At 36.6% G+C, this 72,089-nt stretch overlaps 1 non-coding gene and 1 pseudogene across 1 annotated transcript; both read left to right on the forward strand.

The window, feature by feature from the left end:
- Positions 1-29,525: 29,525 nt before the first annotated feature.
- LOC117088717 lies at positions 29,526-30,086 on the forward strand (annotated as a pseudogene).
- A 14,394-nt stretch (positions 30,087-44,480) lies between these two features.
- On the forward strand, positions 44,481-44,586 carry LOC117088835. Its single transcript, XR_004439364.1, has one exon. It is a non-coding gene; the product is annotated as a U6 spliceosomal RNA (small nuclear RNA).
- The last annotated feature ends 27,503 nt before the right edge of the window (positions 44,587-72,089 follow it).

Here is a 72,089-nt window from a genome sequence, read left to right on the forward strand (position 1 = left end):
CCTATAATAACATCAACATTGTCAATTGTCTGCCAGATCAGCCGCTAACATTAATATCCATGACAAATCCAAGAGTTACATCTTGGGGTCAATGGTTTAAATGGAAAAAGAAATGACAAAAACATATTTGGTATTCCAAGGGCACCAGTGAGACAGCTCAACAACTCACTTGGAACTAGAGGGAAACCTCTTTGCTTTAAGATCCATGAATTATGCTAAGCATGAAAGTCTTTTAGTAACCTTGTTATTTCTACCAGCTGGTTGTGCCTAAGACAAAAGTGACCACATGTAATTGAACTGATGGTTCGCTCTATTATTATCTCATTTTAAAAAAGGATATGAGTTGTTTATTTACTTATGTCAGATTTCAATAACATGAAAATAAAACACTACTTTTTTTGTACTCAATAAATATTTTTGATATTTTAAATACAATTTATTTGATCTACAAATTTGGGTATTACTAAAAAACTGATTAAATAACTGATTTTATTGAAATTTAATTTTATTACTGATTTATAGTAAATGCTAGGGAGCTATCCATCCAGCTATATTTTTGTATTCTAATTTAAGGGTAAGTAGTAGGTGTAGTTAGAATAGGAATGCAATCTTCTCATACACGTGGCTAATAAAATCAATATGAAAATTTACAATACCTGTAGCAAATGACCTTGATGCTGATGAACTTTGTCTGAGTCATAACTATATTCCAATAGAAGTTTACTTCATGATAATAAGTAGCACTGCCACCTGTAGTCCACCCAAATCTGAAGTTCCCATCAAGTAATTTTGAATACCAATAAACTGCTGATTTATATTTGATTTCAGGGACTTCCTGTAGAAAAATTTTAAAAATAACTACCTAGATATAAATACTAAATGAACCAAATGATGTTGTATAATCCACTAATCTTTCTTTAGAAAAACTCTGTTTTTGCTAGTTTAGATTTGGTTTATTTCGTTGCTTTTTTAGAGTAGTTGTATATATTGCTGCTCAAAATACATAAAAATAAGTGAAAATAAGCTGGTCTTGGTAGCATGTGCCTGTAGTCCCAGCTACTTGTGAGGATGAGGTGAAAAAATTGCTTGAACTCGAGAGTTCAAGACCAGCATGGGCAACATAGTGAGACATCATCTGAAGAAAAAATTGGCAAAAATATTTTGTGATTTAGGTATTTATATGTAATGTAAATGTATGTATTCTAAGTATGCCCTCTTTGTTTCTTCATACTTTAATAAAGGATTCATGAAGTCAGTAGTTACTTCTCAGTGTTTCATAAGGTTATATGAAAGTATATATAACAGAAGTTTTTCATGGATGGTTTAATGTTTATTAAACCCACATTAAACCATTCATATTACACCAAACAAAGCAAAGAATAAATGAGGCCTTTTATTAAATATAATGAGAAAATTTAAAAATCTATTCTTACATGACCACATCCTTAACTACAGGATTGACATCCCTATAGTCAATAATGACAGTGTTACAGGTAATTTTCACATGGTTGACAATAAGGCAATGAATTGTTTTCTATCTGAGCCTATCACGTTACTCTTCATTTTTAATTAATCTGAATATTATGTAACTTCAAGAATTTCCAGTTTGATTCCCAGGAAAGTAAATCTAAATAAGGGTTATATAAAAACCAAAAGAAGAAGGCAACTTTGTTCTTTTCACCCCACAATGTAATGCATAGATGCAAACTGAATTTTTCTAAACTTTGTATCCATTAGCTCATTGTGGCTCATCAGAAGATCCAAGTTTACTGGCATTTAAATGTATCAAATATGCAATAAAGATGTTAAGATAACAAAGTCACCAGTAGGGAATCTAAGATTTTTTTTACCTCATACAAAGTATTTCCACAAATGTATTCCCCTAGGGAAGTAGTTTACAAAAGTTAATAAGCTTCAGAATATTTTTACCAAATGAGATCTCAAGTGTAATTTCAATGTATAAAGCGAATATAGTAAAGTTGCTCTGACTGCTTACTATTTGTCCTACTCCACTCTCCTTTGAGGAAGTCATCAAGGCTTAGAAGAGGCCTTTCTGTACAGCCTAGAGTGAAATACCTCTGCTTTATCTTGAAACATTCAAATACCATGATACTACACTTCTAACTGGCAATGCTTCCACAGATATAAGTCCTTAGGGCATCAGTGGCTATTGAGGAAGGAAAATAATAGTCCTTGAATTGATCATTAATTCAGAGTCAGAATTTGGGCAAAGGTGCCATCCCTTCTCTGCCAAAACTTGTCCGAGGTCTTAACTTCTCTATTGCACTTTATGTATGTCCCTCCATCTATAAATGAATAAATTGGTATCAGAGCACTTGACTGTGAAATAGGAAACATACCTGTATAATCTACATGTAAAATGAAGTAGTCTCTGAGATAATGTATCATATTGTTATGCAAATGGAGAAACTGAAAGCAATAAATATTTTGTTCAAGGGAATTTGATAGAAATTAATTAATTTTATTAACTGAAAGTATTTTTCCTACTCACAGTCCAGTATTCTGTTATCAACTTCTTCATTAATTTGGTGTTATAACTGAATACTCAGAAGCCTAAACAATTAATGGATTTATTCTTTCTTGATATATAAAGACAATAAATGTATATATTTGTTATATCTTTGTTGCATATATTATGTATTATATAAAAAATATAATATTATATTATATGTAAATACATACAGTTGACTTTTGAACAACCTGAGAATTAGGGGTACACATCCTCAACATGGAAAAAATCTACTAGTAGCTTTTGGCTCCCCCAAAATTAACTAGTAATAGCCCATTGTTGACCAGAAGCCTTACCTATAACATACACAGTAGATTAACACATATTTTATGCATTCATGACATAACTAACTTTTTAGTTTTTTCAATGTTTCTAGGCTACCCAGTTTGCAAGATTTTTCAAATTGTCACTAATGTGCAAAAACTTTTCCAAAATATTTATTGAAAAACATTCTTGTATGAGTAGACTTGCGTCATTCAACCGTGTTGTTCAAGGATGTACAGAGAGGAAGAGAAATAGAAAATAAATCTGTTAATTGTTTAAGCTTGTGAGTATCTAGTTATAACATCAAAATAAATTTATAAATTAAAAACAGAATTTACAGACTAGCAAAAGTCAATGTACAATAATGATTTAATACAATTACTGTTGTTTTCATATTATATTTCTGCTTACAGTGCAAACATGGTATTTCCTGTACAATGCAAGTTCTACTGTGTTTTACCTGCCTACACATTATGTGCTAGGGGATGCCTCAGTATTCCCTCTGTTACTCTCCCTTTGAACTGCGATAAAAATCTCCATTTGTACAATGTACCTTAATGACTCTTGGCCTTCATTTAGTGGTAATATATTATTTATATTTCTTTGTTTTGGGAGGGGCCGTTGGAAACAAAGATTAATTGGTGACATTGCAGTTATAACTAGCAACAGAAACAATAGCAGTGATGTCACACAACAGTGCTTGTTCAAGGCTAATGTATAAATAATACAGAATATGTTCACTTGTTTTGTTTTTTTTTTTTACTGAAATTAAATTCTACTAGAAAATTTTTGGAGTTGCAAAATTTATTTCCACATCCAAGTTTGGGAAGAACTGAGGTAAGCTGCCTGGGTAGTGTAATGGCCTCATTAGATCTCAAACGCTTTTACTACTTTACGGCACTGTACTGAGCCAAAATATCAAGGTTCTAAACCCCAGCTAAGTGGGTGTCCTTGAGGGAGAAAATGAGTCATTGTTAGCCTCCTGTGAAAGATTAGTTTTTTCCTCTGTTTCTTCATGGCATAAAATGAGAATAATACTGACTTCTAGACTGTTATAAAGATGAAAGGAGATAATGCATGTAAAAGTATGTTGTAAATGGTAACGTGCAATAAAATACAAGACATCGTTAGTGCCTAGTAGCTTACCACATTCAAAAGAGAGAACTTAGAGAAAATACTTTTTAAAAAGAGGTTAAGTTTTAGTTTCAAAGACTGTATGTTGTAGAAACACTTTCAGATTTTTTCTCTACTTTTACCTAATTAAAACATGTTTACCTAAGTGTTGCATTAATGCTATGAAGAGCATTAAAAAGTTTCTTTTAACAGAAATTGTGTTCTGAAGTAGTGTCAAAAATTAGTTTAAATAAATTTATGAAAATTTATCTGTGCCCATGCAAACACCTACTTGTATTCCTTTTCTCAGAAAGGAATTTAATTATATGCTTTTAAACTTAAAAAAGACTTGAAATATAATTTGTTAGGACTATTTCACAGAAAAAACTTTTAAGTTATCAAATAACTATTGGGATACCAACAGATAAATCTGAGTCAGTATATATATTTTAAGAAACTTTCTGTAACTAACGTGTTTCTTTTACTAACATTATTGCAAAAGTTTTATTCCCTGTCTCAAGACTAGTCATTCTTACTCACTTTCAAATTCTGCCATAATTATTGTAGGATTTCCTCTAATAATAAATTTTTCTCTGAAAATTACACACATAAAATTTTGCATTTAAAATATTTAAATATTTAATTCTCCTACCTTGACTATATGCCACACCAGTTAATTAAAAATAGATTGACTATTATTTGCCCACATAAATTAGGTTCCAATTCCAATAAAACTTTACTTCCTAGTTAGTGACTTTCAGGTCAAGTCATATCCTTTTAGACCTTTTGCCAGCATGGAGGGTCATTGTACTCCATTTAGAAAAAGAATCATGATATAAAACGTATTTCATTTATTATTCTGAGTTAATATACTTTTTCAGAACAATATATTGCAGATAAATTTTTCACGTGGTATTCTCAGGCCACATAGTTATAAATTATGTCAAATTTTATTTATAAAATAAATGTTATTAATTTATATATGTATTATATGGTGCTTTAAAAAATTTTTTAATAGAAATAGAATTTAAATGCTTCCTTGTAATTTGGAATGATGTCACATCTATATGAATTCCATTTACATTTTAACTATTTAAGGAAGTGGAAAAAGTACAGAAAACAAAAGCCAGTGCAATAGGGAAGATACTGTTTATGAGGCAAACATTTGAAGAAGGAGAGTTGGATACATGTCAGTGATTTGATGGAACTACTAGGGAAATTGAAAGTGTCTCTGGTCCCCTCATTAGATACTTGGCTCTAATTGGGATAGGGCATATCTGGCATACTGTGTTTAGCTGCAGGAATCATTTATTTTAATTATTTTTATTTTTTAAGTTTTATTTTAAGTACATTCAGGGCTACATGTGCAGGTTAGCTACACAGATAAACTTGTGTCATGGGGGTTTGCTACACAGATTACTTTGGCACCCAAGTATTAAACCTAGTCCCCATTAGTTATTTTTCCAGGATCCTCTTCCTCCTCCCACCCTCCACCCTCTGATAGGCCTCAGTGTCTGTTGTTCTCCTCCTTGTGTCCATGTGTTCTCATTATTTGGCTCCAATTTATAAGTGAGAACATATGATATTTAGTTTTCTGTTCATGCATTAATCTGCTAAGGATAATGTCCTCCAGCTTCATCCATGTTCCTGCAAAAGACATGATCTCATTCTTTTTTATGGCTGCATAGTATTCCATGGCGTATATGTACCACATTTTCTTTATCCAGTTTAACATTGAGGGCCATTTAGGTTGATTCCCTGTATTTGCTATTGTGAATAGTGCTGCAACAAACATATGCATGTATATGTCTTTATAATAGAATGATTTATCATGCTATCATGGTGGGTCAAATGGTATTTCTGTTTTTAGGTCGTGCAGGAATCACCATACTGTTTTTCCCAATGGTTGAACTAATTTACACTTCCACCACCAACAGTGTATAAGCATTTCTTTTCTCTTCAACCTTACCAGCATCTGTTATTTTTTGACTTTTTAGTAATAGCCATTCTGACTGGTATGAGATGGTATCTCATTGTGGTTTTGATTTCATGTCTCTAATAATCAGTGATATTAAGCTTTTTTCCATATGCATGTTGGCCATATTGTCTGTCTTCTGTTGAAAAGTGTTCATGTTCTTTGCCCACTTTTAAATCAGACTGTTTGTTTTGGTCTTGTAAATTTAGGTTCCTTACAGATGCTGGACATTAGACTTTTGTCAGATGCATAGTTTGCAAAAATTTCTCCCATTCTGTAGGTTAGCTTTTCACTCTGTTAATAGTTTTGGGTTTTTTTGTTTGTTTTGTTTTGTTTTGTTTTGCTGTGCAGAAGCTCTTTAATTTAATTAGATCCCATTTGTCAGTTTTTGCTCTTGTTGCAATTTCATTTGGTGTCCTTGTCATGAAATCTTTGCCTGTTTCTGTATCCAGGATGGTATCGCCTAACTGTTTTCCAGGGTTTTCAGTTTGGAGTTTTACATTTAAGTCTTTAATCCAGCTTGAGTTGAATTTTGTGTATGGTGTAAGGAAGGGGTCTAGTTTCAATCTTCTGCATATGGCTACCCAGTTCTTCCAGCACCATTTATTGAATAGGGAGTCTTTTCCCAATTGCTTGCTTTTGTCAGTTTTGTTGAAGGTCAAATGGTTGTAACTATTTGGCCTTATTTCTGGGCTCTCTATTCTGTTCAATTGGTCTACAACTCTGTTTTTGTACCACTACCATGCTGTTTCAGTTACTATAGACCAGTAGCAGAGTTTGAAATAGGGTAATATGATACCTCTAGCTTTATTCTTTTGGCTTAGGATTGCCTTAACTATTCGGACTCTTTTTGAATTTTAAAATAGGTTTTTTTCTAGTTCTGTGAAGAATGTTACTGGTAGTTTGTTAAAAAGAAACTTGAATATATAAATTGCTTTGGGCAGTACGGCCATTTTAACAATGTTGATTTTATCCATGAGCACAAAATATTTTCTCATTTGTGTCGTCTCTGATATCTTTAAGCTTTGGTTTGTAGTTGTCTTTGTAGAGATCTTTCACATCCCTGACTGGCTGTATTCCTAGGTATTTTATTCTTTTTGTGGTTATTGTGAATAGGATTACACTCCTGATCTGGTTCTCGGCTTGACTGTTGTTGGTGTATAGAAATGCTAGTGATTTTTACATGTCGATTTTGTATCCTGAGACTTTGACAAAGTTGTTTATCAATTTAAGGAGCTTTGAGGTTGAGAGTATGAGGTTTTCTAGATCAAGAATTATGTCATCTTCAAACAGAAATATTTTGATGCACTCTCTTCCTATTTGGATGCCCTTTATTTCTTTCTCTTGCCTGATTGCTCTAGCTAGGACTTCCAATCTATGTTGAATATAATTGATGAGAGAGGGTATCCTTGTCTTATTTGGTTTCCAAGAGGGATACTTCCAGCTTTTGCCATTCAGTATAGTGTTGGCTGTGGGTTTGTCATATATGGCTTTTATTATTTTGAGATATGTTTCTTCAATACCTAGTTTATTGAGAGTTTTTAACATGAAGAAGTGTTGAGCTTCATTGAAAGCCTTTTTTGCATGCATTGAGATAATCATGTGATTTTTGTCTTTAGTTCTGTTTATGTGATGAGTCACATTTATTGATTTGTATATGTTGAACCAATCTTGTATCCTGGGGATGAAGCCTACTTGATCATGGTGGATAAGCTTTTTGATGTTCTGCTGGGCTCGGTTTGCCAGTATTTTATTGAGGATTTTTGCATCAATATTCATCAGGGATAGTGGCCTAAAGTTCTCTTTTTTTGTTATAGCTCTGCCAGGTTTTCATAATAGGATGATGTTGATCTCAGAGAACGAGTTAGAGAAAAGTCCCTCCTTTTCAATTGTTTGGAATAGTTTCAGTAGAAATGGTACCAGCTCTTCTTTGTACATCTGGTAGAATTTGGCTGTGAATCCACCTGGTCCTGGGATTTTTTTGGTTGGTAGGCTATTTATTGCTGATTAAATGTTGTTGGTCTGTTCAGGGATTCAATTTCTTCCCATTGCAGTCTGTATGCATCCAGGGGTTTATCCATTTCTTCTAGATTTTCTAATTTGTGCAGAGCTGTTAGTAATATTCTCTGGGCCAGGCACAGTGGCTTATGCCTGTAATCCCAGCACTTTGGGAGGCTGAGGAGAGCAGATCACGAGGTTAGGAGATCGAGACCAGCCTGAGCCTGTCCAACATGATGAAACCCCATCTCTACTAAAAATATAAAAAGTTAGCTGGGCGTGGTGGGGTGCACCTGTAGTTCCAGCTACTTGGGAGGCTGAGGCAGGATAATCACTTGAACACAGGAGGCAGAGGTTGCAGTGAGCCAAGATCATGCCACTGCACTCCAGCCTGGGTGATAGAATGAGACTCCATCAAATAATAATAATAATAATAATAATAATATTCTCTGGTGGTTATTTGTATTTCTGTGGGGTCATTGGTAATATCTCCTTTGTCATTTCTAATTGGGTTTATTTGAATTCTCTCTTTTCTTCTTGATTAGTTTTAGCTAGTAGTCTATCTATTTTGTTAGTTCTTTCAAAAGACCAACTTCTAGATTCATTTATGTTTTGAATGTTGTTTTGTGTCTTAGTCTCCTTCAGTTCATCTCTGATTTTTGTTATTTTTTATCTTTTTCTAGCTTTGGAGTTTCTTTGCTCTAGGTTCTCTAGTTCTTTTAGTTGTGACAATAGGTTGTTAAATTGGGATCTTTCTAAATATTGATATGGGTATTTAGTGCTATAAATTTTCCTCTTAACACTGCCTTTACTGTGTCTCAGAGATTGTGGTATGTTGTATCTTTGTTCTCATTTCAAATAACTTCTTATTGTCCTTAATTTCATTATTTACCCAAAAGTCATTCAGGAGCAGGTTATTCAACTTCTATGTGATTGTATGGTTTTGAGCAATTTTCTTAGTTGTGATTTGTAATTTTATTGCACTCTGGTCTGAGATGGTGGTTGTTATTATTTCAGTTCTTTTGCATTTGCTGAGGAGTGTTTTGTGTCTGATTATGTGGTCCTTTTTAGAGTATGTGCCATGTGGTGATGAGAATAATATATATTTTGTTGTTTTTGGTGGAGAGTTCTGTAGATGTCTATCAGATCCATTGATCCAGTGCTCAGTTCAGGTCCTGAATATCTGTGTTAATGTTCTGCCTTGATGATTTGTCTAATACTGTCATGGGATGTTGAAATCTCCCATTATTGTGTGGAAGTCTAAGTCTAAGTCTCTTTGAAGATCTCTAAGAACTTGTTTTATGAATCTTTGTGCTCCTGTGTTGGGTGCATATATTTTTAAAATAGCTCTTCCTGGCTAATTGAATCCTTTACCCTTATGTAATGCCCATCTTTGTTCTTTCTGTTCTTTGTTGGTTTAAAGTCTGTTTTTTCTGAAATTAAGATAGCAGCTTCTGCTGTTTTCTGTTTTCCATTTGCTTGGTGGATTTTTTCCCCCTCCTTCTATTTTGAGTCTATGGGTGTCATTGCATGTGAGATGAGTCTTCTGAAGACAGCATGCCAATGGGTCTTGGTGCCAGCTTTCTACTCTTTGCCTTTTAATATGGGCATTTAGCCCATTTACATTCAAAATTAGTATTGATATGTGTAAATTTGGTCCTGTCTTCATGATGATAGCTGATTATTCTGCAGACTTGTTTCTGTGGTTGCTTTATAGTGTCACTGGTCTGTGTACTTCAGTGTGTTTTTGTAGTGAGTGGTATTGATCTTTCCTCTCCATATTTAGTGTTTCCTTCAGGAGCTCTTGTAAGGCAGCTCTGGTGGTATCAAATTCCCTCAGCATTTGCTTATCTGAAAGATATCTAATTTCTCCTTTGCTTATGAAGCTTGATTTGGCCAGATATAAAATTCTTGGTTAAAATCTTCTTCTTCTTTTTTTTTTTTTGAGACAGCCCTATTACCCAGGTTGGAGTGCAGTGGCTCCATCTTGGCTCACTGCAACTTCTGCCTCTTGGGTTCAAGTGATTCTCCTGCCTCAGCCTCCCAAGTAGCTGGGATTACAGGCATGTGCCACCACTCCTGGCTAATTTTTGTATTTTTAGTAGAGACAGGGTTTTGCCATGTTGGCCAGGCTGGTCTTGAACTTCTTACCTCAGGTGATCTGCTCACCTCCTCCTCCCAAAGTGCGGGAATACAGGCATGAGCTATCGTGCCCAGCCTTAAATTTCTTTTTATTTTTTTTTTAAGATTGTCTAATATAGGCACTCATTTTTTTTCTGGCTTACAGGGTTTCTGCTGTTAGTCTGATGAGCGTCCCTTTGTAGGTGACCTGACCTTTCTCTCTAGCTGCCTCTACCATTTTTTCTTTCAGTTTGACCTTGGAGAATCTAAAGACTATGTGTCTTTGGGATGATTTTCTTGTTAAGTATCTTAGTGGGGTTCTCTGAATTTCCTGAATTTGAATGCTGGCCTGTCTTTCTAGATTGTGGAGGTTATCATGGATGATATCGTGAAATATGTTTTCCAATTTGCTTATACTCACCTCACTTCTTTTAGGGACACCACTGAGTCATAGATTTGGTTTCTTTACATAATTCCATATTTATCAGTGGTTTTTTTTTTGTTGCTTTTTGTTCTTTTTTTTCTCTATTCTTGTCGGACTGACTTATTTCAGGAATCTAGTCTTCAGTTTCTGAGAGTCTTTCCTCAGCTTGTTCTATTCTGCTATTGATACTTGTAATTGCATTATGAAATTCTAGTATTGTGTTTTTCACCTCTATCAGGTTGGTCATGTTCTTTTCTTTACTAGCTATTTTGTCTGTAAGCTCTGGCATTGTTTCATCATGATTCTTAGCTTCCTTGGATTGGGTTTCAATGTGCTCCTGTGGCTCAATGATCTTTGTTTCTATCCATATTCTGAATTCTATTTCTGTCATTTCAGGCATCTTAGACTGGTTCAGAACTCTTGCTGGAGAGATGATGGGATTGCTTGGAGAAAAAGAAGACACTCTGACTTTTTGAGTTGTCATGACTCTTGCATTGGCTCTTATTTTTGTGGGATGATATTTCTTTAATTTTTGAAGTTGCTGACCTTTGGATTTTTCTTTTCTTTTATCCTTTTTGATTACCTTCAGGTTTTGATTGTTGCCTAAGGTGGGTTGAGTCAACTGGCTTTGTTTCTGAAAGATTTTAGGGGGCCAGTGCTCAGTCCTCAATTCCTGGACTGCATGCTTTAAATCTGGCGGACTTATATTGGTTTCCATCTTTGTTCTCTTGCTCCTCAAGGCTTGAAATCCACTGCTCAGAGGATGCTGAGGTGCTCCTGGACTGCTGGTCACTACACTCTGATGGGTGGTGCCAACCAAAGCTAGTGTGGTGGCTATGGGATGCATCCTCCTTTGCATGTATCAGCAGCAGCGTCAGTGGCAGCACAAGAGGGAGCACACTGATCAGCTGTGGCAGCATGCTAGTGGGTGCTGGGGTGCCCACCTCTGTGTGGGCATTCACAACAGTGATGGAGGCAGCACAGCTCATGTGGGGGTGGGAGGCTGCTGGCAACTGTGTGTGCGGTTACACTGTTAGTGGTATTAACATGGAGGTGGGGTACTGACGGGTGCAGCTCTGTGTGCACTCTCTGTGCATCACATTCACAGCAGGGAAGGGTCCACTGTTCTCTGTGCCTAGTCTCACTACCGCCCGGGCTTGCTGACTTTGTGCCCGACAAGGCCCCCACAGCGATGGTGGTCGGGCAGGGACGGTGGGGCCAGGGGATAGGATGCGTGGGCAGAGAGCACTCCACAACAGCAGCAGTGGTAGGGCAGAGTGAATGCAAACACGTACATTGGTGGGGCAGAGAAGGCAAAACCCACCTGTGCACACACGCACTGGGAGAGCAATGTGGAGGATGCTCAAGGGCCCCAGGAAAGCCTTAGTGGTAGGAGGGAGCAGGAGGCCTGCTGCGTGGCCATGTGGCCCGCCCCACTGTAGTCCTCCAGCCAGTCAGGCACTGTCCACCAGTGCAGAATGTATGATATGGGACCCCAGGACACCCAAGGCTGCCTTGCAAGCAGGCACAACTAGCATGGAGCCCTGGGAATGACCGGGGTACTCAGGTCGAACTGACCTCATCTGATGGGCAAGCTTGCCCTACTCGGTTCAGGTATGACAATTCCTCTAGGGCTAGAGCCTCCTATGGGATCAAGTCAAGCAGAGGAAGACTTGATGGCTCTGCTTTGTTGAAGATGCTCCCACACCAAACCCCCTGGGCTCCATACCAACTGGTGCACTACCCCTAACACTCCTCTAAACTGCTGTCCCTGCCAATTCAAGTGTCTGTGGTAGTACAGGGTCCTCCTCCTGCCAGGATTCCAGAGTCCCATGGTGAGGGCAGATTGTTCTTTGCCAGTTCAACTCACCCATTCTCCTAGAGTCATTCGGGACCAGGAGTGAGTCCCAGTGTGCTGTAGCCCTGTGCAGTGTTCCCAGCTTCCTCCCCTTTCAGCCCAGCTTCCTTGTCTTTCTTCCTTCTACTCTCAGTGCCTTTTCTCCAAAGATCTGTTAGCAATTTCTTTTTTAATTTTTGTGGGTACCTAGTAGGTATATATATTTATGGGGTACATTAGATGTTTTGATATAGGTATACAATGTGAAATAAGCACATCATGGAGTATGGGGTATCCATCCCCTCAATCATTTATCCTTTGAGTTACAAACAATCCAATTACACTCTCTGAATTATTTTAAAATGTACAATTAAGTTATTGTTTATTATAGTCACCCTGTTGTGCTATTTTGAGTGTTAGATCCCATAAATAAGGGAGAACATGCAATGTTTGTCTTTCTGGGTCTGGATTATTTCACTTAATGATCTCCAGTTCCATCCATGTGGCAAATGTCTGGATTTCATTCTTCTTTTATGGTTGAATCATACCCCATTATGTATGTATACCACATTTTCTTTATTCATTCATCTGTTGCTGGACACTTTGGTTGCTTCCAAATGTTAGCTATTGTAAACAGTGCTACAACAAACATAGTAGTGCAGATACCTCTTCAATATGTTGATTTCCTTTTTTGTGTGTGTGTATATACCCAGCAGTGGAATTGCTGGATCATATGGTAGCTCTTGGATGAAATGTTTTGTAAATATCTATTAGCTCCATTTGGTCTATAGTACAAATTAAGCATCATATTTCTTTGTTGATTTTCTGTCTGAAAAAATCCATCCAATGCTGAAAATGGGGTGCTAAAGTCTCCATGTATCATTGTATTGTGGCTTATCTCTGTCTTTAGCTCCAGTAACATTTCCTTTATATATCTGGGTACTCCAGTGTTGGGTATATATATATTTAAAATTGTTATACTCTCTTGCTGACTTGACCCCTTTATCATTATATAGTGACCTTCTTTGTCTCTTCTTATAGATTTTGTCTTGAAATCTCTTTTGTCTGATATATGTATAGGTACTCCCATTGTTTTTTGGTTTTAATTGCCATGAAATATCTTTTTATATACCTTTATTTTCAGTCTATGTGTGTTTTTATAGCTGAAGTGTGTATCTTGTTGGCAACAGATCCATGGGTCTTTTTTTTTGTAATCTATTCAGTCATTTTATGTCTGTTGATTGGAGAATTGAATCTATTTACATTCAATGGTGATATCGATAAGTAAGTACTTACTCCTGCCATTTTGTTACTTGTTTTCTGGTCTTCTCTTCCTTCTTTTTCACCTTTCTGTCTTCCTCTAGTGAAGTGATTTTCTCTGGTGATATGATTTTGTTTCTTGTTTTTTATTTTTCGTTTGCCCATCATATTTCTTTTTGGTTTAAGATTACCATAATCTCAAATACTATGGGTTGCAAATACTATTTTATAACCCATTATTTTAACCTGATAACAACTTAATGCTATTTGCATAAACAAACAAGCAAAAAGAAAACTAACAAAAACCCTATGCCTTAATTTTGTCCCCCTGCTTTTTAACTTTTTGTTATTTCTGTGTGTATCTTACCACAGTGACATTTTCTTCGGAAGTTGTAGTTATTATATTTGATTGGTTCATCATTTAGTGTTTCTACTTTGGATAAGAGTTGTTTACACACCAAAATTGCAGTTTTATAATATTTTATGTTTGTGTACTTACTATAACCAGTGTTTATTGCCTTCATTACAAAACTCACCAATGTCCTTTTCTTTCTAATTGAAGTACTACCTTTAGCATTTCTAGTAGGACAGGTCTAGTGTAGTTAAAATCCCTCAGCTTTCGTTTGTCTGGGAAAGTCTTTAATTCTCTTTCACGTTCAAAGGATGTTTTTGTGGGATATACCATTCTAGGGTAAAAGTCTTCTTACTCCAGCACTTCAAATATGTCATGCCACACTCTCCCAGCCTGTAGGGTTTCCACTAAAAAGTCTGCTGCCAGACATATTGGAATGCCATTGCATTTTTTTGTTTTACGGTTTTCCCTTGCTGCTTTTATGATAATTTCTCTATCCTAGACCTTTGGGAGTTTAATTATTAAATGCCTTGAGGTAGTCTTCTTTGGGTTAAATCTGCTTGGTGTTCTATACCTTTCTTGGACATAGATATTGCTGTCTTTCTTTAGGTTTGGGAAGTTCTTTGTTATTATCCCTTTGAATACACTTTCTACACTTTTCTCTTTCTCTACCTCCTTTTAAGGCCCATCACTCTTAGATTTGCCCTTTTGAGGTTATTTTCTAGATCCTGTAGGTATGCTTCATTGTTTTTTATTCTTTTTTCTTTTGTCTCTTCTGACTGTGTGTTTTCAAATTACCACTGGATTGGTGATTCCCCTCTGACAAGTGCTGGTTTAAATGTTTCTTCCATGGGCAGGTATCGCCTGAGTTTGGTCGACTTTCCTATCTCCAAGCTCACTGATTTCTTTCTTCTGCTTGATCAGTTCTGCTATTAAAAGACTCTGATTCATTCTTCAGTATGCCAATTGCATTTTTCAGCTCCATAATTTCTGCTTGATTCTTTTTAATTATTTTAATCTCTGTATTAAATTCATCTGATAGGATTCTGAATTCCTTCAATGTGTTATCTTAGATTTCTTTGGGTTTCTTCAACACAGCTATTTTGAATTCACTGTCTGAAAGGTCACACATCTCTGCTTTTCGAGGACTGGTCCCTGCACCTTATTTAGTTTAAATATTTGGTGAGTTCATGTTTTCCTGGATGGTGTTGATGCTAGTAAATGTTCTTCAGTGTCAGGGCATTGAACTAGATTTTTACTGCAGTCTTCACTGTTGGGGCTTAATTGTAGCTGTCCTTCTTGGGAAAGCTTTCCAGATATTTGAAAGGACTTGTGTGTTGTGATCTAAGCTGTATGTGCTTTAGGGGGCACTCCAAGCCCAGTAAAGGTATGGTTCTTGCAAACTCATAGAGAGTCTTCAAGAATTGTTATGGTTTTAGACAAGATCTGGTAGTCCACCCTCATGGTTTTGGACAAGATCTGGTAGAATTCTCGAGATTACCAGGCAGAAACTCCTGTTCTCTTCCCTTACTTTCTCCCAGACGTACAGAGTCTCCCTCTCTGTTTTGAGCCACCTAAGGTTGGGAGTGGATTCACACAAGCTCCCCTGTGGCCACCACCACTATGACTGCACTAGATTACACCTGGAGCCAGCACAGCTCTAGGTCTTGCCCAAGGCCTACTGTAACCACTCCCTGAATACTGCTTATGTTTCCTCAAGGCCCTGCTGCTCTACAATCAGCAAGTTGCAAAGCCAGCTAGACCTGTCTTCTTCCCTTCAGGATAGTGAGTTTCCCCAGGCCAGGTGTGGGTCCAGAGTACCTTCCAGGAGTCAGGGGCTAGAGTTAAAAACCTTAGAAGTCTACCTGGTATTCTATTGTATTGCAGCAGATCTGGAACTCACACCACAAGATGTAATCCTTCCCACTCTTTCCTCTCCTATCCAAAGGCAGAGGAGACTCGCCCCGTAGCCACCACCACTCCAAGCCACAAGGAATACTTCCAGACTACCTTCAATGTTTCTTTAAGGCCCAAGGTCTCTTAAATCAGCTTGTCATGAATGCTGCCTGGCCTTGGACTCGTCCTTCACGGCAGTGGACTCCCTTCTGGCCCAGCACAGGTCCAGAAGTGCCATCCATGAGTCAAGTCCTGGAATTGGGGACCCAAGAGACTGCTTGGTGCTTTGCCCCACTGTGGCTGCTCTGGTGCAAGACAGAATCCCCTTTACTTTTCTCTCTGCTTTTCTCAAGCAGAAGTTTTGCCTCATGGACAGCATAGCTGGTAATGTGCTGAGTCTCACCTGAGGTCAGCATGTCTCAGAGGCTCACCCAAGGCACTTGATGTAGTACCTGAGTATTGCTTCCGTTTGTTCAGGACCCAAGGACTCTTCAGTTAGCACGTGATGAATCCTGCCAGGATTGTGTTGTTTCCTTCAAAGTAGCAGGTTCCCTTCTGTCCCAGGGTGTGTCTAGATAAGTCATCTGGGGGGACTGGATCTGGAATGGGGTCTGGAATGGGGAGCCTCACAACTCTGATCAGTGACCTATCCTGCTATGGCTGAGCTGGTCTCCTAGATGCAAGTCCTCCTCACTCTTTCCTCTCCTCACCTCAAGTGGAGGAAGAGGTCACTTCTGGAGCCCTGAGCTATGCAGCCTGGGGTTAAGGGAGGGGTGATGCCAGCACTCCTTTGGGTGCCCCAGTTGGTGTTTCAGTATGTCATATGCCAGCCCAGTCCACTGTCCCTGGACCTAGTTTAGCACTAGGACTCACTTAAGAGATGCAGTCCTTATGGCCTTGACTGCCCTTCAAGTTTACTTGGAGACACAGAGTGCTGTAGCCCTCAGTGGCGAGGTTTGCAATCACTCAATTTTGAACTGCTAGATCAGTGATTCCCATCTAACTAGGGCTGATTGAAATACTCCGTCCATGGCTAGGCTTCAGCTGTGTTTGATCCAGGTTTCTTTTGTGCTCTAACAGGACAGCAGTGAGTTAAATGCCTCACCATTGCTGTGTTCTCCCTCCTCTAGTGCCCAGAGACTCTGCGCCAGCCTGTGCTTCAGGGGATGGGGGAGGGGTGATGTCCGTGATTCAAGACTGTTATCTCTATCTCTTCAGTGCCTCTTTCAGCAATATGAAGTGCAGACCAGGTGCTATGAGTATTCACCTGATTTTTGGTTCTTATGAAGGTGTTTTCTCTGTGTAGATAGTTGTTAACTTGGTGTCCTTGCAGGGGATGGGGTGGGGGACAATCAATGAAGCTTTCTATTCCACCATCTTGCTCCCATATGGTAAATTTTTTAAAAAGGAGGTCCCTTACATATTTTCTGAATTGTCTCAGGACCTAATTTTATTCATAACATCACTCAATAGATGTTCTATGCAAGAAATAATAATTATTTGGGGGTAATAAAGTTGCTTTGGGTGAGCATTGCTTGAGTGATTGACTGCAGGCTTTTGCCTGCCACAACATGGAATTTCAAAGTGTTCAAAAAATAAACAAATCTCCCTTGATATTATCTCCCTTGGAGCTTCCTAGCAAGTAGAAGAGGCCACATAGTTATGGTTGAACATTCGTGTTTCTACTTTGGAGTCAGAAGCCAAGAGAATAAATGAATGTTACGATGAAGTTAAGATTTTCTAGCCCTTTTGTAAGAACTGTTATTACTGATGTAAAGGTAGTGATGAAGCAATAAGCTAAACACAGAGACATATGAACCACAGTTATAAGAAAAGAAAGATGAAACAGAGAAATGTGTTCTGACAATTAGTACTCTCTACAGGGATAAATCTGGCTTTTATTTGAAAAGTTTTTTTTTTTTCTTTTCCGGTATTAAAGCTAGACCAGACTATAAACTATCATGTAGAATAGCCACATTGATACTGATGATGAAATATGCAGGTGCTTATATTAGCATTTTTTCTCTATCTCCTTTGTAGATTTTATTTTATTTTTTGGCTAACCAAACAGAATTATTAGAACCAATATTGTTTAAAATGAATGTATTACTACATACTCGAAACATTTCTTTAGAAAAAATGAACTACATACATATTATGAAATAGAATTTTTCTACAGCATTTTAATATAGAATCCGGGAGGAAATTGAATGAGGATTATTTAGATGATTTTGTGTTTCTTAAAATTCAGATACTTTAAAAATTTTATGTACTTTTTATTTCTGCTATTATTTTATGGTTTTTGTTACAGAAAAATCATTGAAAACTAGGAATAACAAAAAAATGATAAAAAAACAAAACAAACTGAGTTAAGGTAAACATTTTAGAGTACCTGAAAAAGTCAAATCCAAGAAGTACTAACATTAAAATCCAGCCGGGCACGGTGGCTCACGCCTGTCATCCCAGCACTTTGGGAGGCCCAGACGGGCGGATCATGAGGTCAGGAGATCGAGGCCATCCTGGCTAACATGGTGAAACCCTGTCTCTACCAAAAATACAAAAACTTAGCCGTGCGTGGTGGCGGGTGCCTGTAGTCCCAGCTACTCGGGAGGCTGAGGCAGGAGAATGGCGTGAACCCGGAGGCGGAGCTCGCAGTGAGCCGAGATTGCGCCACTGCACTCCAGCCTGGGCAATGGAGCAAGACTCCGTCTCAAAAAAATAAAAAAAAAAAACCCACCAGGAGTTTTTAGATAATGGCAATGCAATGATTACATCTTAATTGTTTGAAAAAACTGACTCCATGACTTTCAAATATAGATTTTTTGGAGTAAAATAATCAAGTAAGGCTTCTAGAGGAAACAAAGAAGGGGTTTATTACTGATGGGACTATAAATCATATCTCTATAGAGTTAAATCAAATTTTTCATTTTTTGATGAGGAAAATTCTATTACTTGATGAATAAAATTGTCCTTTGAGTTGTATCATTTTTCCTTCAACAAACAATTCTGCATTATAACTTATTACTTTAACTGGATATATTAGTCATTAGTACTTTCCTCATTTTTCTTTCTCTAGTCTACAAGGCAGAATAATGCTTCCCCGCACTCTGGAAGTTAGGCATGGCTATCAGGCTGGGACTAGAGTGGAGGGAAAAAGATCTTCATTTCTGGTGCAAAATTTAAGAAAGTGCCAAAACCCAGTAACCAAAAAAAAAAATGTTCAATGCAATATTTTAAAGAATAAAAATTAATGCAAAAAGTTCCGGTATGATCAAAATATTGAAATGTTAATAATGGTGTGATGAATAATAATGATTTCTCTTTTTGTCTTAGAGGCTGCAATGTGGCAGGGTTGGCTCTGTACTGATTCATGATTGAGTGGTATCTAATCATAATAATAGGAATTTAAAACCATGCTCCTGGGAGGTTTCATTTATTGGACATACACATGTAACAAAAATTATTAAAATGATAGAATCACACTATCAATCAAATGTATTCGAACAACATCTTTTTTTTTTTTTTTGAGACGGGGTCTTGTTCTGTCACCCAGGCTAGAGTGCAGTGGCCTGATCTCAGCTCACTGCAACCTCTGCCTCTTACATTCATGTTCATGAGATTCTCTTGCCTCAGTCTCCCAAGTAGCTGAGATTACAGGCACTCACCACCACGCCTGGCTAATGTTTGTATCTTTAGTAGAGACAGAGTTTCACCATGTTGGTCTCAAACTCCTGAGGTCAAGTGATCTGCTTGTCTTGGCCTCCCAAAGTGCTGGGATTACAGGCGTTGAAACACCGCGTCTGGCCATCAAACATCTAATTCCATTGAATAGTAATTCAATGGGTTGACAATTTAATGGATCACTACATTACTGCTAAATCTTTATGTAATTATTTGCAAATAGAGAGTTTGATAAAGAAAATAAAAGCAGGAAATTCTTCTCACAGATCTCATCAGAAAGTTATTTAATCAGACTTTGTTGATTTATTTAATGAATTAGGAATTATGCATCTTATGTTTAATTGAAAGTTTTCTAAATATATAATGGGAGTGCAAGAAAAGTCCTTGTCTTTAAAAGACTTACAATCTTACTGAAAAAACTGATACCCTCAACTTCCTATCCCCAAAAGATTGAGTCATAACAATTTAAGTCAGTTGTTTGGGACTTAAAGTGCATTTTCCTCAAGAAACACAATTAGAAAAATAGTTGGTTTCTGAAGCTGTATTGTAAATCCTACTAAACCAAAACAGTCTACTGGGGAAATTATTAGTGCACACTCACATTTAATTCTTCTCTCTCTCTCTCTCCTGAGCACATAGTAGACTAGATGCCTTATCTCTCTTGTAACAGTGTGAGACCATGTGACAAGTTTAGATCAATGGAATGTGAGAGAAGTGATGGATGAAGAGTAGTGGGACCTCATGCACAGTACGCTTACCATTGGCATTACTGGAAGAAAGGATATCTCTGATAAGAAATGGATTGGGCACCAAAAGACCTAAAAGCACTGTAGAAAAGTCTTCTTGGTCAAAATCACCAATAACAGCTCTTAGAGCTTGGGTGATAAGATGGTGCCCACATAGAGGCAGACTGGAACTCAGGAAGCAAGTAACTCAGACAAGTTGCCTACAAAGTTATATGTACTTTGAATACTGATATAACAACTGTTTCAAGACTGATTTTTAAAATATGGGAAAACCAGGCCGGGCGCGGTGGCTCAAGCCTGTAATCCCAGCACTTTGGGAGGCCGAGACGGGCGGATCACGAGTCAGGAGATCGAGACCATCCTGGCTAATACGTGAAACCCCGTCTCTACTAAAATACAAAAACTAGCCGGGCGAGGTGGCGGGCGCCTGTAGTCCCAGCTACTCGGGAGGCTGAGGCAGGAGAATGGCGTAAACCCGGGAGGCGGAGCTTGCAGTGAGCTGAGATCCGGCCACTGCACTCCAGTCCGGGCGACAGAGCGAGACTCCGCCTCAAAAAAATAAAAAAATAAAAAAAATAAAAAAAAAATAAAATATGGGAAAACCAACAACTCTAAGGGGCAATTTTGTTGAGAAGCATCAGAAATATGTGCTGTGAAAGTGTTCCTATGTTTATATGTTTTCTAATTACCAAGGTTATCTTTTTAAAAAAGTTAGCAGCTAAAGTTTTTAAAGTTTCTAATCTATTTTACTGTCCTACATTAAATCAGAGGGAGAACGTATGCTAATGTTTAGGCCGCAGTGTTAAAAGGAAAACAGTATGTGCCTGTCTGTGGTAAGAATTTTGTTGCCTCTGGTAACCGAAGCAAGGGAAAGTACAACTCAGAGATCTTTGGGGATACCATTAGAAGACTCTCCTTTGAGAGAAAAACCTTGAAGGCTCTGTATTCTATTTACTAGAGTGAGCATATTTCCTGGTTGGACAACGCTGAATTAAGGAGAAGGCTGAGTCAGAGCAGATTCTAATATTTTAACCCTAAATGGCAAGAAAAATAACACCTTTGACAGGAACAGAAGATTGGAGTACATTAGGTGGAAGCTGAAGAATTCTGGTTTGGATTTATTGAGTCGGAAATGATGGCGGAATAGCTTATTAAGTACTGATTATGTGCCAGGTTTGCTTGTGCTCTGTGTCCAGATTTTCTTAGCAAATTCTGGGTTAAAAGATAGAAATCATGTTTAAATAATTATCATATTTAATAACATGTGCAATGTTCCATGGTGGCAGAGAGGAGAAAATGGATAAATTTGAAGGTCTCATATGCTTCACTGAGAATAGAATATTTTGAGTTTTATCTAAAATGATGAGCATGAACTTGCCAGATAAATTAGTAAAGAAGAGGTAAAGGCAAAGATAATCAGAGAGAGGAAACAGGTAGGCTCTAACTGTATAAAACCACATAACATATTTGACTCACTAAAAATAATTTTTTTATGGGGTGAGAAGAAGAAAGGGCATAATAAAAGGTGACTTCAGTGAACATGGCTTGCAACATCATAAAGAATAGGCCATGAAATAAAGTTTAGATTTTATTTTGTAAGCATTGTGAAGCCATTACAAGTTTGTTTATTTGTTTTTGTTTTAGACATGGTTTTGCTCTGTTGCCCAGGCTGGAGTGCTGTGGCTTGATCACAGTTCACTGCAGCCTTGACTTCCCAGGCTGAAGCAATCCTCCCACCTCAGCCTCCTAAGTAGCTGGGACTATACCAAGCCTGGCTGTTTTTTTTGTTTGGTTTTGTTTTGTAGAAACAAGGTTTCATCACGTTGCTCACGCTGGTCTTGAACTCATGGGCTCGAGTGATTCTCCTGCTTCAGCCTCCCAAAATGCTGGGATTATGTAATTATTTATGTAAGTATCAGCCCCTGTGCCCTGCCCCACTATTGCAAGTTTTTAAGAAGAGGAATGACTGATCAAATTCGTAGTTTAGAAAGATCAATCTGACAAATGGATTACATAAGGACAATATAAGGTGTATAGAGAAGATTTATGAGGACTTTAAGATATTTCAGGTGAAAAATGATGAGAACCTAAAAAGTATCAGTGTATATAAAAAGGAGAGTATGAACACCAAACTTATACTTGCAATATAAAGCCCATCTATTTTAATGACATCATAGATGTAGTGTTCACTAATTGGGGATGGTTTAGGATGGATTGAGATGGGAACGGAATGATGCAGTTATTGAGGCAAAGGAAATATGTAAGATGACAGTCAGTTTTCTAACTTGGCAGTCATTCTTTTTCACTAGTCATTACAGGGTCAAGTGGAGCGCCTATTGATCTGTAAGATGTGCTAATTGTTACAATCGACTACAGTTACTTGAATTCCATGTGTCTTGTCTGTCCCTACTCAACAATTACAAGAGTTTCTTGGAGCTTCAGAATTGGTAAGGAACAGATTAGTTTTGTTGTAATTAATAAAAGTACCAAAAAGCCCAAGAGATCTGAACAAGAAGGTCTCTGTTTGAAAGAACACAAGGGTTTCCCTTTAGTCCACGCTTCCAAAAACAAGTACATTGGTACCAATCTAGTGTTGCTGTGGAGAAATTAGGGTCTATTTTTGTTGTTCCACTTTGTTTCAAAATATGCACCTGAGAGGGACACAGCTCTTCCTGCAGTGTGTGGTTGCCAAGGGACTAAGGCCTGTCTAATTTATCCTAGTTATTTCCCTTTCTCTTGTATTTTCTTTGCATTATTCAGAATTAAAGCAATGATCTCATCTTACTTTTCCAAAAACAAAAAGAGAATTTATTAGATCAATACAAATTCAGTAAAATAGTAATAAAATACCCATGCATTATGACAATAAAATTCTGTTGCTTTTCTTATTTAATAGGTTACTGGGCTTATTCTTCTTAGACACTTCTTTGAGAAAATAAAGAATATGAAATATTTTGTTTGATATCCTAGTTTTATTTTTATTAACATGGTTTTAAACAGGGTACCTATAGATGTGTTAATGCCAATGGAATACTTTAACTCTGATGACCCAGAATAAAATTTCTGCAAAATTTGCTTTATCTGTCCAATAATAAGAGATCAAAAGCTCTGATACTCATGAAGGCTTTGACCTGGGAAAACCTACAGGCTACTTTCCCACAGGTATAGGGGCTTCTTATCAGGCTCCACAGATACTATAGGCTAGGTCTGCAACCAAAAAGACCATTCAAAGTTTTGGGAAATAATAGAGAATAGTAGCTGGTAAGAGATCATGGAAGTAATATAAGGAGGTGAAAAGTAAAAAGGATCACAGTAATACAAGGAAGTAAAAAGTAAAACATGATTTCACCAATGAGGAAGAGAGATACCAAGAAGACAGGGAAGTTGATTATAGTTTCAGCCTGAAAAAAATGAAGAGGGTCAGAATTCACACACCCTCTTAATAAATTTCAAACAGCCATTCTCCCACTATATTCATGCTAGTTTGTGTACAAAACCAGTTTTCATAATTATGACATGCTTTTTGTTTAGTGGGGCCAAACTGTAACGTGTGCCAGTAAAGAATGCTGGGGCAGATATTCATGGAGCGGATGGTATTCCTGTACAAATTCAATAAATTGTGCGTGCTACTTAGAGTAAAATAGTATGTTTAGTTTAAGTTTGATATATTGAAGGCTTTTTTGGCTTTAATAGCAATATTATTACCTTATTTATTAGGCATTTAATGGTGCCGTTTCACATAATTCTCATTCTGCTCTCCTCTACCCTTCTGCTTTTTTCCCTCCTTCTCCCTTACCTTCTTCTGTTACTCATACCTCCTAAAAGTCATCTGAAGACAAATTAGACTTGGAATATTCACTATAATGCTTTGGGAAGGTTGCCACAGACATCCCCTCACCAGACATTTCAACAAGTTGATTGTATCACATACCATTTAGGCACAGTTTTAAAAATTTGTTCATTTATTTTTGGAGGCATAATAAATGTACATAGTTTTGGGGTAGACATATTGAACTTTAGGTGTCTATAAAATATTGGTGGGAATATCTGACAAGGTGATAGAAAGTTCTGAGGCTTAAGACAAAGACACTAAGAAGAGCACAGGGTAAGAATGTTGCTGTTCAAATCAAGGAAGAAATGCATTTTAAGGATAATTGAGTACTTAACAGCTTGAACACCAAAATGAAGTCCTTATTTCAACACCAGCCCATTGGCTGGTGGGCTTTTCCACCACTACCCAACTCAGATCTTCTCTGCTCATTTTTCTTTAAGAGCTGACTCTCACATCTGTATTTTCAGACACTTTTTATGCATGGCACTGTAAGTATATATCTAAAGATAATAACTATTTACATCATTCCCAAATATTGCCGTTACTTGAATTCACTAATTGTATGCCCTTCTAACAACAGTCACTTTATACCATTAACGATGATTGTAGGCATGAGGAAAGAGTTTAACATTCCGTTAGGTCTCTATGACCCATTTAATTTATTTGCAGAGCAAGTATTTATATTCTGATTATAATTCCAAGAATTGGCCTTTTCTTGATGGGGTAGAGATTATACCCATTATCCTAATGTTTGTCCTCTTTTAGTGAAGACAGAAGAGCTCTATCTGTGATGTACTATATATTTTTGATAGCAGTTACCTTTATCTTAACCTTACCTGACCAATCTGCATTTGGCACAGTGAAAATGTTCTACTTCTTGCATCTCCCATGCAAATTTATTCTCTATTTCAGCCATAAAAATATCTTAGTTCTTCAACCTTTAATTGTACTCCTTCCTTTATTACTACTTCCCTATACTCTTTCTCCCAGGCGATATGAAACAAGCATAAGGCACAGTAGCACTAGTGACTACCACTGTAAACTAGAAAAATCAGCTAGTCTACATTTTCACTATCAAAATCACATCAAATTCAATGTGCCCAACAGTGAATCCATGATATGCACTTTTCCAGCCAGGTCTGACCTGGTCTTGGTCATGAAACTGAAGTCTGAATGAGTTACAACATAAGATTCTGTGTATATCAGATAAAGCTTATGTATTTATATACCTATTACTCATTAATTTATGAAAGTTATTTATTAATTTCCAGCATTTGCCATATCATTAGGTGGCACCAGGATCCATGGAATTACATCTAAGAGAACTAAGCATCTTTAAAGTATCTCTTATCCACAAAACTCATAACCATCCCATAACCAAGACCTGTTATTTTTCTCCTTAATCATCTCTTTAATCTACCCATTATAATTTTTTAAATTTTCACTGCCATTAAAGTTCAAAAAACAGCCAAGTCTTACCTGGACCATTGTAGTAGCTGTTTAACTTGTTTTCTCTCATTCATGCTGCCTTCCCCCAATCCATTGTACATACTACAATCAGAGAGATCTTTAAAAAGACAAATATGATAATGTCATCTTCATTGAAACTCTTCAGAAACCTCTCATTGCTTCTAGGATTAAAAAAAATTGACTTGGCATACAAGATCCTAATTCTCCAACCTCATCTTGCAATATTCTTTTTTTTTTTTTTTTTTTTTTTTTTTTAAGACGGCGTCTTGCTCTGTCACCCAGACTGGAGTGCAGTGGTGCGATCTCAGCTCACTGGAACTTCCACCTCCCAGGTTCAAGCAGTGCTCCTGCCTCAGCCTGTTGAGTAGCTGGGATTACAGATGCACTACACCATGCCCAGCTATTTTTAGTAGAGACAGGGTTTCACCATGTTTGTCAGGCTGGTTTCAATCTCCTGACCTCATGATCTGCCCACCTCTGCCTCCCAAAGTGCTGGGATTACAGGTATGAGGAACCACATTTGGCCTCATTTTGCAATATTCTATCCCTTTTCTCTGCATTCTAGGCATACCAGCTCTCTTTAAGTTTCCTGAACTTGTCACATGACTTTTGTACATATTGTCTACAAATGTATATTTGTACATATGTGCACATATATTGTCCATATGTATAAAATATTAAACCCATAGTTCCACCTCCTCTCATTCCTCTCTGTGAGTGCCGTGGACTGCAACTGCTTCTAATTTGCTGTCTTGGCCTCTCCTCAATTAAGATACTTTTTATGGGTCTATCAACACATAACCCCATTGTAAGTCAAGAATATCTATAGTATACTCAAGAATTTACTGTTTATATCTTCCTTTTGTTCATACAAAAAGATACAAAATCCCAAACTGATTGCTGATTTTTAGCACATGATCCATAATGCTATCTTATAAAAAGGAGTAAAAATGTAACTCATTTGAACTAAATTTGTTCAATAATAGCTCAACCCTAATACATCTTAATTTATTATAATCTAGGAACCCATAATTTATATACACTGAGGTAATTGCTACTGTTTCTCTATCCAAATCAATGAACAGTCCTCAACTGTTAGGCCTATGTCCTGGAAACTAATCAACTAGAGTTCCATGTTAATCTGTTTCTTTCTATGCTTTATTTGAATATCTGGTATGTATAAAGATGATATGGTTATAAATTTTCCCATTTGAGATATCAATAACTAGAACTGTTTCTTTCTTTTATCTTACAGTCAAGCTTTGATCATTATTTTCCAAGTTCTTAACAACTCTTTGTTAACAAATAAAAAGAATCCACTAAAATGCCTGAGACATTGGAGGCACTCAATAAATGTTATTTACCCAACTGACCTTACACACGATTTTAATTTACCTTACTATTTTCTCAAATTTGCCCATTATTATCCTTATCTTATTAAAAACATTAAAAACCATAAGTGCCTTTATTTTCTTTTAAAATTCTAAAATGCTTATTTTTCTTTGAAGCAATCTACAGAGAAAAATAACTTGACAATTTGAATAACTCTGACAAAGATCTTAAGTCCTACCTTTAGGAGCCAAACAACAGTGGCAGAAAGAGACATGAAGTAAACAATAACAAAAATATTACAATAAAAATATGTTCTATGACCAGAAAGATGAATAAAGTTTTCTTATTTAGGAGAGTTAAGCAGAGTGGTATTTATGTTATTTATAGGAAGATATGGGGGGTAAAAAGAGACACTAGGAATATACAGAAAGAACGTGACATATTCCAGAATATTTAAGCACCCAACCCAGATGGGGTTGAGAATGAATGGCAGGGGTAAGTGGGATGAAGATGGGTAGGCAGGCACATGCTAGATCAGGGAAGTCTGTGTATTTGACTTTAAGGAGCAGAAAAACATTGAAGGATTTAAAGGATACAAGCAATGTGAGAAGATTTGGATTTTTCAAACCTCACTGTAGTTGCAGCAGCATGGTGCTTTTATTTAATAAGTCCTCTCCAAAGAGAAAATGAGGGCAGTTTAAGAACTGTATAATTTACGGTAAGTTATATGACAGCTATCGCTAAAACAGTGTTATCAATTTACTGCTTTTTACAATGGAGGAAGAGAGCAAGTCTGGGATTAGTGCACTAAAGAAAACTAACCTTTTCCCCCATAAATGCAAAGATTGCATAGAGAACAATTATGTCAGCCTAATACAATTTATTTCTATGATGTCATCTATCTGGGCTACAGTAAGGAAGGATCCAGTTCCTGATGGAAATCAAAATAACAAGCTAGACTGATACAATCTAGGACACTCCACCACTGAGAGAAAGAACATGAAATTAGAGGAAGGGCTGATTACTTCTGTTTGGAAACAGAGGGTAGCGGGTGGGTGATCTGCCTATAGCTACTGCTGTTTAGTATCTTTATTCATCAGTGTTTGAGTGCTTACCTATTAATTTTTCATATGATAAAAAGTTTGTCAAAATTGATTACTTGAAAAAGCAAACATCTTTACATTTTAATGCATATTATATAGATGAAAGTACAGTGTAAACAAATGAAAAGCAATATATGAAGAAGAAAACAAACTCTAAGTAAAGAAAAATTGTATCAGAAAAGTTTAATGTGTTCTTGGGGCCATGGAGATCCTCATGTATATAAATGCATTCATGAATTAAGTTATGCTGGTAGTTTAACATGCATGTATTTTGCTGCAATGTGCAAATAAAAGTATGTAAGAAATTTAAATGATTCCCCTTAAAGAAGTATTTCATCCTACTCAGGTAAACAAATTTATTTTGACATCATATTTCAATTATAATATTGTCATAAACCCTTAGACTTATTAAATTAATCCTCATAATAACCCTATAATACAGGTACTACTGTATCTCATTTTAAAGATGAGGAAGCTGTTGGCCGGGCATGGTGGCTCATGCCTGTAATCCCACACTTTGGAACGCCAAGGTGGGTGGGTCATTTGAGATCAGGAGTTTGAGACCAGCCTGGCCAACATGGTGAAACCCTGCCCCTACTAAAAATACAGAAATTAGCCGGATGTGGTAGGGAGCTCCTGTAATCCCAGCTACTTGAGAGGCTGAGGCAGGAGAATTGCTTGAACCCGGGAGGTGAATGTTGCCATGAGCTGAGATCCGGCCACTGCACTCCTACCTGGGCGACAGAGTGAGACTCCGTCTCAAAAAAAAAAAAAAAAAGAAAAAGATGAGGAAGCTAAGTATTATAGTCACTAGTAAACTGTGGAGTAATTTCAAGATCTAGAGAAAAATTTTTAGCAGATAAGGATTTAAAGCAAACTAAACTTATTAGAAATAGGTCTTGGGCATTATTTATTGCCACATTTGAATACTCACTAGGAGAATACAATAGCATTAGACATATCAGGAATTTTACAAAGCATGATCAAAATTTGATTTGATGTAATGCACAGTAACATGTCAAACATATCCGAAATGTCGTTTATAACAGTGACCTAGTAAGGATGATTTTGACCCAAGTTACTGTTTGAAGAGAAAACTGGAGGAGACTATTTCTAGCAGAATATTCTTTATCCTCTGGAGGGGCCTTTCACATGCCAACAACCTGACAGATGATGAAGAATGCATCATGACAAAACTGACCTCAAACTTTCAATAAGATTCACAATGTTATTCTTATTTGCAGATGCTTTTTAGCTACTACATTGCAATTTAGAAAACAATGACTCCAGGGAGAAGCATGGTCTACTATTTAGTGCATTGTGTAACATTAAGATCTACTGAAATTTGCTGGTTCTTTGAAATAAAATGAATCTCTAGTGCTTGGCATTATCCTGCATCATAAATTCCTAAGGAACGGAATGAGCTTTGACTGTCTTATCTTGAGAATAAGGAAATTCACGTAAAATATATAAGACAAATACTGGCTTAGATGAAGCTCCACCAGTACTCGCGGCCCCCGCCTTTCGGACTGGGAGCTAGCGTGGCGCAGGCACTGAAGGCAGCAGCAGAGCCAGAGGCTCAGCGGCTCCCATGACTGAATATAAACTTGAGGTAGTTGGAGCTGGTGGCGTAAGCAAGAGTGCCTTGACGATACAGCTAATTCAGAATCATTTTGTGGACGAATATGATCCAACAATAGAGGATTCCTACAGGAAGCAAGTAGTAATTGATGGAGAAATCTGTCTCTTGGATATTCTCAACACAGCAGGTTAAGAAGAGTACAATGCAATGAGGGACCAGTACATGAGGACCTGGGGGAGGGGGATTTCTTTGTGTATTTGCCATAAATAATATTAAATCATTTGAAGATATGCACAATTATAGAGAAGAAATAAAAAGATTTAAGGACTCTGAAGATGTGCCTATAGTCCTAGTAGGAAATAAAATGTGATTGGCCTTCTAGAATAGTAGACACAAAACAGGCTCAGGACGTAGCAAGCAGTTAGGGGATTCCTTTTATCGAAACATCAGCAAAGACAAGACAGGGTGTTAATGATGCTTCTATACATTAGTTTGAGAAATAAAGAAAAGATGAGCAAAGATGGTAAGAAGAAGAAAAAGAAGTCAAAGACAAAGTGTGTAATTATATAAATACAATTTGTACTCTTTTCTTAAGACATACTTAAGTAAAAGTGATTTTTATACATTACACTAAATTATTAGCATTGTTTTAGCATTACCTAATTGTTTTCCTGCTCCATGCAAACTGTTAGCTTTTACCTTAAATGCTTATTTTAAAATGACAGCGCAGTTTTTTTTCCTCCAAATGCCAGTATTACCAGAGTTTTGGTTTTCAAACTAGCAATGCCTGTGAAAAAGAAACTGAATACCTGTGATTTCTGTCTTGGGTTTTTTGGTGGATGCAGTTGATTACTTCTTATTTTTCTTACCAATTGTGAACATCGGTGAGAAACAAATTAATGAAGCTTTTGAATCATCCCTATTCTGTGTTTTATCTAGTCACATAAATGGATTAATTACTAATTATAATTTCAGTTGAGGCTTTATAATTGGTTTTCCTGAAACGTTGAGGGAACACAAATTTATGGGATTCCTGATGATTCTTCTTCTAGGCATCATGTCCTGTAGTTTGTCAACCCTGGTGAATGTAAAGTTACACTGTTCACAAAAGTTTTGTCCCCCTTTCCACTGCTATTAGTCATGGTCACTCTCCCAAAAATATTATGTTTTTTCTATAAAAAAATGGAAAAAAATTACAAGGCAATGGAAACTATTATAAGGCCATTTCCTTTACACATTAGATAAATTACTATAAAGACTCCTAATAGCTTTTCCTGTTAAGGCAGACCCAGTATGAAACCGGAATTATAGCAACCATTTTGGGGCTATATTTACATGGCACTAAATTTTTATAATAATTGAAAGAATTTTAACAGGTATAAAAAATTCTCATAGGAATTAAATGCAGTCTCCCTGTGTCAGATTGTTCTTTCATAGTATAACTTTAAATCTTTTATTCAACTTCAGTCTTTGGAGATAGTTTTAATTCTGCTTGTGATATTAAAGATTGTTTGGGCCAGTCATAGCTTAGTAGGTGCCGAAGAGACCAAGGTTGCAAGGCCAGGCCCTCTGTGAATCTTTGAGCTTCACAGAGAGTTTCACAGCATGGACTGTGTCCCCAGGTCATCCAGGGTTGTCATGCATTGGTTGGTCAAAATGGGGAGGGATTAGGAGAGTTTGGATAGCTCAACAAGATACATTCTCACTCTGTGGTGGTCCGGCTGACAAATCAAGAGCATCGCTTTTGTTTGTAGAAAACAAACTCTTTCTTAAAAATTACTTTTAAATATTAACCCAAAAGTTGAGATTTTGGGGTGGTGGTGAGCCAAGACATTATTATTTTTTAAACAATGAAGTGAAAAAGCTTTAAAATCTCTAGGTTTGGCTAGTTCTCTTAGCAATGGTTAAATTAACATTTCATAAACACTTTTCAAGTCTGATCCATATTTAAGATTATTGCTTTAAAAATAAATGTTAATAAAAACAATGCTTTTAATACACTTAAAATGTTACTTGTTTTAAAATACATGAAGTGAGATGGTGTGGTGAGATGAAAATATCACTGGACTAGAAGGAAGGTGACTTAGGTTCTAGATATATGTCTTTTAGGACTCTGATTTAGAGGAAATCACTTACTATCCTTTTCTTCATGTTAAAAGAAGTCATCTCTGCCAGGCGCGGTGGCTCACACCTGTAATCCCAGCACTTTGGGAGGCTGAGGTGGGCGGATCACGAGGTCAGGAGATCGAGACTATCCTGGCTAACACGGTGAAACCCCGTCTCTACTAAAAATACAAAATATTAGTCAGGCGTGGTGGCAGGCACCTGTAGTCCCAGCTACTCGGGAGGCTGAGGCAGGAGAATGGCGTGAACCCGGGAGGCAGAGCTTGCAGTGAGCCGAGATTGTGCTACTGCACTGCAGCCTGGGCGAGAGCAAAACTCCGTCTCAAAAAAAAAAAAAAAAAAGTCATCTTAAACTCTTCACTTTTTTACAACTATATGATTTATATTCCGTTTACATAGGATACACTTATTTGTCAAGCTCAGCACAATCTGTAACTTTTTAACCTATGTTACCACCTTCAGTGCCAATCTTGGGCAAAATTGTGCAAGAGGTAAAGTTTATATTTGAATATCCATTCTCATTTTAGGATTCTCCTTCCATATTAGTGTCATCTTGCCTGCCTGCCTTCCACATGCCCCATGACTTGATACAATTTTAATGCTTTTAATTCTCCTAACCATAACCTTTACTGCTGCTGTGGATATCGCCATGAAGGTTTCCCATTAAATCACATCAAAATCCCCTGCATCTTATTTCCTCAGGTCTCAAAAGAATCTGACAGATATCATAATGGGATTTGACCTAATAGCTAATTTTCAGGTGGTGGCTGATCCTTTGAACACCTCTCTGCTGCCCAATTCATTAGTGACAGTAGGAATTTTCAAACCTGGTACAAACAGACAGAACCCTATCCAGTGGAAGAAGATTTTAATAACGATAGTGCTGAAAGAATTTCTTAGGTAATCTACAAGTAGGACTATCCCTGGTAACAGTAATACATTTCAACGTTTTAATAACGAGAAATCTTACAATGAAAAATACTTGAACATTTAATTCATAAAGCTTACTTTTTGTTTGTTTTTGTTTGTTTTTTGGCGGGATCAGAGTCTCACTCTGTCACCCAGGCTGGAACGCAGTGGTGTCATCTTGTCTCACTGTAACCTCCATCTCCTAGCTTCAAGCGATTCTCATGCCTCAGCCTCCCGAGTAGCTGGGATTATAGGCATGTGCCACCATGCTCAGCTAATTTTTGTATTTTTAGTAGAGATGAGGTTTCACCCTACTGGCCAGGCTGGTCTGAAATTCCTGACCTCAAGGGATTCGCCCATCTCGGCCTCATAAAGTTTACTGTTTATTTCTTTAGAGGTAAAAACTATCTTAAGATTTCCGTTTGTCAAAAAGTCATGATTTCTTGATAATTATGTAGTAATATATTTTTATAACCAAGCAGTTAGTTTAAGACTGAATTTATATTTAATAACTTCTGTGTTAGTACTGGATAGCATGAATTCTGCATTGAGCAATTGAATAGCATACCACTGATAGCTGTCTGTCAAAAAATGAAAACTTCTTTCTAAAGATACATGAGTTCTTGAAGAATAGTCATAGCTAGACTAAGATTTGTGTTTTAGTTTAATAGTTGAAGTGCCTGTTTGGGATAATGATAGGTAATTTAGATGAATTTAGGGGGAAAAAAGGTTATCTGCAGAAATGTTGAGGGCCCATCCCCACCCCCCAAATAGAGCTAACTGGGTTACAATGTTTTATCCGGAAGTTTCCAATTCCACTGTTCTATGTTTTAATGTTGAAAATACTTTTGCATTTTTTCTTTGAGTGCCAAGTTCTTATTAGTACTATTGCTTAATGTAACATGTTTACCTGGAATGTATTTTGTGGAAACTGAAACCTGCACATTTTGTACATCCTGCTTTCTTTTGTGGGACATATGCAGTGTGATCCAGTTGTTTTCCATCATTTGGCTGCACTGACCTAGGAATGTTGGTCATATCAAACATTAAAAATGACCACTCTTTTAATTGAAATTAACTTTTAAGTGGTTATAGGAGCATGTGCTGTGAAGTGATCTGAAATTTGCAATATTTTTGTCATGAACCGTACAGCTCCTAATTATTATAATGTAATAAAAATAGTTACAGTAAAAAAGAAAAACAGGATTCTGATTCAGTAGTTCTGGGATGTGGCCAAGGTTTCTGCATTTCTCACATTCTTCCATGTGATAATCATAATACTGTTGCGAGGGGTCCAAGCTACACATGTTGAGGAGCAAAACTGTATAGTTACTCACACGACACATCAAAGATTACACCACGTACAACACACAAACACACAAGCGCGCGCACACACACACACACGTTTATTCCTGAGGAATTATTACCTGTATGAAATACATAATTCATTTGTCCTTGTAACTTTACACAGATTATTTTCTTTTTTCCCCTAATATAATAATCTTTCTCTTTCTTATCAACTAATACATTCCTGCCCTCAACACACTTTGTGCAATTTCATTTAAATAAACACTGAATCATAATTCTCTGAGGCAGGAATTGAATTCTCATTATTATCCACATTACTGAGATTTTTTTGTTTAATGAATATGAGATGTTGCCCACAGGGGTCTTCCAATCCACTTGGAGAGACAAAAATAATTGTCATAATACACTATGAAGATTAGAAACAGAACCATAGAAACTCTTAAAATTGTATTCCTAAGATAATAGTTTTTATGGAATTTAATGGTTTCAAGTTCATAGACCTATGTTAAAAACCCCAATGTCTTATCAAGAGAAAGGAGAAAGAAATGGGGGACAGTATGGTCTGTTAATGAAATAAGCTGAACTCTAAAATATTTAAAGAGATTTAGTCTGAGCCAAATATGAGTGACCATGGCCTGGAATAGAGTCTAAAGATGTCTTGAGAACATATGCCCTAGTCAATCAGGTTAAGCTTGGTTTTATACATTTTAGGTAGACAGAAGTTACAAGTCAAGACATAAGTTAATACATGTAAGGTATATGTTGGTTTGGCCCAGAAAGGCAGGACATCTCAAAGCCAAGGACTTACAAGTAATAAATGGATTCAAAAATTTTCTAATTAGCAATTGGTTGAAAGAATTAAGCTTAGGCCGGGTGCAATGACTCATGCCTATAATCCCAACACTTTGGGAGGCTGAGACAGGTGGATCACCTGAGATCAGGAGTTCAAGACCAGTCTGGCCAACATGGTGAAACCCCATCTCTACCTTAAAAAAACAAACAAACAAACAAACAAAATATATATATATAAAACTAAAAATTAGCCAGACGAGGTGGTGGGCACCTGTAACCTTAGCTACTTGGGAGGCTGAGGCAAGAGAATCTCTTGAATCGGAGGTAGGAGTTTAGAGTGAGCCGAGATCATGCCACTGTACTCCAACTTGGGCAACAGAGCACTCTTTCTCAAAAAAAATAAATAAATAAATAAATAAAAATTAAGCTTTGCCTAAAGAGTTGAATCAGCAGAAAGAAATGCTTGAATTAAGATAAGAAGGGTTATGGAAGCCAATGTTCTTGTTATGTAGATGAAGCCTCTGAGTAGAAAGCTTCAGAGAGAATAGATGGTAAATGTCTCTTTTGGGACAGTAAAAGGTGTTAAACTCTTAGTTAAATCTCTCCTGGATCTGGAAAAGACCTAGAAAGGGAAGGAGATTCTCTACAGGATGCAAATTTTCCCCACAAGAGATGACTTTGCAAGTCCATTTCAAAATATGTCAAAGAAATATATTTTAGGGTAGAACACTTTGATTTTCTTCAGGGTCTTCTCTCTGTCATGTGATGCTATACCAGAGACAGGTTGGAATTTGATGCTTTATTGTCACAAAGAGTGTTTTGTCAATCTTATGACAAATCTATTTTAATGTTAATGCTGATTGGTTAAACTGGGGGTATATGTTAGGGAATGGGTATAATGGAGCATGTCCAACCCCCTTCCTGTCATAACCTGAACTAGGTCTTCAGGTTCCCTTAGTCAAAGGTTGGGAGTCCTTTCAGTTGGTTAAGGGGCTTAGAATTTTATTTTTGGTTTATATGTCCAAATGTAATAGACTGTCATGGGAGTCAGAATGACAGTGGTGAAAGGGCAGAACTCCACTTGTTTACCGTGAAAGAGAGGAGAGAGAGAATCAACAATACACAAAAGACAATAATGGACATTATCCATGGTCCGTCTGTTTGTGTAGGGTGAGCAATGAAGAATATATGGAAATTAGCATGACCAAAATGAAGGTGCAGTGCTAGAAGTATCAGCAGGAAAGTGGATAGGCCTGAAAATGAAGAAGCCTGAATGCAATGTTTAGTCACTGGGCATGAAGGAGAGTGAGCAGGATATTAATGTTTCTGAGTAAGACAAGTGCCATAACAGAAATGTATTTAAAAATTTATATCTTAAAAAAACAAAATTTAAATAGAATATTGTGTTAATCAGATTTAAATATAGCATGATCTGCTCACAAAATTATTCCTTCAATATGTGTCATAAAATATTTGAAAAAGAAAATATTCTATGTAACATGTTGGTTTACCTTTCCTATTATTGTAACCGCAAGACCAACCTATAGTGGGCCTACTCTGTTGATAAGATAATGTCAAGTTATCTTGTAGGTATAACAGAGCCTAAACTGGAAGTTATGTAACCCCATCACACGCAATAGAAAAAGATTTGACCTCCAACAAGACTCAGAACCAAGGATTCCTCCCTACAGAACCAAAAAGGCTGGGACATGATCAGAACTTAAATACTGGAACCCTTTCAAAGGTGAGGGACTTTTTGGCCCAGAAGATTCAGAATGTATTAGTTCATTCTCACATTGCCATAAAGAACTACCTGAGACTGGATAATTTATTTTAAAAAGAGGTTTGATTGACTCATGGTTCTACAGGCTGTACAGGAAGCATGGCAGGAGAGGCCTCAGGAAACTCACAATGATGGTGGGAAGTGAAGAGGAAGGCATCATGTCTTACATGGCTGGAGCAGGAGGAAGAGAGAGAAGGGGTGGCGCTACAAACTAAACAACCGGATCTCGTGAGAACTCATTCACTATCATGAGAACAGCAAGGGGGACGTTTGCCCCATGATCAAATCACCTCCCACCAGACCACTCTTCGAACATTGAGGATCACATGAGATTTGGGCAGGGACACAAATTCAAACCATATAACAGGGCTAAAATCCACCCCAGCATACCTTATTTAAATGGTCAAATCAGATCTTGACAAGCCAACATTCCCAAATTCTTCCCCTTGTGCTCTGACCCTTTAAAACTTGCCCCAGACCCCAAATTGGGTAGACAGATTTGAGCTGCGTCTCTTGTCTCCTTGCCGGCTGGCCTTACAATAAAGCCTTTCTTTTCTCAAAAGCCAGTGCCATCGTATTGGCTTCTATGCTTGTCAGGCAGTGAGCCCATTTTCTGGTAAGATTGTATTAAACGACCTAGCTGCAGTTATCCAAAATTCATGATTTAAAAAGAAACAAAATTAGATCTTTATTATTTTTTTCACATGTAGAACTAGTTTTTAATTTCAAAATGCTTCAGGGAAGGGTGTGAATGTTAGTGCTTTTAGGATATTAAAGCAAGTCTAGACTCAGTACTCAAGGAGTCCCTTTTATAAAAATATATACAAAATAAGAAGTGGTTTTACTAGAAGACAATAAAACACTTTCAGGATGATTTACAATTACTCATTCCCATTCCAGGTATATTTAACACAGAACAGGGATACGGTGTTATTTCCGTTGGGTAAACATATTATAGTGTGAAATAAATATCCACAATCAGAACAATCTATGTTCCTTAGAGTATCCTTATTTTGTGACTTCAAAAAATTTGTAGAATACATTTGATAGTCACGCTGAAACAAGAAGACATCTAAGATGTCAATTAAGGAAAAACAAAACTAGAAAATAGTTGAAGCTTGGCTGAGCGTGGTGGCTCACGCTTGTAATCTCAGCACCTCAGGAGGCGGAGGCAGGGATATCACCTGAGGAAAGGAGTTCAAAACCAGTCTGGCCAACATGGCAAAACCATGTCTCTACTAAAAGTTAACCAGGCATTGTGGTGTGTACCTGTAATCCCAGCTACTCAGGAGGCTGAGGTGTGAGAATCACTTGAACCCCAGAAACCGAGGTTGCAATGAGCTGAAATGGCACCACTGCCCTCCAGCCTGGGGGACAGAGCAAAGCTCTGTCTCAAAAAAATACTACTAATAATGAAAATAAATAAATTAGAAAATAGTTGAAGCTTTTTCCAATGATTCCTCTTTCTTTCAGTTTGAATACTTTCTCTTGATCAGGAGTCTCAGGTTCCTTTTGTATGCATACTGATTCCTATAAATTTAGAACCAGAAAACTAAATAACCAGAAATTAAAGATATTGTAATATAAAAAATAAAATTACGTCGATTCTGCTATACATATTTTATTCTACTTTTGGGTGAAAATCCCAAATATTTTTGCCTGCTGTATACAATTATAAATCCTCTCACAATATTAATTTCATCAAAATTAACCTTCAAAATGTGCTTATTATAGTGTAAAACTTACTCTGAGCACACAAGAATGATATTTTCAGTCCCTAAATTATACCATAGTTTATGTTAAATTATTAACACAAAGGCAGTATGTAAATAAAGCAACTTGGCTAAATTCAAATTTCATTATCGCTAAAAATGCAGCAGTATTTATGTCTTCCACAATAAGGGAAAGCCAGCTCTTCAACAGAAAAATTTATGTATGAAAACTTTCTTCTCCGAGTAAAAGTTGGGTAATAAAATATGTTTACTTCCAGGATTTCCAAATGCTTTACATAGCAATTGGCATTGAATATGCCTTCTTCCTGGTGTATAACCCTTCTGATTTATGCCACATAACACACTTATTAGTTATGCAAAAGTCAGTGACATGAATCACGTTAAGAACACAAAAAAAAATTGCTGTTTTTTGTGGATACTATGTCCTTATTTTGATTTATGAGAAAAGTAGTACAGAGTTAAGAATTTAAATGGTTTAAATATCTTTGAATATTTAAAAGGAGATATCAAAATGTTAGCATATATACTTGCAATTTTTATTTTAAAAATTAACCCTTAAACCACTAAGGATTTAGACTTAATCAATTGTGTGTTGATGTAATGTAGAATCAGTTAACAATAGAGTTTAAGAATTGAATCCAGGCTGGTCCCGGAGGCTCATACCTGTAATCCCAGCATTTCGGAGGCTGAGGCGGGTGGATCACCTGAGGTCGGGAGTTTGAGACCAGCCTGACCAACATGGAGAAACCCTGTCTCTACCAAAAATAAAAAATTAGCCAGGTGTGGTGGCACATACCTGTAATCCCAGCTACTTGGGAGGCTGAGGCAGGAGAATCACTTGAACCCGGGAGGTGGAGGTTGCAGTGAGCCGAGATTGCGCCATTGCACTCCAGCCTGGGCAACAAGAGCGAAACTTTGCCAAAAAAAAAAACCAAACACCAAAAACAAAACAAAACAAACAAACAAAAAAACGAAGAAGAAGAATTAAGTCCATTAAGATTTGGGAGAATTTGCTTAAAAAAAAAAAAACTGAGTCCAATCATAGAACCATTACTTATTAGCTGGGTTAAGTTTCTTAACCTCTTTAAACCATAGCATTCTCAATTCTAAAATACTGTTACTAAAAATAACCATCCAACAATACTAAAATTTGTATGAAACCACAAAAGACTTGGAATAGCCAAAGTAACCTGAGGGAAGAAAAAAAGAATGCTGGAGATACTATACTACCTGATTTCAAAATGACTATAAAGCTATAGTAATCAAAATAGCATCATAGTAGTATAAAAACAGATACATAGAATAATGGAACAAACAGAGTGTCAGAAATAAACCCACACATTTACAGTCAAATGATTTTTTGGCAAAGGTTCTGAGCATACACAACGCAGAAAGAACAGTCAGTTTAAAAGTAGTATTGGGAAAACCGGATATCCATATGCAGAAGAATGAAACTGAACTCCTATCTCACACCATGTACAAAAATCAACTCAAAATGGATTAAAGACTAAATTTAAGACCTGATGTGGTAAAACCGCTGGAAGAAAGCAGCGAATTTATGACACTATTTTGGACAATCATCTTTTGAATATAACCCAAAAGGCACAGGTAACAAAAACAAAAGTAGACAAATGGGATCATATCAAACTAAGAAGCTCTTACACACCAAAGGAAACAATCAACAAGGTGAAGAGACAACCTACACAGTGGAAGAAAATATTTGCAAATCATAAATTTCATAAGGGGTTAATGTCCCAAATCTATAAGGAACTAAAACAACTCAATAGCAGGACAACAAATAATCCAATTTAAAAATCTGCAAAGGACTTGAAGAAACATTTATTATAAGAAGACATATAAGTGGCCAACAGATATATGAAAAGTCACTCAACGTTACTAATTATCAGAGCAATGCAAATTAAAATCACAGTGAGATATCACCTCATACCTGTTACGGTGGCTATTACCAAAAAGACAAAAGGTAAGTGTTGGCAATGATATTGAGAAAGAGATACCTTTGTGCACTTCATGGAAATGTAAATTACTATAGCAATTACATAGAACAGTACGGAGGTTCCAAAAAAAAAAAAAAAAGCTACAAATAGCACTACCATATGATCCAGCAATCCCACTACTGGACATATATGCAAAGGAAATGAAATCAGTATGTCAAAGAGATATCTGTACTCCATATTTACTGAGACACTATTCACAATAACCAAGGAACGGTATCTGCTTAAGTGTCCATCAATAGATAAATGGATGAAGAAAATGTGGTATATATACACAATGGAATTGTTTTCAGTGTTAAAAAGAGGGTCATTTGCCACAACATGGATGAACCTGGAGGATGTTATGCTACCAGAAATAAGTCAAGCACATAAAGATGAATACTGCATGATCTCCCTCACCTGTGAAATCCAAAAAAGTTGATTCATACAAATAAGAGTAGAATGGTAGTTACCAGAGGCTAAGAGTTGGGAGGGTGGAGGAATAGGGAGATGTTGATCAAAGAATATAAAGTTGGCCAGGCACAGTGGTTCACACCTGTAATCCCAGCACTTTGGGAGGCTGAGGCGGAAATATCACGAGGTCAAGAGATCGAGACCATCCTGGCCAATATGGTGAAACCCTGTCTCTATTTAAAAAAAGAAAAAAAAGAAAAAAATTAGCTGGGCGTGGTGGTGCACAACCGACGGAGTCCCAGCGACTCAAGAGGCTGAGGCAGGAAAATAACTTGAACCTGGGAAGCGGAAGTTGCAGTGAGCTGTGAGATCACTCCGCTGCACTACAGCCTGGGTGACAGAGGGAGAGTCTGTTTCAAAAAAAAAAAAAAAGAAAAGAAAAAGATATAAAGTTTCAGTTAGACAAAAAGAATGAGTTTTCCAGATCTACTGCATAGCATAGTAATCATAGTTCATAATATATATTACATTTCAAATATATATGTTAAGTATTCATCTCGCCGAAAATATATATTTTGAAAGTTCTGACTACAAGAAAATAAGTATATTAATGTATATTAATTAGCTCCATATAATCATTCCACAATTTATACATATATGTAAACATCACATTGTATCCCGTAAGTATATACAATTATTGTCAATTTAAAATTTACACTAAAAATCTTTAAAACAGAAATAGAAGAATTGGCTAAATTGTATAAAATAAAATATATTACTAAAATTATAAAATTAATGCAATTTTTGTTATTTGAAGATTAACTGGCATTTTCCATTTAAAGCATTTAGTGCAATGTCAATCACAAAGTAACAACTCAATAATTAACAACACAGATTTTTGTTTTTATTGCATTATTGCTAATATTATTTTAAAGTTAAAGAGAAAGAGTTTCACAAATTTTTTTCAAAAATCTTCAAATACATATCAATGAAGCATTAAGTTATTGGGCACAAGTTTTTGTTTTTTAATTTAATCATTATAATATCTCTTGAATTGCCATATTCTTTCTATCTGCAGTGGTACATTTCACCATATCTTAACCCTTGAATATTATGATAGTTATTTAGTTGGATGCTGGCTTTACTAACAACCAGCTCACTCACTACACAACTACCAAAATGATGTTTTTAAAGAAGAATAAGAGTCCAAACATAATTTTGTAGAGTAATTTTACCCTGCTCTTATCTGCTAAGTACAACTATAATCTCTGGGGGTAGAAAATACAAAATGAAGTCAAACAGTAACTCTAAAAATTAGAAATACAAAGGTACACTGGTTAGGAACCCCGGGAGTGGAAAAGCAACATAAGGACAGGGCATCTTACTATCCTTCACCCCCCCAAAAAAGTAACCCTGGCCAATGCCTAGGAGGTTCATTCTCTCTTGGATCACATATGAGTTCTCTCAGCAATACCAGGCAAGTCCAGTACCACTGGTAAAGAGGGTTGATCTGGATCCACACTAAGAATAAACAGCCAGAGGAAGTATTGTCCTTCCCTGAAATGCTAGAGACTACCCTCCCTCACTGAGAGTAGCCAAGTGAACCAGTCACAACAAGCTGCCATACCTGGAACATGACCTTTGTCCTTATAGACAGGAAAAGCTTTTTCCTTATCTTGAGGCACTAGGTGATGCAGCATGGGGCAACTCCTCCTGCCCCATTGAGAAGGACCAGCAAAGATCAGGGAGAGTTTCAGCCTCACTAAATAAATCAAGCAGACCAAAACAGCAAGGCGAAACTCTAAAAATGAAACTATCTTTGAAACCACAGCCAAAAAAAAAAAAAAAAAAAAAAAAGTGCTGTGGAACTGCATGTTACAACTATACAGGGAGCTGCCTACTATAATAAAATATTTAAATAGGGCCTAGAATCTTCTAATATAATATCAAAAATGTTCAGGACATAATAAATAAAGAAAAAAAATCTCAACACAGTAAGAACCAGGAATATTATAACTTGAATGAGATAAGCAATTTAATGTCGCTAACACTTAGTGAATCAAATGCTGGAATTATATGGCAAGAATTCTAAAGCAGTCATCAAAAATTTTTCTAGAAGCAATTACAAATATCCTTGCAACAACAACAAAAAAGACTTTCTAATCTCAGCAAAGAAATAGAGGTTATGATAAAGAACCAAATGTAAATAATAGAACTGAAAGATACGATAATAAAAATCTTAAAAACTTGCTGGATAGGTTCAGTGGTAGGTCATAGATAACAGAGGATAGGATCAGTTAACTTGAAAACAATCAATAGAACATACCCAATTTTCACAACAGAGAGGGAAAAGAGAGAGTGCAACAGAGAGTGTGCACAAGAGAGGATGTAAAAATAGAAGAAATAAAACTGCCCCTACTTACAGATGTCATGATTGTCTTCATAGAAAACCCATGGCATCTGTAAAAATGCTTCTAGAATGAATATGTGAGTTCAGCATGATTGCAAAATACAAGATCAATACACAAAAATCAATCACATTATGGTATAATACCAATGAACTTCGGTAGACCGAAATTAAAAACATAATACTATTTATAATCAGTCTAATGAAAATGAAGTACTTACTGAGGTATATACTTACTGAAACCTGTACAGAGTCTATATGTGGATACTTACTAAATGCTGTTGAAAGAAATCAAAGGAAACCTAAACAAATACAGAAACATAACATGTTCATAGATTTGAAAATTCAACATTGAAAAAAATTCCCCAGATTGTTCTATGGGTTCAATGACAATTACTATCAATATTCCAGTAAGAATTTTTTTTTTTTTGAGACAGAGTCTTGCTCTATCGCCCAGGCTAGAGTGCAGTGGCATGATATTGGCTCAATGCAACCTCCATCTCCTGAGTTCAAGCTGTTCTCCTGCCTCAACCTCCTGAGTAGCTAGAATTACAGGTGCCTGGCTAATTTTTGTATTTTTAGTAGAGACGGGGTTTCACCATATTGGCCAGGCTGGTCTCGAACTCCTGACCTCGTGATACACCCACCTTGGCCTTCCAAAGTGCTGGGATTACAAGCATGAGCCACCATGTAAGAATTTTTACAGGCATAGACAAGCTTATTATACAATATATACAGAAGAAAACACAGCTCTAGAATAGCTTTTTAAAAAATCTTTGTACAGAAAAATAAAACAGAAGAAATTACTCTATTTGATATAAAATCTTATTAAAAAGTGACTGTAAACAAGGCACCATGATACTGACAGAGGGATTATAGATTAGTGGAACAAAATTGAGAACCCAGAAATACACCTACATAAATATACTTAACTAATTTCTGACAAAGGTGCAAAAGCAATTCCAAGGAGGAAATATACCCTTTTCAACAAATGGTATTGAAGCAACTGGACATCCATAGACAAGAAAATAAGCCTTGACCTAAATCTCAAGCCTTATACAAAAATTTATTCAAAATCAATCATAGATGTTAGTATAAAAGTATAAAACTTTTAGAAAAAAATATAGGAGACAGTCTTTAAAGTCTAAAGCTAGTGAAGAGTTGTTAGACTTGACATTAAGAGATGATCCATAAAAGGCAAAATCGATAACATGGACCCCATCAAAATTTAAAAATTTTGCTTTGTGAGAGCTTGTGTGAAGAGGATGAAAAGACAATCTACACAATGGAAGAAAATACAAACCACATGTCTGAAACAGGGCAGCTATTTAGAAGACAGAAAGAATTCTCGAAACTCAATGATGAAAAACAATTTAATTAGAAAATGGGCACAAAACACGAATAGACACTTCACCTAAGAGTGTGTACACATGGCATATATGCACGTGAAAAGATACGCAATGTCATCAGCCATTAGCAAAATGCAAATTCAAACCACAGTGAGTGCTTGCTTCAGTAGCACATGTGCTAAAATACTATGTAACAGAGAAGATTAGTATAGCTCCTGCACAAGGATGAAACACAAAGTCATAAACTGTCCCATATTTTGCATCCCTTTTCTAATGTTTACAGATAGGAAAACTGAGGCTCCAATAAGCAAAGTGACTTTCCCAACTAAGTCATTTCAGCTTTAAACTATTTCCAATTCCTCTTCCTCTAACAAACAAAAACCACAATGGGGTATCACTGAGTATCTATCAGAAGAGGTATAATTAAGGCCAGGCGCGGTGGTTCATGCCCATAATCCCAGCACTTTGGGAGGCTGAGGTGGGTGGATAACCTGAGGTCAGGAATTCGAGACCAGCTTGCCCAACATGGTGAAAGCCTGTCTCTACTAAAAATACAAAAATTAGCTGGGCATGGTGGTGGGTGCCTGTAATCCCAGCTACTCAGGAGGCTAAGGCAGGAGAATTGCTTGAACCCGGGAGATGGAGGTTGCAGTGAACTGTGCTCATGCCACTGCACTCCAGCCTGGGCGATAGAGGGAGACTGTGTCTCAAAAGAAAACAAAAAAAGAATAGATATAATTAAAATACTGGAATGATGTGTGACTATATACTATTTAATTTTATGTCTTCTTTTTTTTTTTTTTTTTTTTTGAGATGGAGCCTCACTCTGTCGCCCAGGCTAAAAGACTCTCCTAAAATGGAAACTAATTTTCAGTCTGTTGGACAAACTACTGGTATGATTTGATATTTACAGATATTTTTACCATGCACTAGTAGTAGACAGAATAAACTAATACTTTCAGAATTTAGTGGTTGTTTTGCACTTAATGTATGAAGATAACATTGTACCAAATTATGCATTATTCATTGAGGAAAAAAGAAGTCAACCAATATCCAATACATTAAAAATGTTTCATACTCTGAAATAACCCAATATGTTACATTTTTGAATGTGGAAACTGTCAAAATATTGTTTCAAGGTGTTTCTTTATCTTAGATTGATTTTACTCATTTTTATGTCTGAATATTTTGTTTTCAATATACTAAAAAAGGATAGTACACTTTTATTGTTCATTTTAATCATGTGTATGTCTATGTCATGAGCTTGATATAAAAGACATTTTAAGAACTACTAGAGATGTTACAAAGTAATTTGAACATCACTGAAATTTATTTCTACTTTTGATATCAAAGGCCCAATTGTAACTATTTCATTTTCTCTTAATATTTATGAGGCAACTGTGGACAAATTTCAGTTCTTCACACACAATAATAAAAAGATTTAGATAAAAGATCTCGTTTTTCTCCATGGTTATTTGTTCATTAAATTTTTGCTAGTAGATTTTACTGTTTAAAGTAGTTTTAGATTTGAAGAAAAATGAAATAGAAAGTACACAGTCTCCATGTACCCCCGATTTCTCCCTTTATACATAGTTTCCCCTATTATTAACATTTAGTATTAGTGTAGTACATTTGGTACAATTGATGAGCTAATATTCATAGTAGTTACTCATCAAAATCCATAGTGTATTAGAGTTCACTCTGTGTTGTAAACTTATGGGTTTTGGTAGATGTATGACACACAATCACCGTTACAGTATTATACAGAATAGTTTCATTGCCCGGAAAATCCTCTGTTCTTCACCTGTTAATCTCTCCTTTCCTTCCACCTCAATCCTTAGAAACCATTGATCTTTTTACTGCCTCCATAGTTTTGTCATTCCACAATGTCATATAGTTGGAATTATATAGTATGTAACCTCTTCAGATTGACTGCTTTTTTTTTAATTTTTTTTTTTTTTTTTTTTTTTTTTTTTAATGTTTTTCGAGACAGAGTTTCACTCTTGTTGCCGAGGCTGGAGCACAATGGTGTGGTCTCGGCTCACTGCAACCTCTGCCTCCCGGGTTCAAGTGATTCTTCTGCCTCAGCCTCCCAAGAACTAAGATTACTGGCACCCACCACCACGCCCAGTCTAATTTTTGTATTTTTAGTAGAGATCGTGTTTCATCATGTTGGCCAGGTTGGTCTCAAACCCCTGACCTCAGCTTATCTGCCCGCCTTGGCCTCCCAAAGTGCTGGGATTACAGGCATGAGACATGGCACCCTGCAGATTGACTACTTTCAATTACTGATTTGTTTATATGGTTTCTCAATGTCTTTCCATGGCTGCATAGCTCATTGACATGTATCACTAAATAATATTTCTTTATATGGATATACCACAGTTTGTTTATCCATTCTTTGTGTCTTTGTGTCTTTCACAAAGCATAAACTTTTCATTTTCATGAAGTTCATCTTATAACTTTTCCTTTAATTGATGGTACTTTCGGTGTTGTACTTACAAAGTCATCTCCAGATCAAGATCCTCTATATGTTCTCCTATATTGTTGCCTAGGAGTTTTATAGTTTTGCATTTTATTTTTAGGTCTGTGATTCATTTTGAGTTAATTTTTTTGAAAATTATAGGATTTGTGTCTAGATTTATTCTTCTGCATAAGGATGTCCAATTGTTTAACCATCATTTGTTGAAAAGATTATCCTTTTCCTGTTGAATTATCTATGTTTTTTTGTCAAAGATCAACTGACTATAATTGCATGGGTCTATTAATGGTCTCTCTAGTCTATTCTGTGACTCTATTTGCCTAATTTTTCACTAATACCACACTGACTTGAATACTGTAGTTTTATAATAAGTCTTGAAGTCTGGTTGTGTTAGTCCTTTCACTGTTCTTCAATGTTGTGTTGGCTATTCTAAGTCCTCTCCCCATTCATATAAACTTTAGAATGAGTCTGTGGGATCCAAAAAATAACTTGCTGTGATTTGTTCATTTGATTTTTGGTATGATTAACCCCTTAGATTTTATTCTATTTTTTTAATCTTCAATTTTAAAACTATCACTATACAAAGATCCAAATTATTTTCTCCAATACAGGATTAATCTTAACCTTTAAGCAGTTCATTGTATATATTGAGGTCACAATTTGTTTTGAACATCAATTAAACATACTACCTAATGATTTATTTTCTATTACCTGCAGCCTAAAATAAAGAACGACGTTTTGTCTTTTTTCTTTTTTTAATAAATCAGTATTGAAATTGGAACTGTATTGAAAAGAATTCACAAAGAAGCAAACAACAACAAAACATCTTCACAGTAGGAAATAGTAATATAGCAGAGATGGAAGCAGACTAAAAATTCTCGAAGTTTTTTTCTTTGCTTTTGTTTCTTGTTTTAAGACGGAGTCTCATTCTGTCGCCAGGCTGGAGTGCAATGGTGTGATCTTGCTCCTGCTCACTGCAACCTCCACCATCCAGGTTCAGATGATTCTCTTGCGTCAGCCTCCTGAGTAGCTGGGATTACAGGCTCCCGCCACCATGCCCAGCTAATTTTTGTATTTTTAGTAGAGACAGGGTTTCACCATGTTGGCCAGGCTGGTCTCAAACTCCTGACCTCATGATCCACCCGTCTCAACCTCCCAAAGCGCTAGGATTAGAGGAGTGAATCACCACATCCGGCCAATCCTTAAAGTTTTTATGATTTATTTGAATTTGATTTATTTTTATAGACACTGATTAATTTATATACAAATTTTAAAACATTATTAGTCAGGACATAAAACCCAGTCTAGAAAATGAGACTAGAAGCATTCACATTATCATTTCAGTTAATTAGGTGCCCTTCCACTGTGGTGTCAAGTTAATTATGCAAAGGTCTACAAAAATATTTATGGGGTTGTAAAATGTTAGGAGACTAATAAATTTAATGTATCTATAAATTTCTGGCATAGTATATATCTTTTAAGACTATAGAAAATATTTACTCGGTGCGTATGTTTTGTGCTTGGGTTTGTATTCAATCTTAAATCAGTTATTATAGTAAAAGTCACCTTTACAAAAAAAGTTTCAAGTCACTTATTCTAAGCAAATTTTATACAGCAAACTTTCAATATTTTGCAGCCTTTGTATTGCCTGGGGAGTTCATGTGCAAAACATTTTACCTGTATTGGAAATCATATTTCGATCAATGCACTTGTGAAATACATACTTACTGATTTTTTTTTAGGTTGACAAATGTAATAATTTATACTGACTACAAGCTCAGGGCCCTTTCCTTCCATTACCTTATCTTATTCTCCTAACATCCACATGCAGTGGGTGGTACAGATGGTGTTGTACCTACGTCACCCATGAAGAAATACAAGAAGAATCATAAAGAAATTGCCCAAGTTTACACTAACTAGTAGTTATCAGAATTTAACCAAAGTAAATGTGATTCCAAGTAGAATGTTCTTCTATAACAGCACATCCAGAGATGAAGAAAGAATAAAGAAGGGCTGGGCACGGCAGCTCACACATGTAATCCCAGCACTTTGGGAGACCAAGGTGTGTGGATTACCTGAGGTCAAAAGTTCAAGACCAGCCTGGGCAACATGGTGAAAGCCTGTCTCTACTAAAAATACAAAATTAGCCAGGTGTGGTGGTACGAGCCTGTAGTCCCAGCTACTTGGGAGGTTGAGGCAGGAGAATCGCTTGAATCCAGGAGGCAGTGAGCCGAGATCACGCCATTGCACTCCAACCTGGGCAACAAGAGTGAAACTCCATCTCAATAAATGAATGAATGAATGAATAACTAAATAAATAATAAAACTCTAGGCTGGGCACAATGGCTCACACCTGTAATCCTAGCACTTTGGGAGGCCAAGGCAAGTGGATTGCTTGAGGTCAGGAGTTGAAGACCAATCTGACAAACACAGTGAAACCCTGTTTCTACTAAAAATACAAAAAAAAAAAAAAAAAAAATTTGCTGGGCCTGGTGACAGGCACCTGTAATCCCAGCTACTCAGGAGGCTGAGGCATGAGAATTGCTTGAACCCGGGAGGCGGAGGTTGCAGATCACGCCACTGCACTCCAGCCTGGGTAACAGAGCAAGATGCTGTCTAAAAAAAAAAAAAAAAAAGAAAAAAAACTAGAAAACTCTGCAGGCTAACTTTGAAGGCAGAAAGTATTTTACAATTTTTCCTTCTCTTTAATGCAGAGAAGTGCTAGCATATATTGGACAATGTATTTACTATTACTCTTAATTTATATATCTATATATACACACTTAAATAGGCTACAAATAACATCAGAATTAATTGATATTCTTGATATGGTTTGGGTCTGTGTCCATGCCCAAATGTCTTGTTGTGCAGCCTAGGGATTTGGTGCCCTGTGTCCCAGCTGCTCCAGCCATGGTAGAAAGGGGCCAACATAGAGCTTGGGCTGTGGCTTCAGAGGGTAGAAGCCCCAAGCCTTGGCAGCTTCTACGTGGTGTTGAGCCTGCAGGTGCACAGAAGTCAAGAATTGAGGTTTGGGAACCTCTGCCTAGATTTCAGAAGATGTGTGGAAATGCCTGGATGCCCAGGCAAAAATTTACTGCAGTGGCAGGGCCCTCATAGAGAACCTCTGCTAGCGCAGTGTGGAAGGGAAATGTGGGATCAGAGCCCCCTCAGAGAGTCCCTACTGGAGCACTGCTTAGTGGAGCTGTGAGAAGAGGGTCACCATTCTCCAGACCCCAGAATGGTAGATCCACCAACAGCTTGCACCATGCACCTGGAAAAGCTGCAGACAATTAATACCAGCCTATTAAGGTAGTCAGGAGGGAGGCTGTACCATACAAAACCACAGGGACAGAGCTGCCCAAGACCATGGGAACCCACCTCTTGTATCAGCGTGACCTGGATGTGAGACCTAGAGTCAAAGGAGATCATTTTAGAGTTTTAAAATTTGACTGCCCCACTGGATTTCAGGCTTGCATGGGCCCTCTAACCACTTTGTTTTGGCCAATTCCTCCCATTTGGAATGGCTGTATTTACCCAATACCTGTACCCCCATCATATCTAGAGAGTAACTAGCTTGCTTTGGATTTTACAGGCTCATAGGTGGAAGAGACTTGCCTTGTCTCAGATGAGACTTTGGACTGTGGACTTTGAGTTAATGCTGAAATGAGTTAAAGACTTTGGGGGACTGTGGCAAAGGCATGATTGATTTTAAAATGTGAGGAGATGAGATTTGGAGGGGCAGGGTGAAATTATATGGTTTGGTTGTGTCCCTACAGAAACCTCAATTTAAATTATATCTCCCAGAATTTCTGCATGTTGTGGGAGAGATTCAGGGGGAGATAACTGAATCATGGGGACTGGTCTTTCCCGTGCCAATCTTGCAATAGTGAATAAGTCTCACAAGATCTGATGGGTTTGTCAGGGGTTTCCACTTTTGCTTCTTCCTCATTTCCTCTTGCCACCACCATGCAAGATGTGCCTTTCACCCTCTGCCATGATTATTAGACCTCCCCAGCCATGTGGAATTGTAAGTCAAATTAAACCTCCTTTTCTTCCCAGTCTCAGGTATGTCTTTATCAGCAACATAAAAATAGACTAAGATATTCCTTATAAAACCATCAAATCTCATGAGACTTATTGACCACTGGGAGAACAGTATGGAGGAAACCACCCTCATGATTCAATTATCTTCCATCAGGTCCTTCCCACAACACATAGGAATTATGGGAGCTACAATTCAAGATGAGATTTGGGTGGGGACACAGCCAAACCATATCAGAGAAATATGCTGCAATGTCACAGGGGTCCTGTAATCATGTTGAGTCAACACCTTTAGTAAAAAATTCTCACATTATTAAGGAGATGGCACTATATATACATAAAAGCTTCTGAAAAGTCAAATTGTTGAATTTTTACCTATCTCTTTCATATCAAACATAGCATTTTATCATGTGCCTAATTTAGAATAATATGTTGAATCCCTAAATGTTCCATGTAACCAGCTTTCCCCTGGAATTAATACCTTGAAATCTATTTTTTTAAGATGCTACATAGTGTTCTATCAGTGCTAGTACCTAACCTGTCAATTGTTATCCAATCAGGTGTATAATAAATTTCTTCTGTATGCCATATTTCATTAGGGTTCTGCTAGATCATCGTACCTTTTTGCCACTCATATATAAAGGATATTAATATCATACTGTTGAGCATTTGAATGAAAACTGGATGAGCCCCCAATAAACCTGAGCTGATTATGATAAGGAGAGAAGAGATTAGATCCTTTTTATCTTCTGATAGGACAGAGAGAAAACACTAGAGACAGCTTTTGATTGGACTTGCTGATACATAAGGAGCAGTGGCATCCATGATGGACTCCCAAGCAGCAGCAGTCCATGGGCTGTCCTCAATGCTTCGCTTCCACTAACCCAGGCTCACATCCCTCGTTGTGTGCCTGTTCTGTCAATCCCAGTCCTGGATTATCCCAACCTTGTTTCCTTCCACTTCTGCTCTGGCCCCTAAATGGTATTAGATCAAATGCAGAAATGACTGGTCAAACTTCAACTGGATTCTTTTCTACTCCTGTGCAATTATTTCATATATCATCTGCTAATTTCACACTGTAATAATTTCCCAGAACAACTGCTTCCTTGAGTCTCTGGTCTTCTCTCATTTTAGTCCTCTGTCTGAGCTAATGCTTTTAAAATCTATCTGGAGAAAATTTCCAAGTTTCTCTCACTTGTATCCATCATAATTTTGTTTCTATATTTACCTTTTGCCTTTGGACAGAGAAAGATTCCTCATCTTGTTGAAAGCTACCTCACTTGTAATAAATACTGATTTATTCCTCTCTCAGTTCTTAGATAACTTGTTTTCTCATCATTCCTTCTGTTTTTATTACTAAAGTTCCTTCCCCATTGGCATTCAGAGGTCTCTCTTAACTTAATAACAACAATGAAACCCCTCACTTAATTTACCTATCTTTTCTATTTAACTATCTTATTTTATTATAAAATGCCTTAAATATCTACATGGTAGAGCTTACTGGGCCTGGGCCATAGATCTGAAGTTTGAAAACCTAAGTTTAAGAACTTAGACCATCAATGTTATTATCTTTGTAAATAGTTTTTGAGAGGGAAGAAGAAAATGTTTACATGTGTAAACATATACACATATAAACACTCACATTTATATACATATGTTTATACATGTATATGTGTGAACATATACACATGTGAATACATATACATTTATACACATATAAACATTTTCTTCTTCCTTCTCATCTTCTTAATCTTTGTTCTTCTTCCCAATCTCCCTTGTTCATAAGAAGTGATACGTAAATGCTCATTAATCCATTAATTGACATCAAAATGCTGTACAACTTTTTCTCAATTGGACAGTGTGGCTGCTAGTTAGAAGAAAACGACTCTCAGAGGAGCAAGTCCCACTCTTACTCTAGCCAGATGGTATTGCAGTGAGGTGATGGGTTCCTTTTCTCCCGGGTGGAAGAAAGGACTCCATGTATGAATATGAAGCAAAGCAAATAATCTAGAGGTGACTGAAACATGACATCACAGTGAGCCTATAAAGCCACATATACAGTTTGCTCAATGGGATAAAGTCTTTATTAATACAATTATAATTTAATAAATATCATAACATTGTTTTATTATCCTTTTGATTATCATTTACTGATGGTATCTGGAACATGGAATCTGACATAATTTATGAGCACTCAATATACATATGACAAAGTCAAAAGTACAAGAAAGAAAATGAAGAAATAACACTAGCATGATGCCAATGATATGGGAATTTACTATCAGAGTCAGTAAGTCAATTCTCTTTTTCTTTAGGAATTGAACTTGGATAATATTCAGGTTCACAGATAGGTGCAACATTTACTGTTATCCAAAGTGGGAAGTTTTATGAGTAAAACTGGCAAAAGATTTAAACAAAAACTGTGTTATAAAAATTGCACTCAACTTAGTGCATTAGTCCCATGTAATGAAGTGAACTGTGCAGGCATTAAGAACATAGGAGCCTGTTGATATTTTTCTCATCTCTTACTGCAGATTTAAAAGTAAAATATTCAAACATGCAAATAACAACAGTAAGTAAGTTCCAATATTTACTAGTCAGTTTCTAGCATGCAGTAAACCAGAGACCCTAGTAGCTGAATAACTTGGAATGGACTACTTTCCTGCTCTACCTAACATGGGCCTTGTTAGTCTGGTTATTCATAATGATAGGGAATATATTTTTCTGTTCAATTTATATTTTTATTTATGCACTGTATGCCAGACACTGAGATATATCCTAGAGATATACTCTAATTAGGCAGGATCTGCCCTTGAAGATTTACAGTGGTGCAGAATATGAGACAGGCCATTCTTCAGTTTCAGAGTTATGCACTAATACATACATATACATTTTAAAAATTATCTCATTGAAATTATTCATCACATCATTTCCCTCCATTGGTGGAGAAAATCAAAGAGATTGAGGAAGAGAGAAACAGTTAGATGTAAAGCCAGATTTTATTAAATACAACTTAAAAATTATTAAAATGTTGATTTACTCATCATTAAAAGTATCTCTTTCCAGGAAATCTGGTCTTGCACTGTAACAAAGGAATTGCCTCATCTGTCAGTCAATTACACTCAACTCATTAAGAACATATGCCAATCATATCCCCATGCACATCAATCAGTCAACTAAAAACTATCTGTACAGTGCATACAATGTAGGCAAAATGCCAAAACTCTCTTTTTTCATTGGTATTATTGGAGGTATTCGAATTTTTAAATGGAAAGTTACCAGTAGGTAACCCTTTGTTGGAATGTTAGCTGTCAGCCATCATGAAACAAATATAGCACAAGAGCTAGAAAGACCACACCGTTATCACAGTCTCCATTAAAAGCAAAATGATAGTTCCTTCAGCATTGAATCATTACCTTACATGACTTACACTCAGCAGACTCTAATCACCGATATAATATTTCATGTAGCTCCAGGCTTTTGTTGAAAGCCTTAAAACTGTGATGTCCTATCCATCTTACCTTGAAAATGTTAATTATGAAATTAGAGTTTACAAAGCTATGCCTGCCAGCAGAGTCATGTGATATCATGATGTCACATTACCAGTAACTGAGCTTTGGTGTTTATGACTTATACTAGTAATCCATAATGAATCAGGCAGGCAGGGCTATTTGTGAGTCATTTAGCTATAAGATTTCCTTCTTGCTTGCTGAATGTTCCTGAAGAATATGCATCCCTTATATGTTGTACATGGTTCACATTAATAAATTCATTGATTTAAAAATCCATGTTGCTAAGTGAAGCCTTATATCAATCAATGGTTGATTGAACTTCATGACTGAGTTCCTTTTTTCCTTTTAAATATATACAATAAAGGAAAGCAGTAATATTAGTCCCAGAAAAATTTGTAGTCTTTCCTTAAAATTGTGAATAACAATAGAAGTAAACTTGAATTATAAGAAGATATAAATGTTCATCTGAATTAGAATATATCAATCATGTTCTAGAAATATATTATTCTGGAAGACGAGATCAGTGGATCACTACAGGAACCTGTAATAGCCAACTTAATACTTGGCAATGTTACTTCATTCAAACATTCCATTGACCTCATACAAAATAAATGATTTTTCTTTAAGTACAGACTGTTCACCTAGATTTACCAACAGATTTAGATCTATTATTTATTCAAAGAAAACACAATGACCACAAAGATTACATGAAATTATTTTAATACTACTGTTCTCTGTGATCCATCTATAAGACTTAACAATAAGTCAACAAAATCTGTCTGTGGTAAAACAAGGTTAATAATATGGCATTGCCTGACAGATGTGTTTGAGCATTAGCCAACTACTTGCCTTAAAGTACATATAATATTTTAAATAAAAAGGCTATGCACTTAATGTAATTTAGAAACCACAGGAAAAGTACTAGCTACATATATTTATACATGATAATTAAGATCATTATCTTCTATTCTGTCTTACTTGACAAGGAATTGGAGAAGGAAAATTCAATTCCACTATGCAATTTGTGTGATATTACATTGGCAAAATTCTTTTTTTTTTTTTTTTTTTTTGAGACGGAATCTCACTCTGTCCCCCAGGCTGGAGTGCAGTGGCGCCATCTCGGCTCACTGCAAGCTCTGCCTCCTGGGTTCACTCCATTCTCCTGCCTCAGCCTCCCAAGTAGCTTGGACTACAGGCGCCTGCCACCTCGCGTGACTAATTTTTTGTATTTTTAGTAGAGAGGGGCTTTCACCGCGTTAGCCAAGATGGTGTCCATCTCCTGACATCGTGATCCGCCCACCTCGGCCTCCCAAAGTGCTGTAATTACAGGCATGAGCCACCGCACGCGGCCGAGATTGGCAAAATTCTAACACTCAAGCCAACTCTGTCCTTGGTGCTTCACTAGCGCCTCTTTCATATCTTTAGCACTGCTGAGATATGCTTTTTCCTTTCTCCACTTACTTTCAAAAGCCAAGAGTCTGAGTCATTGCAGTAGGACTCGTGGTAAGGGCTGAATATGTATTTTGATTTAAGTGGGTTGAAAAGTCCTGCTATCAGAAGTACCTTTACAGTGCCATAAATGCTAGCATCCAGGTCACCTCTGTGAATCAAGCCCTCTCTCTAATTGGCTTCTAGTAAAATGCATGCAAGTTGACGTGGTGAAGATGAGGGTCCTGGAGAAAAAGTACTCATTAGCACACCTCAAACACACCTTTGAAAAAAGAGCAGAAGCCTAAGTGCACATAATACAGAAGAACTACAGTCGGATGACCTGTGCTTGGAGCGCCACTTAGGGAAGGCAAGACAGATGAGGCAAAAATGAGGCTATTGGCATGATGGGGAGGAACTTATCCATTCAGAGAAAGTCCTAGAAAGAGAACTCCCTAGAAAGTTGACTGGAGAATTCTGGCCAACTCATATACCACACATCTAAGTCAAGTTCTTACTTCTAAAGGGTGTAAAGCTTACCCAGGAATCTCTTAATTAGAATGCATGTAATTGAATTCCAACAAAGAAAGGGTGACACCATTTTCATAGGAATAAGTGTAAACTGACTTACGTAGCAAATGTCACAGCATTTTTAGGATTCTTTCAGGCATTTAAAATACTCGAATTTTATATAGTTAAACTTAATATATAAATATGAAGATGAAACTAGTTTGCTCTAAATTATTATTTTGTAAGGTAAAAGTAAGCTACATCAAACACAACAAAAATTAAATAATAATAGAAGTTGATGAATTCAGGACAAAGCAGGTCAAACGAGATAAGGTGACCTAGCACGACAGAGTCAGGCAGACCAGGAATTGAATCCTAGTAATTCAACCTGTTTGAAGTCTTAGTTTACTAACCTGTAAAATAGGGAAAATAAGATCTACCCATTAGACTTATACATGAATTGACTGGCAAAGTGCTCAGTGAAATAGTAACCATCATTAGACAATTATTATTATTGTTGCTACTACTGCTACTAGTATGTACAATGAGGGCAAGAGGTTTTCAAAGAAAGCATACAATTTTGTGAACTTTGGCACTCTGACACTGTTTTGAGGAGGAGACTGGGCTTGTGCTGGTGTTTGAATTTTGAGTGGATTATCTGGAAAGAGAGGATTCTGTTAGCGGGAGGAGGCTTCATTTCATGAAAGAGGAAATGGCATAGTAGTTAAGCAGGCAGAAATAGCTCTGACATAATTTTTTTTTTTTTGAAACAGAGTCTTGCTCTGGTGCCCAGGCAGGAGTGCAGTGGCATGATTTCAGCTCACTGCGAACTCCGCCTCCTGGGTTCAAGCGATTTCTGGCTAAGTTTTGTATTTTAAGTAGAGATGGGGTTTCACCTGTTGGTCAGGCTGGTCTCGAATTCCTGACTTCAAGTGATCCGTCCGCCTTGGTCTCCCAAAGTGCTGGGATTGCAGGCATGAGCCACCGCGCCTGGCTTCTCTGACATGATTTAAAGAGATAGATAGTGAGTAGACTGATTTAATAAGAAAACAATTTTAAGTAGACATGGGTAATACAGGAGAAAGGGTAAGTTGGGGCCTGATTATAAATGATCCTGAATATCTGCCAGCCCTTAGGCTTTTTTCTATGGACAATTGATAATGGCTTCGGTTATGATTAATAGGCCAGAGTGAGATGCTTGGTCATAGCCTGTTGGGCTATTCTCAACACTGACATTTTAAATGGGTTATCAAAGACCTAGCCTACATAAATAGTCAGAGAGTTACTCCAGAGCCAGAGAATTAAGAGTTCCATTCTACTCTTCACTGAGCAGATCCCACTGGAAGTAGGGGACATGTTCACAAAGGATTAAACATGATAATTACAAAACTAGAAACTTTGTCATCGAAAGGTCTTTGGAAAGGGCTTGGTGTTGTCAAACAAAAAGCTTATCGGCACTTTTTGGTATCTGACAGAAAGGCTTTATTTCTGCCTATGAGCATAGGACAAATTGCAAAAGAATTCAGTTTTCAGAATAACTGGTGTCCCAAAATAAAAAGAGGAGTTATTTATACTATATTATATAGCATAAATATCATATCTTATGTTTTCTATAGCTTATAGCTTATAGTATATTACATTCTAGTAATTCTACTCTGTATTTATATTTCAAATAATTATTTAAAGTAAAAATATTAATTGGATAACATTTCAGTCATTTTGATATAGAACAGGCATTTCTGTTCTTGATAATAAGAGAAAGGAATTTTCTGGTATATAGCACATTTCGAAGCTATCTGAGTCTGCTTGTAAACTGTGTCTTTAAGGAATGTAAAGCATTTAGAAATGTAAATGCTTCTGAGCTATGGAATGTGACAGGTTCAATGTCCAACCAGGGATGGGCTAAGCTAATAGCAAAACATTGATGTTTTCTTTTTTTTTCAAATTCTATATTTTTAGATTGGGAAGTGAATATTTAGGAAGGCCGTGTTTAGCAAATGTTCAAGTAATGAACATGCTGTCATGTGGAAAAGGATAGACTTATCCTTTGTAGTGTCACAGTGTAGAACTAGTTCTGTGGGTAAAAGATACAAAAAGACCAATTTTAACTTTGCATAAGAAAATACTTTGTAAAATTGGCTGAAAATAGTTTAGCTTGCTTCATGAAGATTGGAATCTTAATGCCAAATGTGAGTGATCACTAATTTGTGAAGCAGGAAGGAGCTATCAATTAACTAATTCAGTAATTTTCATTCTGCTTGCATATTAGCATTAACGGAAGGTTTTTTGTAAAGCTACACTGACACCAGGGTCCCACCTTAGATCAATTCAGCAGAACCCCTGGTGTAAAGTCTATAGACACTGATGACTTTATTAAGCAGCAGGGGTGTGAATCGAGACATTAGCTAAGGTAAGTCTACATAGTCCTACAGCATCCACCCTGTCTGTACCCATGAAGCAAGAGAGTTGCACACAGAATCACTATTGGGCCGGGCGCGGTGGCTCAAGCCTGTAATCCCAGCACTTTGGGAGGCCGAGACGGGTGGATCACAAGGTCAGGAGATCGAGACCATCTTGGCTAACACGGTGAAACCCCGTCTCTACTAAAAAATACAAAAAACTAGCCGGGCGAGGTGGCGGGCGCCTGTAGTCCCAGCTACTCCGGAGGCTGAGGCAGGAGAATGGCGTAAACCCGGGAGGCGGAGCTTGCACTGAGCTGAGATCCGGCCACTGCACTCCAGCCCGGGCGACAGAGGGAGACTCCGTCTCAAAAAAAAAAAAAAAAAAAAAAAAAAAGAAAAGTCAATCATAAAATGCTATGCAGAATGGATTGGGGGTAATCATGTTTATAGGCAACAAAAACAAGGTGTGCCAGCTGCCAGATGCTGGAGACTGCTACAAAGAATATGCATTGCTTTTATAATCCAAAAAATAAGTTATTTTAAATTAGCAGCAAATGATAAGAAAAACAAATGAAAATTTGAGACTATTCCAGCCTTATCTTCAGTCCCACCTTTGCTCCCACCTCTACCCTTATTCCTATCACATGCATTTATATTCTGGCCACAATAAGTTTCTCAAAATTCTGCAAATATTTTAAATAGTTTCACACTCCTCTAATTTCTGTTATTGAAATCAACATCCTAAGAGTAACTTTGCTTCTTTCTGTGCCTGAAATTGTACCTATCCTCAGACAGAGTGGCTACTTTATGATGTGGTACTTGAGTGAAAAGCTTCACTCTCACTGAGATTAAAGGCCAGATTATCTCAATTATTCACCCTAAGGGTTACTTTTGTTATTATTGTTGTTGAGATGGAGTCTTGCCCTGTCACCCAGGCTGGAGTGTAGTGGCTCTATCTCGGCTCACTGCAACCTCCACCTCCCAGGTTCAAGTGACTCTCCTGTCTCAGCCTCCCAAGTAGCTGAGATTACAGGTGTGCACCACCACGTCCAGCTAATGTTTGTATTTTTAGTAGAGACGGGTTTCACCATGTTGGCCAGGCTGGTCTCAAACTCCTGACCTCACGTGATCTGCTTGCCTCAGTCTCCCAAAGTGCTGGGATTACAGACGTGAGCCACGGTGCCGAGCTCCCTAAAGGTTACTTTCAATTGCACTGACATTCATGTGCTACATCAAAGCCCCTCCCACCTCCATGGGGTAAAATTTGAAGGAACTGATGGCTGATAAGCCAAGTAACAGATCTGAACTAAATCCAGAAAATGTCATGTATGTGGAAGCAACCAAGGTCATTTAGGTAGAAAGAGAGAAAGTATCATTACAGAAAGGGTCCCCTCAAGGTCTGGAAAGGACAAGCAAAGAAACAGTAAAGACTGCAGTTGAGATGTGCTGAGTGATGCAGAATAGTCACTCCTGATTCCTATTCAACATGCACTCTTCATAGATCACAGTAAGTGTTGAAATTGAAATACAGAATGTTTTAGCCTAGCTTTCTGGACTCCATTTTGGTGCTTCATCACCTAAGGGATTTTTTTGTCACCAGTGGAAAAATATATACGTAATTTAGGCATATATGTTCAGGAACTGGTAAAGGGATAAATACTTCTCAGGAGATACTGATTGTCTAGCTTTTCAATTTAAGATCATTTAGCAAAGATAGTAATGGTGAACTCAGTAGTATAAATACCACTAAAATAAAAATACTATTTTGGATAAAAATATTAAATTATTAATTTCTAATTAAGGATGTTACTTCTCATTAAATGCATCATATTAAATCCAGTTTCATTGAAATTAAACATTTATAATATATAGCTAGAACAATATAATATGATGTAATATAAATGAGAAGTCCTAGATCTTGGCCTAACTACCAAACTTTTGCCCTGATTAGCTGTGTGATCTTTGGAAGACATTTACTATTTCTTGATATTTGGTTTATCTGTCTATAAAAGATAATATTTATTTGCCCACTTTGAGGATTTATTATGACAAAGATGTAAGATCATTTGTGTGAAAATGTTTTGTAAACTCTAGGGATCTTCAAGTCTAAGTTATTATTTCTAGTATCATGACAAGTAATGTAAATTGTGTATAAAAATATAGAATATACTCATACCTATTCTAAAAAACTAGTTACTCCAGGAAAGCTTTCATCTTTTAATATGAAAGGTGAAAAGTTTACATTTTGATAAAAACCTAGAGAAAGTTAAACTCTCAATGATGGCTTTATGTGGTCAACCAGTTCACTTAGTAAACATAAGTGCTTCATATACCAATTAGATAACAATCTGAAAATGTAGACCTAGCATTGTTGATCTGGTAACTCAGGATTTATTTCTCTTTCTGGGCATAAAAGATTAAATATATTTTTGGAAAAACAAACTTTATTTCCATCTATTCTCCTACACAACATCTATACTATTACAATATTATACCACTTACTATTCTTAAACAGCTCCCTAGGTTTTCGTATATTCACTCCATTACCTATCAAATATCTGCTCCATTTCTCCATGCCAAAAACTGTAAATTTAGTCACAGCATTATGTATTATATTAAAACATTTAAAAACAACATAGGAGTCAATCACAGAGACTATCTGTTACAGTCCACTCTTTGTTCTCCACTTTTTACCTGAGACTATAACTCATCATTTTTACCTGTGTCTTTATTACTTGATATAAAGGCCACTTTTCTCAATTCTCTTGTAGCTAGTCATTGCTATGTGACTAAGTTCTACTCTTTGGATGTAAATAAAATGGTGTGTGCAACTCGTGAAAAATGCCCTTCCCCATATTTACTTGACTCCATCCTCCTGAACCATGAGAAAGAGATAGCCTGGGCCTGGGATTCTACATTATGTGGTATCATATCAGCTCAGAGCTTCTTTTATTCATGTAAGAAGGAAACTTTTGCCTTGTTTAATCCACTCAGTTTTGTTTTTTTCCCACTTGCGGCCCAAGTTGAAACTAAAAAATACAGCTTTCTACTTGAGGGAACAGGTTAAAAAAATTAGCCAGACATTAAAAAGAAGTATCCAAATAGAAATATCACAATCTACTAAGTGTAAATACCAGATTATAAAATAGCATTTACAGTATAATCTCATTCTTATGAAAACATCTGAAAGCATAGAAAACACTATTAGCTATTGACAAAATTGTCCTTCATAATAAACCACCCCAAAACTCAGTGGATTAAAATAACAGTGATTTATTCTCAATCACATGCTATTGGTTGTTTGATGATTATTGGCTAATCTAGGCTAGACTTTTTTGAACTTAGCTTCAAGGTGCTGACAGGATTCAGGTCTTCCTCGTGAGACTGTATCCTTTTTGGATCAGGAGGTAGCTTATTTTTTTCATGGCAATGGGAGAAATGTGAGAGCAGTCACATTTCAAGCCACTCCTTGTGTCACGTCTGCTAATATCACACTGACCAAAGCAGGTCACATGGATAATTCAGAAATCAAGACACAGGAAAGAATACACAACCTTTAGTTGGAGGAAATGCATGTCATGTAACAAACACCATAGATATGTGGGAGGGATAAAAAATTGGAATCAGTAATTCAATCCTCCACAATCAAAACATTGATATTTTTGATATTGACTGGCAGACTTATAGATGATTTTATTTCCTTTTAGTTGAGGCTTATTTTGTCTAATTTAGGAGAAATAAATAGGTTTATTTATAGAATAAGTGCATAAAATTAAATTTTAAAACATAACACCCATGCTTCAAGGCTCATCTCAGTGCTACTTTCTCTTCATAGCCTTTTTAGAGACTCCAACAAGTGCTAACATTTTCCTTCTCTGAACTACGATTTATTTCTATTTATATCCTATATATAGAATTTCTCAGATTTTTTTTGAAATTATTATTGGTATTTACTTCCCATTGGAATGTAGGGAGGAGATTGTGCCTTATTTAGAAATAGATCTAGGCTGGCCACGATGGTTCACACCTGTAATCATAGCACTTTGGGAGGCTGAGGCGAGCAGACTACCTGAGGTCAGGAGTTTGTGACAAGCCTGGCCAATACAGTGAAACCCCGTCTCTCCTACAAATACAAAAATTCGCCAGGTGTGGTGGTGCATGCCTGTAATTCCAACTGCTCAGGAGGCTGAGGCAGGAGAATCATTTGAACCCAGGAGGCGGAGGTTGCAGTGAACAGAGATCATGCCACTGCACTCTGGCCTAGGTGACAGAGTGAGACTCCATCTCAAAAAAGAAAAGAAAAAAAAGAAATAGATTTACGTAGCCCAAGTTTTACACATAGAAGTTACTGAAAAAATATTTTTGAAAATGAATGAATTGGTAAAGTACAATCAAATTTTTAAAATATGACACTGTATACGAAAAATATTTACAAATTATTCACAAGACAGATATTAACAGGTCATACACAAAAATATGGAACCCATGCAAAAATAGTATTCCTTAGGAGAGATTCTCATGAGAGATGCTGTTTACCTGGTTTGCCCACTCTGATCACCTGAATCTTGACTCTTGCAAACAGACAGGGGTACAACCATTTTGAACAGCCAATTTTTTAACCTTCGGGCATTATGAATACCACAAAAAAGTTAAATGCAAATGACTGTGTGGAATATGAGCCATCCTCTGGGAATTCTCATGAATAACTTGAAGAGTCTTAAATGGTGGGATTGAGATTCTGTTCTTATAAAGGTGGGGAATATATTTTGAATGCAATATTAATACGCCTTATTCATTTCCACTGGCAGGTAAGGAGAAGCTAACATACATACAGTCAAATCTACTGGATATAGAGTGGGTTGTTATCAATCTCTAGGACTTTCTTATTATTGACTTTGGGAATAGACTTATTTAAGGGAATAGTTATATCAGGTCCAATTCTCTCTTCCAGATGTCTCCTGTAATTCTTGCTCTATGCCACTTGGTCTATGCAAGGTATATCAGCTCTTTCTTTCACACTCTGCTGTTTACATTTTAATGGACTTTAAAAAACTACCACTACTCATTAACAGGTTTCCTCAGAAGTCTTTTCATCTCTCCAAAGTGGTCTGATAGGTACTGGGCATGACCAGGAGTGCTGTAGCTCTCTATCTCTGAGAGGAGGACTCTTGACTTGTGTTCCATGATGTGAGATAAAGAAGACGCAGTGTGAAAGAAAGTTTAATAATCTCTTTTTGACTGGCTGATTCACTTCCTGGTGGAAGTGATACCTGAGAATTTGAAAACAAATGTGCCACTATACAAAACCAGGAGGCCACAGACACTATATCAGACTATTAAAACACAATGATATATTGAGAATTAAATACAGCAAGCTCATCTTGGTTGACCAAGATGGGTCAAACCATTGAGGCTGGTTTTACTTCTCATTGCTATGGGCCCTTTAAGAAGAAATAAGTTATTCTCCAGCTTCTCAAAGGGGCAGCCGGTTTGTATTTGTAAAGCATAAATTTTCCTTCTTTGGATAAGAATGTCGTGGGAATAAGAAAATAGTCTTTTTAGGTTTTAGCCCTGAAAAGAAGTTGCAACTATGAATGCAAACCCTGATGGGAGCTCTTTAATCTTTGAGGCAAGTAATGTATCTGGAAGGAAAAAGGGATGGCAGCTTTAAATTTGGAATTTAGTTTTGTATGTGGGGAAGGGCATAGGAAGAGGAGACTCCCAGGAACATGGAAGTTCTGTGAGGGGTAAAGGGGCCCAAGAGAGCAAATTTTCAACATCTTTCTTAGGAGTCAAGATAAGAAAGAAAGAAAAGAGAGAGAGAGAGAGAGAGAGAGAAAAAAAAGAAAGAGGGAAAGAAAGAAAGAAGAAAGAAAGAGAAAGAAAGAAAGAAAGAAAGAAAGAAAGAAAGAAAGGAAGGAAGGAAGGAAGGAAGGAAGGAAGGAAGGAAGGAAGGAAGGAAGGAAGGAAGGAAAGAAAGAAAGAAGAAAGAAGAAAGAAAGAGAAAGAGAGAAAGAAGCACAAGTTCTTAGGTGCTTGTGAGCACTAGGGACCCTAAGAAAACAGTACCGACTGGGAGCCCAAGCAACGGATCCTCAAGGTAGAACCTGGGCCTAAGGGATAAGAACCACAAGCAGAGTCGCCCAACTGAGTAAGTTCCACTGGTTTTGGTAGGAAACTGGAAAAAACTCCACATTAGATGCAACTTCAGCGTTGAAAAGAGACAAGAGCTTAGAGCCTCTCAAGATATTCTGTATCCACTAAAAACTAAGGTTGCTATGGAAACCATAAACCTTTTTTTTCTAAACCAAATAAATACATAAGCCTACATGACTGTCCAAATGCAGAGATAGAAAAGGAGTTTCCAGAAGCCTACATGACTGTCCAAATGCAGGGATAGAAAAGGAGTTTCCAGAAAAGCGTTTATAGAAATAGCTCTGTCCGCATAAACTTGATTTGGGCAATCTAAAGCACCATGAATCATTTTTTAAAAAACTGTGGTCAGAACCCTTATCATGAGATCTACCTTCTTAACAAAATTTTAAATATACAATATTTTAAACTATAGGCACAGTGTTGTAGAGCAGATCTCTAGAACTTTCCCATCTTACATAACTGAAACATTAGACTTGCTGAATAGTAGCCCATTTTCTTCTTCCCTCACTTCCTGGGAACCACCATTCTCCCTGCTTCTATATATTTGAATATTTTATATAGCTCATGTAAGTGATATCATGCCGTATTTGTTCTTTTGTGACTCACTTATATTACTTAGATTGATTTCCTCCTGGTCATTCATGTGGTTGCATATGGCAGGATTTCGTTTTTTTTTTTTTTTTTTTTTTTTTTTTTGAGATGGAGTCTCACTCTGTTACCCAGGTTGGAGTGCAGTAGTGCAATCTCAGCTCACGGCAGCCTCCTCTCGGGTTCAAACGATTCTCATGCCTCAGCCTCCCAAGTAGTTGGGATTACACATGGGCACCACCACAATAGGCTAATTTTTGTATTTTTAGTAGAGATGGGGTTTCGCCGTTTTGGCCAGGCTGGTCTTGAACTCCTGATCTCAGGTGATCCACCCACCTTAGCCTCCCAAAGTGTTGGGATTACAGGTGTGAGCCACCGCGCCCAGCAGGATTTCCATTTTTAAGGCTGAATAACATTCTGATGTATGTCTGTATCATACTTTATTTATTTATCCATCAATGAACATTTAAATTGTTTCCACATCTTATCTATTGTGAATAATGCTACAATAAACATGGGAGTGCAAATATCTCTTTGAGACCTTGATTTCAATTCTTTTTGATAAATAACTAGAAATGAGATTACTGGATTATATGATATTTTTACTTTTAATTTTTTGAGGAACCTCTGTAGCAGCTGCACTATTTTTCATTCCCTCAAATAGTGGACACAGGCTTTAATTTCTGCATGCCTCTCCAACAGTCATTATCATTTTTTTTATCATAGCTATCCTACAGGTATGAAGCGATATTTTGTTGTGATTAAGATTTGCATTTTTATAATGATTAGTAATTTTTAGCATCTTTTCATGCACCAATTGGCCATTTATATGTCTTCTCTTGAGAAATGTCTATTCAAGTCCTTTGCCCATTGTCTTAATCAAATTATTTGCATTTGTGGGTGTGTGTGAGAGAGTGTGTGTGTGTTATTTTTATTTTTGTTCTGCTATTAAGTTGAAGGAATTTCTTACTTATTTTGAATATTAACCCCTTATCAGATATGCAGTTTGCAAGTATTTTCTTCTATTCCATAGATTGCCCCTTGATTTGGTTGATTGGTTCCTTTGCTGTGCAGAAGCTTTATAGTTTGATGTAGTCGTACTTGTTTATTTTTGTTCTGTTGCTTGTGCTTTTGATGTCATAGCCAAGAAAGTATTTCCAAAACCAATCTCATGAAGTGTTTCCCCTATGTTTACTTCTAGTAGTTTTACAGCTTCAGGTTTTCTGTTTAAGCTTTTAATCCATTTCCAGTTGATTTTTAAAAGATAGGGGTTCAATTTTATTATTTTGCAATTGGGTGGCCAGTTTTCCTAACACCATTTGTTGAAGATACTAGCCTTTCCCCATGTATAGTCTTGGCACCTTTGTTGAAGATCAATTGATCTTCATGCATGATTGTATTTCTAGGCTGTCTATTCTTTTCAATTGGTCTATATGTCTATCTTTATGCCTGTACTATATTATTTTAATTACTGTAACTAAAATATTTTGAAGTTATAAATAATAATACCTGCAACTTTGTTCTTTTTTCTCAATATTGATTTGGCTCTTTGTAGTCTTTGTGGTTCCATATGAATCTTAGAATTCCTTTTTTTTCCAGGCCGGGCGCGGTGGCTCAAGCCTGTAATCCCAGCACTTTGGGAGGCCGAGACGGGCGGATCACGACGTCAGGAGATCGAGACCATCCTGCTAACATGGTGAAACCCCGTCTCTACTAAAAAATACAAAAAACTAGCCGGGCGAGGTGGCGGGCGCCTGTAGTCCCAGCTACTTGGAGGCTGAGGCAGGAGAATGGCGGGAACCCGGGAGGTGGAGCTTGCAGTGAGCTGAGATCCGGCCACTGCACTCCAGCCTGGGCGACAGAGCGAGACTCCGTCTCAAAAAAAAAAAAGAATTCCTTTTTTTTCCTATCTCTGTAAAACAAATTCCATTGGAATTTTAATAGGAATTACACTGAATCTGTAAACCATTTTGGGTAGTATGGATATTCTAACAATATAAAGTCTTCTAATCCATGAACATGGATGACTTTCCATTTATTTGTTTCTACTATAATTTTATTCATCAATACTTTCTAGTTTTCAGTGTAGAAGTTTCTCACCTTCTTAGTTGATTTCTATTTTTCTTCTTGATGCTATTATAAATAAATTTTTTAAAAAATTTATTTTCAGATAATTTGTTCTTAGTGTATGGAATTACAACTGATTTTTTTTGTATGTTGATTTGTATCCTTCAATTTTATTGACTTTGTTTATTAGTTTGAATTTTGTGTGTGTGCATGTGTGTGTGTGTGTGTGTGTGGAGTCTTTGCAATTTTCCACATATAAGATCCTGTCACTTGCAAATGGGGATAATTTTACTTATTCTTTTCTGATTTGGATGTCTCTTAACTTTTTTTTTTTTTTTTTTGCCTACTTCACCAAACTGAATTCAATAGCACATTAAAGGGAGCATACACTAAGTCCTAGTGGCATTTATTTCTGGAATGCAAGGGTGGTTCAACATATACAAATCAATTAGTGTGACATAACACATTAACAGAATAAAGGATATAAATGACATGATCATCTCAACACATGCAGAGAAGACATTTGACAAAATTCAACACCATTTCATGGCAAGACTCTTAACAAATTAGAAGAATAGAAGAAAATAAACTTAACATAATAAAGGCCATATAAAAATGTCCACATAAAAAGGTCATATATTAAAAGTCCACATAAAAAGGCCACATATAATAAGCTTCATCATTGTCAATATGAAAAACTGAAAGCTTTTTCCTCTATGATGAAGAACAAGGCAAGGGTGCCCACTCTTGCCACTTCTGTTTAACATAATCCTGGAGGTCTTAGCCAGAGCAACTAGACAAGGAAAAGAAATAAAATTGAAATTGCTTTTGTATTCTGAGTATGCTATGGTGGAGCAAATGATAACTACTATACTAAAAATATTGCCATATCCTTAATAATTTAGAATATTTCTATTTAATTTTCTTGCCAAATAATGCATGGAGCTTTACTTAATATGTGGTGCCCAGTGAGTTTGATGTATAAAACAGATAATTAAATTGTGGTACAGAATTTTTAGCAGTTCAGTTTGAAAATAAATATTACACTATTGATTTTCTTAAATGCTTTGGAATAACATCCCTAATAGTTTTACAGGTTAGAAGTATATTAATTAAGGTCAGGTTGTATGAAAGATATTCTTATAATAATAAATTAACTTGTAATTCTCTTACATGAAAATATTCTCAAGTGATTGACAATAGGACAGGTGTACAGATAGAAAATATATGTGCCTAACTGCATACATTTTTAAATTATGACTTTCCATATTTTATTAGTCTGAAATTTTTATTATATTATTCCATTTATTATTTCTGATGTTGTATAATAGTTATAATAGTTATCTTTCCCCCTACACTCCCATCAAAGATACTGAGATGCTTCTTAATTGAATATATATCTATATATATAGAGAGAGAGAGAGAGAGACAGAGAGAGAGAGAAATTAAACATTGGTCTCTCTGTGCTGTTAAGTATTTGTACCATATGTTTTTCTGAGATAAGACCCTATCGACTTAATTGGCAATTTGGCGTAGAAGCAGCTTTATGCAATAGCTAAAAGTCTCTTACCTTAATTACAAGAAGTATTTAGATAGAGGTTTAATTGTTGTACATAATCTATGCATTGTCTACTGTGAGAGCTTTCCATGATTTAGTGAAGCTAAGGTGACTAATGACATAAACATTAAAAGCTCTTCTTTCTTTATAATATGCTTAGGACAGAGAACAAGAAGCCTGGATATGTTCCAGAGAAAAGGAAGGCTCTCTATATCATGTTAAACACAGGCTAGATTCTCTTGAACATTTCCGATGAGTTTTAAGGATTGGGAATATTATTGATTCTGTCAGTAGTGCCTCGTGGTATAAAATTGGAGTTAAAATGCTACTAAGCAGATAGACAAAAGTACAACAAACAGAGCCCTGAGAGCCTGCTATGACCATGGTTGGTTTTTTGGCTTTTTCTAATCTGGTAAATTCCTTCTGTCTTTTTTGCCCCCTTGTAAAATTGAGATCATAATGCTCACTAATGTTTATAGACTGTGGTTTGGGATGCTTAGATGAAATATGTTATTAGATTTATAAAAATTTTACAGATATAATCTAATTAACCAGACATAATTGGGCTTACAGACATAATCTAAATAACTTCACTTCTTGAAGTAAATTATCTCTAATTATTTTTATGTGACTATAGAATCTAAGAAATAATGAGATTAAGTGATGTGCTAAAAGTAATATTGTAAATTAGGGATAGCTCTAGAAATATAGCCTAATGATTATAAAACGTATTGGTATAGATCTGAATAGTGTCAAAGAAACTCACTGGCTATTTATTTTAGGTAAAAATTTTCTGACTGGCTTGGTAGGTTTCAATAAGAAAGCTACTATAATGTAATAAAGAATCATCTTTTAAAACATATTTTCCTCTGAAATTCTTATATTTTATACTCATGGACATTATAGTCATGCCAATCTGTGAAAATTCTAGAGATAGCATGAGCAAATGATCTTAGAATGGAGTTAAAATGAAAATGCTACAGGAGCTAATTGGAGCAATTAGTATAACATAAATTCCTTTGGTGAGGGATATTATGAATTTCATAAATCCTTAGTCAAAACATTTGTTCTCCATCCTTTTAATCTCCTGAACTTTCTGAGGATCCAAAACTACTTCTTAAACTTTATTCTGTACATATTTTGTGGTATCTCTTGTAACTATTTTGTTCATTTTGTACTGCTGCTATAACAAATTACCACAAATTTAGTGGTTTAAAACAACATGAACTTATTATCTTACAGTGTTGGAGCTCAGGAGTAAAAAATGTGTTCCATGGCCTAAACTAACATCAAGGTGCCAGCAGAGCTGTGTTTCTTCTGTAGGTTCTAAGGGAGAATTTGTTTCCTTGCTTTTTTCAGCTTCTAGAGGCTGCCCACATTCCTTTGACTCATGGTCCCCTTACGTCTTCAAATCCAGCAATGGCCTATCTAGTCTTTCTCACATTGTCATAGCTCTGCTTCTCCTTCTTTGGCCTCTCTGTTAGATTAGCCCTTCTGATTATACTGCAGCCCACCCCCAGTAATCCAGGGTAAACTCCCCATCACAAAGTCTGGTGGTTAGCAATCTTAATTCCATCTGCTGCTTTATTACTTCTTGGCCATGTAAGGTAACATATTCTCAGGTTCTGGGAATTAAGACGTGGGCAACCTAGGATGACCATTATTCTACTGACTACAGATGCAAAGAAGTAAAGGCTCTGAAATTAAAAGTAGTCTTAAGGAAATACATTGCCAACATAACCTTGTTAATCTCAAAAGTTGTAACCTACTTTAGTAGGTTTAAATACAATTTTAATTCTTTAATTAGACTTTTTTTTCAAAACTCAAAGCTTTTAAATCTTAACATTTTTCTGTTTTAGAAAAGGATTTATTTATTTACTTACTTATTTTGGAGACAGGGTCTGGCTCTGTCCCCCAGGCTGGAGTGTAGTGGCATGATCTTGGCTCACTGCAACCTCTGCCTCCCAGGCTCAAGCTATACCCCCACCCCAGCCTTCTGAGTAGGTGGGACCACAGGCACATGCCACCACGCCAGGTTAATTTTTTAAAATATCTTTTTGTAGAGATGGGGTCTCACTCTGTTGCCCAGGCTGTTCTCAAACTCCTGAGCTCAAGCAATCCACTCTCCTCAGCCTCCCAAAGTGCTGGGATTACAAGTGTGAACCAGTGTGCCCCGCTTTAAATTTTTTTCTCATAATTAATGAAGATCAGAATATTATTGGCTGATAATTATTTGAAAACATACATTAAATTATGTAATTATACATGACCAGTAACAATATTATTCGGTCAGCCCAAACACATGGAATTTTAAAATCTGCATAACTATGACAATAGAACCTCAATCCAGGAAAAATTCTTTTCAGCATTTTGAATAAAAACACAGCCTTATAGTATGAGGTATTTGAAACTGATCACGTACATTTTATGCTCCTTGAGAGTTTTTTCTTTCTTTCCTTTGAGACAGGGTCTTGCTCTGTTGTCCAGATTGGAGTGTGGTGGCATGATCTCCGCTCACTGTAACCTTTATCTCCCGGGCTCAAACGATTCTCCTGCCTCAGTCTCCCAAGTAGCTGGGATTACAGGCACCCACCACCATGCCCAACTAATTATTTCTGTATTTTTAGTAGAGACAGGTTTTCACCTTGTTGGCCAGGCTGGTCTTGAACTCCTGACCTCAGGTGAAATGCCTGCCTGGGCCTCCCAACGTGCTGAGATTATAGGCATGAGCTACTGTGCCCAGCCACTTGAGAGTTTTTTCTTTTTCAAAATAATAAACCTTGGCATTAAAGTCACTGAAATAAGTATATTTTCAAAAGAATTTGACAAATATTTCTTTTAAATATATGGATTATTGCTCAACTTCCTTATTATTAAGAACACCACTATTCTTCTAGTCACTCATCATTATAATTTATACTTTTATTTTATTCATCCAGATATTAAATTCTATTATTCTTTTGAAAGAATATTCTAACTGTTGCCTACTAAAAATCCTAATTAATTTATATGAATATTA

This window comes from Trachypithecus francoisi, unplaced genomic scaffold, assembly GCF_009764315.1.
Source record: "Trachypithecus francoisi isolate TF-2019V2 unplaced genomic scaffold, Tfra_2.0 Lachesis_group10, whole genome shotgun sequence".
In the NCBI taxonomy this organism is placed as follows: Eukaryota; Metazoa; Chordata; class Mammalia; order Primates; family Cercopithecidae; genus Trachypithecus; species Trachypithecus francoisi.